Here is a 71,929-nt window from a genome sequence, read left to right as displayed (position 1 = left end):
TTCACCCTGGTTTTTGACACTCAAGGTGTAAAGGACCCCCCGTTATTTTTATGATTCTAAGTTGTTTTAAATTGTTTTGATGTTGTGTTTTAATATTGTAGCTTACCCAGAGACCTGTGGGTGAAGGTTGGGTTAATGATGATGATTCTGATGATATTTAAATCATAGACCACTGTCCTAGGATCTCTAGGCAGGTCACAATAAAATAAATGGAACAAGTGTGTCTCAGTTCAAAATGGATACTCCAGAGAAAATAGAACAAAAAAATGTATCCAGAATATCAAATAACAGCACTGCTAAATAAACTACCAGATTTTTACTGGTCATCTGAATGCCAGCTGTGTGGTTGCTGACTGATTTTCCAGAGTGGGTGAGGGCATTCCTAAACCAGAGTACCACCAAGGAAAAATACCCACATCCATGTGGGGAAACTCCTAGGCATGGCATGACAGCTTTTCTTTCCTCTCCAGAAATAGACAAATTGCAAGAATGGCAGACAATGTGGGCAACCTGTGGCCCTCAAATCTACATTTTACATGGCCCTTGGTCTAACTTCTTTGGGGTGGCATGAACGGGGGTGGGGAAGTGATGGCAGAAAGAGAGAGAAAGGGGAAGGCCCTCCGACCTTTTACTCTGGCTCCACCCACTACTGATATACAGCCAATGACAGATTAGCCCTGAGGGAATGCAGTCCTTGGCAGGAAAAAAGTTGTCCGCTCCTGCCGCCTGGCAAATTTCAAAATCTGGGCTGGCAAATCTCATTGGCAGGTATCCTCAGAAGTATACTTGCTTAGCCAATTTTGACATCCAGGCTGTTGATGTCACTGAAGTTCATAATTACCTCATTTGGAACGTGAATTTGTCCAGCTTGTAATGCTCAGCTGTAATGCAAATTGAGTTCAGGATGTAAAAAGGAGATTCTACACATGTGCGGTCAGACTAGAAGCCAAATGCTTTACAGGCAGATGGTAGTGTTAAATGGTTGTTGTTTTTGGTATTGTTACATAGCATATGATTCTGCAGGAAACTGCGATCTTTTCTTTGTAGGATAACTAATTCTGTTTCAGCTTCACCATCTGAAAACAGTGGTGGCTGTAGGGATAAAGAGAACGTTCCTCTGCTGGATGTTAATTGCCTGGTAGTTGTAAGAGCTGAGAGAGCAGCTCATAGGATTCTGTATCACTAGCAACACAGGGGCTGAGCTCACCCAGGGGTAACAAAGCAATAAATCCTACATAGGCACGCACCTGCTGCGTGAGTAATTTGTGCCCTTTGCATTCAATAGATGCCTATTTTTCACCCATTTTTGCACTATATCAGTTGGTCAGTAGTTTCCAGTGCTGCCTTTTCCAATATTTTTTCTTCTTATTTTTCATTGTTCTTATTTTTTTAAGTTACCAAAGGTTGTGTCTTGGCAAGAAGGTGGGTGCTCTGAATGTACTTTCAGTGTTTGGTTTTTTTGGTGTGTGTGTGTGTGTAGTAATAGTAGTAGTAGCTAATAATAATAATAATAATAATAATAATAATAATAATAATAATAATTTATATGCTGCCCATCTGACTGCGTTGCCCCAGTCACCCTGGGCAGCTTCCAACAAATTAAAACATCAAACACATCAAAACATCAAACATTCAAAACTAAATACAGGGCTACTTTCAGATGTCTTCTAAAAGTTGTACAGTTCCTTCTCTCCTTGGTATCTGATGGGAGGGCGTTCCACAGGGTGGGCGCCACTACCGAGAAGGCCCTCTGCCTGGTTCCCTGTCACCTTACTTCTCTCAATGAAGGAACCACCAGAAGGCCCTCGGAGCTGAACCTCAGTGTCCAGGCTGAACGATGGGGGTAGAGACACTCCTTCAGGTGTACACTACATGTGTTGTTTATTTTTGTTTTTCTTGGGGGAAATTTTATTTTTTTCGTATTATATTTCTTCAGGGGGATTTTATTGTTTTATATTGTGTTGTTGTGTTGCAGTTTAGTATTGTCATTTTCCAGTTTCATTTTTTACACATTAGTATTTAATATTTTTGTAAACCATTTGGAGACTTTTCGTATTAAGTGGTCTACAAGCATGTAAAATAAGCCTGCTGAGAACGAGTGTCATAAATGAAAACTGTAATTACAGCTCTGTTCCTGCAGAGTGCAGCATTAAACCATACAAACAGAAACCTGCCAATAATGTATTAATGTGTGCTTGGTAACCCTTTTCTTTTAGCAAGTTGCTGGCCTGCAAGCGACTGCATATTAAGAATTTGCAAGTCCTTTACTAATCTTTGGTTTTAATCCTGTTCACACTTACCTGGGAGAAAGCCACACAGAGCTCAGCAGGACTTACGACATGTCTATATTAATAATGCTAAGAATAGTAATAATCATTCTGTTCTGCCTTTCCTCGTAGAGGAGCCCAGGCATAACACAACATTGTTGTAGTTGTTTAGTTGTTTAGTCATGTCCAACTCTTCGTGACCCCATGGACCAGAGCACGCCAGGCACTTCTGTCTTCCACTGCCTCCAGCAGTTTGGTCAAACTCATGCTGGTAGCTTCAAGAACACTTTCCAACCATCTCATCCTCTGTTGTCCCCTTCTCCTTGTGCCCTCCATCTTTCCCAACATCAGAGTCTTTTCTAGGGAGTCTTCTCTTCTCATGAGGTGGCCAAAGTATTGGAGCCTCAGCTTCAGGATCTGTCCTTCCAGTGAGCACTCAGGGCTGATTTCCTTCAGAATGGATAGGTTTGATCTTCTTGCAGTCCATGGGACTCTCAAGAGTCTCCTCCAGCACCACAATTCAAAAGCATCAATTCTTCGATGATCAGCCTTTTTTATGGTCCACCTGGAGCAGGAACCGGCAAGCCACTCCAGTATCCCTGCCAAGAAAACTCCATGGACAAAGACAACAGGCATAACACAATATGCAATCCTATAACTTTGTGTTATGGGTAACCTTTCATTTTACTTAGATGGTTGTGCACATAAGTAGCGTCTTGCTGGATCAGGTCAATGGCTCATCTAGTCCAGCATCCTGTTCTTACAGTGGCCAACCAGGAGCCTGAGAAGAGTTGAAGCTTTCCTCCTGCTTCCCCTTAGGTCAGGAATATGGAACCCCCAGCCTGCAGGCCAAATCTGGGACCTGACCCTCTCTCATGTCCTGCCTTTTCCCCACCACTTAACTCATTGCCCCTCTAATATGTTTTGCCATAATGAGTGAACCTATGGAGGGAGGAGTCTGATCTCTTCCTCCAAGGCCAGGCATAATGGGCTGATGACGTAGTGTCCTGCTTCACCCGCCAGATCAACATCCACGTTCCGTTGACTCTGGAGATAGTGGAAACACTTTCTCTGGCACCAGTGTGGATGGCAAAGCAGAGCACTCTGTGCCTGTTTCGTTAGCCTGATCAGCTTCTTATGGGCAGGGATTTATTCAGCCTCTCACTCTCTGGAAGCAAAGCAGGAATAGTGCACTCTCTGTCTTTCAGCCTAAAATAACAGAGGAAGAGATTTCCCTCTCCCTTGCAATCAGGGAGGGAGCTGAGTAGGACTGGGGGTGGTGAGTCAATGTGCAGCGTGGCAGTGTGTGTGTGTGTGTGTGTGTGTGTGTGTGTGTGTGTAAAAGAAAGTGTCTGGGCAAGGTGCCATGGATGTAGCCAGAATTTTTGTTAGGGGGGAGGCCTTTTGTTGGAGGGACAGAACATCAGTTTGCTATGTATTTTTGTTGATTTGGGGGTGGCAGCTGCCCCCCTTGGCTACGCCCACCACCCATATGCGTCCCTCTGAGAACTTTTCCCCAAGGGAATACAACCCTTTGGGGAGAAAGGTTCCCCCATTCCTATATTTGATGCAGATACAGTTCTGCCGTCTCCTTAGTTCATTAAAGGTTCACTCCAGACATATTCTGGCTTTAGTATAATCCCACAGTACCCAGTCTTTATATTGGGTGCTTTGGTTTCTCAGCCTACACAAGTCAAATCTTACTTTTCTTTTTTGCTGCGCAGTTTGTTGCACAGTTGTAGTGTATTGTATGCTTTGCATATGCCAGAAAATATAAAAGGCATGGCGGCTCGAAAGTTGCCATTTTAAGTCCTGAATCGTCCACAAACCATTTCTGAGAAAATCTGTTTTTCCCCCTGATTGCTACTTACTGTATTTCTTGAATGTTGCCTGCTTTTGAGGGTTCTTTTTTAAAAATCGGTCTTGGACTAACTCTCTTTTTTATATAAAATTTTTATTAACAATTTCAACATAACAAATTATCAAAACAAATCATCTTCATTATTTCCCCCCCTTTTCCCTCTCCCTAAAGAACCTTCCCCCCCCCAAGACTTCCCTCAGCTCCTCTCTCTGATTTCTCAATTCATGTTATTCTCTGCATACTGTAAAATGGCATATATCCTTTTATTATCTATCTACTATATTAACCCTCAATAAATTTGTGTATGTTTATTCAAAACATGGCAAGGAGTCCAGTTCATTTTGTTGTCTTTTAAAATAATTTGTAAAAAGTTCCCATTCTTCTTTAAAGTCACAGTTGTCCTTATCTCGTAATTTGTATATCAGTTTCGCCAGCTCTCGGTCTTTGACTAATTCTTGATCTGGTATCCCAGTGACCTTTAATCAAGCAATTTATGGCATTTGTTTATCAGGAGATGTTGCACTGGTGGAGGAGTTGATGAAACAAATCCAGGAGGAACAGTAGGAGCAGATTGCTTCTGTAGATCAAATACCTTTCGCTATCACTGAGAGAAAGGGTTGGGATGCGTGGGCCTATTAGACTTCTGTGGAGGTGGTAATTAATTCTGTTTCCCTTCTCTGAAGCTCCTTTAATCCTTTAAAACCTGCCTCCAAGACACGCATCTGAATGTGAACATAAAACCCAACTGTTGTGCTTCTGTACACAAAAAAATCAGATGGCCCATATAATAAGAAATTGGAAGTTCTTTATTGTAAAGTGCTTTGTTTGCAAAAGCTGATGTGCTGTAGCTGCAAAATTCATGCGCAACCTGTGAATTCCCAACATGATGATATACACTCCTCTTCATCCTCTTAGGCAAAGATCATAAGACAACCTGGCTGGTAGCCAGATTTTGCGCCCAGATTTGTAGGCACGGATCATCCTCTAGAATAAAATAGCTTACTAGGGAAATGCTGAAGTTGCCCTTTGGGGCACCTCAGGGTCAATTTTCTATGGTAGCCCAAATCTCACTTGTACAGGTGTATGGATCTATCTCAATTTTAACTCATGAACTATTGCTGCAACCTGCTGCAGTTGCATATTTTATCTTTATGAATGCTGTTTTTATTGTGTTATGTTATATGAGCTGGTCTTTGACCGTAATAAAGTATCTATCTCTTTCATTCCTTTGCAGGGAATCCTCTAGTTAGGAAATTAAGAGAAGTCTAGGTTTAGCTCTCTCCCTTAAAAGCCACTTCACACAATATTTGTGATTCTTCTTATTATTTTGGGGGAGGGATGCAAAAGCACAAGAGGGCTAATGTATAGCATTGCATTACAGGATACAATGAATACACAAACAAAATATTAACAACAAAAAAGTATGAAGGGAATTATATGAATGACTAGAACTTAATGTAAGCATAACTAGTAATTTAAAGATGTTGGAAGTATTAGAAATATTAAAGTAATGTAATGATACAAATCTTAATTTTCATGTATACACATTATGGGATCTGTACTGGCAGTGATTGGTCAGGAAGAAGACCTTGTGGCTGTCATGGATAGCTCAATGAAGAAGTCAACTGTGGCAGTTGTCAAAAATGCAAATTCCGTGTTAGGGATCATTGACAAATCAATGGAGTAGACCGGTTGCCTCACCTCACTTCAATCAGGTAGTTGTAGAGCTGGAAAAGGGCAACTGTCATTATCAAAGGGATGTAGCAACTTGCCAAAGAGGAAATATTGCAGCATTTGGGACTTTTCAGTTTAGAGAAAAGGTAAGAAAGATGTGCCAAGAGCCCCCCCCCCAATAATTCATAATTTATGAATAAAGCTGAATTGATAGAAGATTTGGGACAGATAAAAGAAAGAACTTCATTCACACAGTGCAGAGCTAAACTATGACCCTTACTTCCACAGGAGGGAGTGATGGCCACCAACCAGCCTTCAAAAGAGGACTGAATAGGAGGGCTATCAGCAGTGATAGCTGTGCTGTGCCTCCATGGTTAGAGGAAGCAATGCATCTGAATACTAGCTGCTGGAAGCTGGAGGAGATGAGCATGCTCTTGCGCTCTGGTCCTACTTGAACACTTTCAGCAGGCATCTGTGTAGCCACTGTAAGAACTGGATGCTGGAGTCGATAGGCCCTTGGTCTGGTCCAGCAGGCTCTTCTTACCTTCCTAAGTAACAGCTTAGTCTAAGTTAATTATACTTAATTATACACAGAAGAGCTATCGCCACCCTTACATCATAACAGAACCAACGAACAAACGTGATTAATAGTGAGGTTATACCTGCCCGTCATAATATGTATGAAGGATGCAATTTTATTTTAATAGCTGTCTGTTACAGACTCACACTGTATACCGACTAAAATTACAGCATTCCACACAATAATGATACCACCAAAGAGATACACTATAGCTTAGGGAAGAGCCACATTTTTTCCCCCTCCTGGTAGCAATATTTTCAAGATTGACCACAAGGAAGGTATGGTGACAAGTGGTGCATTTTAAGGGAAGGCATTTGGATTCTGCATTTTAAAAAATAGGGGGATAACTGTATGCATGCTCAGCGCACACAAAACGCACAGCAAACTCGAGCGCTTAAAAAATGAGTAATAGTTTTTTGTGTGTTATGCAAAGGGGGGGAAAACTCACCAAAAATGAATTGAAAAATCACCCCATGTTTTCCTACTAAAATGCAACTCTTTCTTTAGGGTTGCTATCTAGTTTCTTAGGAAGAGCAACGTCATGGGAGGGGTATTTCCTGGGAGTCTTGCAAGAAGCTGCTCTAGGAGAGAAACTGCGAGCAACATCATGGGAGGGTATCTCTAGAACTATGGTAAAACTGTGAAACTCCCTTGCTATTTTAAATATATTTGATGCTGCATGTTGTTTAAGGAACCTTGTTATATTTATAGTAATGAAATGCAGGCTTTTGTATGTTGTTATATTTGCTATTGTTTTGCTACGTTGAAATTGTCACTGTGTTATTGGTTTGCAACGTTATTATGAAATTGTTTTTGTAGTGGGGTTTTTTTGTGGGTAAGCGGCATATGAATGAATGATTTTTGTGCCTTTACCTCAGGCAGGCAGAAATCCCACAGGCGCAGTCTCACCTCGAAGCTCAAAGTATACTGGTTGCAACTACCGTGTACATGCAGAGTCCTTTCCTTCTCACAGTGTAGCTACTACCGCCAGCCTTTGCATTTAAGAACAAGTTTTCCAAGTCAGAGTTTGTAACTTTGGGCAGAGGCAATTTCAGGAATCCAAAATGCCTTTCATTTTAGCAAGTAATCACTGGGTGTGTGAGGCATAGCTACGAAAGCACCATTTCCTCCCTCTTCCTATTGCCACATACAGCTTGAAGGCAACCCTGGCATAATCCCCGGTGTTCTGTGGTTGCTGCTATTCTCTTCTCTTCCGTACACAGCCCCCCCCCCCCGCCACCAGCAACCTCTTTGGCAAATCTGTGTTTAAAATATCAGCAGCAGCTCTTTTGAATTCCTGTACAGTGAGCTATTTAACTGTGGCATGAATGCTCCCAAGCCCCCTCTGAAGACAGGACATTCTGGTTTCGTGGGCAGATGCTAATGTTATAATTGAGACAACATGTAAAAAGTTAGGGAGGCCAAATAATGAATTACAGAGAGTCCCATAGCACCTTGTGAGAATACCAAATTAATTATAGTATAATGTTTTGTAGACTCGAGCCTGCTTGACAAATACACGAAATGCTCTGGCTAATTTTGTGTTGTTGTCGATGTTTGTGCGGGTGAAACTTCTTTTTGTTGCTCATTTCTGTACTTCCATATGTTTACAATTGGCATGCTATGCAAGTCACTCCCCAATCAACTTTGTTTTTAAGATGCCGTTCTTCTCCATTGTGTTTTATAATCTCTTGGCTTTGAATGCAGAATAATGATGCATGAGGAGACCATTCTGGGGTGGGGTATTGCCGATAAAGTCCAACAATAACTGATTTCTCCAGAGAATAGAATTAGTTGCAACAGTTCCCCTTGCAACAGATTTCACACCTCTGTGATGCAATTCACAGCTGCTCCCCTCTCTCTAGTGAGGATAAATAGTGGTCACATCATTTGAAACATTGCAATTTATATAGAGAATCCCCAAGTCTTGAGGTCCAGATCCCCATTCTTTCTACCCCTGACCAAGTAGGTGTTGTATTTTATTTTATTTTACTTTGTTTCAGTACAAGGTACCTACCATCTACTACATGTGTTTAGGGTTACAGTAGCGAAAACTGAAACACAGTAGGAAGAAATCTCCAATGGACAGCATGGGATGAACTTCTGAGGTTTCTGTGGCACATCCTATTCAAGTAATGAGCACTTTAGCAGAGTACATCAACTTCAAAGATAAGTTCAATGGCATTCCTTATCAATTTAAGCTTACTTCTCTGTCCCCAGACCCAACCCTTCTGATTGCATTGGGGGGGGGCATTAAAAGAGTGGTGAAGAATTGTAGAGGCAACAAAAAGGACAAGCTGTGATATCAAGGAAAGGAAGAGCAGCAGCAATATGGTCTGTGATCCTTTTGATCCTAAGCTATATAAGGATTGTGACATGAAGATCCTAGGTTTGAGAACAATGGTTGCCCCTTAAAAAGTAACCTTGTGTTAGATAAATTTTGGAGACTGTCTGCATGATAAGCTTGCATTCAACTTTGAGAAAGGAGATGGGACCAAAGCTATTATCATTAAAATTAGTACTATCCCTAAACCACTGGAAGAACATGCACCATACCACCTTAACTAAAGGATAGATTTTTCAGGCTTCTCTGAAATCCATTTTCTCCATATTGTTCTAGGAAACAACTGTGATTACTTCGTCAATTCTTTGTAACTGGAAAATTTGAAGGAGTGGTGACACAAACTTTGGCTGTATTTATTCACTTGAAATAATATATTTCCTGCTCTTATTCCTAAGAAGAGAGGTGTGGAATAATGTAAACAGAGCTTTAAATGTCCTCCCCAATAAAAAAGCAAGCAATAGAATACAAAAGCAAGTACAGTGGTACCTCGGGTTAAGTACTTAATTCATTCCGGAGGTCCGTTCTTAACCTGAAACTGTTCTTAACCTGAAGCACCCCTTTAGCTAATGGGGCCTCCTGCTGCCGCTGCACCGCTGGAGCACGATTTCTGTTCTCATCCTGAAGCAAAGTTCTTAACCCGAGGTACTTGTGACGTTAACATATATGAGAGAGTGCTGGAGGGGAAATAGTTAAATAGGTTGCACAGACAGGACCCAGGGGGTTGGAGTCAGTGGGTCTATAAAACTAGTTCTGGGAGGAGTTCTGGGAGGAGTTCATTGGGAGTTGTTGGTGGGCAGTTGGTTGGTTTTAGTGGGTTGGCTGGTTGGGAAAGGCAGTTGGAGAAGCAGTTGGGAATACAGAGACAGCTAGGGCAGTGGGTTCTTGAGTGTGGGGAGCTAGAAGAGATAGAGAGAGGAAAATAAGACTAAGAAAGTAAAGAGCAACAACGTTTGGAATGCTGTAAAAGTTTTGTTTGTGTCTGAAATAAAATACACTCTTCTTTATTAATTGAAAAGCTGACTGAGACTGAAGTGATTTTACCAGGGAGGACCTGGTTGGTGGCAGTGGATTAGTGGTGTATGGGTCAATAGTCCATGAGACAACCCGGGGCTCCGTACGAACGCCACAGTACTATTTCTGGGTTAGCGGAGTCTGTAACCTGAAGTGCATGTAACCCGAGGTACCACTGTACTGTATCACAGAAGCCCAAGCAGTTGAGAAGGTTCAGAAGTCTGACTAAAAAGAAAAAGTTTTACTGTCCTCCTATACTTGTTGTTTAGTCGTGTCCGACTCTTCGTGACCCCATGGACCAGAGCACGCCAGGCACTCCTGTCTTCCACTGCCTCCTGCAGTTTGGTCAAACTCATGCTGGTAGCTTCGAGAACACTATCCAACCATCTCGTTCTCAGTCCCCTTCTCCTTGTGCCCTCCATCTTTCCCAACATCAGGGTCTTTTCCAGGGAGTCTTCTCTTCTCATGAGGTGGCCAAAGTGTTGGAGCCTCAGCTTCACGATCTGTCTTTCCAGTGAGCACTCAGGGCTGATTTCCTTAAAAATCAGGGCTGATTCCTCCTATACTTAACCTATACTAAATATTTCACTTAATTTTCTATTTGCTGACTGATGGTCTATGACTGTAATAAACTGATTGATTGATATTCTATCCATTGTGTACATAGATAGAATAGTGCAGTTTGAGGTGTCATTGGCAGGTCCCCTACAATGGCCCCTAGTGGCCATTTAGATCCATAGGCTTGCTTGGCCGCATATAACCATTTAGTTTACTTAAAAGTTTACTTTTAAACACCCGGGATGCAGGTGGCGCTGTGGGTTAAAGCCTCAGCACCTAGGACTTGCCGATCGCATGGTCGGCGGTTCGAATCCCCGCGGCGGAGTGCGCTCCCGTCGTTCGGTCCCAGCGCCTGCCAACCTAGCAGTTCGAAAGCACCCCCGGATGCAAGTAGATAAATAGGGACCGCTTACCAGTGGGAAGGTAAATGGCGTTCCGTGTGCTGCGCTGGCTCGCCAGATGCAGCTTGTCACGCTGGCCACGTGACCCGGAAGTGTCTGCGGACAGCGCTGGCCCCCGGCCTATAGAGTGAGATGAGTGCACAACCCTAGAGTCTGGCAAGACTGGCCCGTAAGGGCAGGGGTACCTTTACCTTTTTAAACAAGTGGAAAATCACGTGTCAGCACTTTACTTTCACCAGTGTTACATGGAAGGACAATGAACATGAAACAGTAATACTATGTTTCATATGTGTGTCCTTTCTGGTTTGTGGCAGTGGGAAGGAAATCTGCCATGAATGCACAAGCCCTTTGTCAGTCAAGTAAGCCACACTTGATCCAAGGCTCTCTGGCAATGGGCTGTGGGAGCAGTGAGCTACTGAGTGCCCCTCGCTGCCTGGAAGCAGTTGGCTCCCCTTCACTCTCTATGATATCTGGCACTGCAAAATTTGCCATGCAGCGTCAATGTGAATTGGCCATTGGCTGGCCTGAAGCAAGGAAGGACTGTCCTTCCTTGGAGGTTTCTAAGCAGAGGTTGGATGGCCACCTGTCATGGATGCTTTAGCTGAGATTCCTGCATTGCAGGGGGTTGGACTAGATGACCCTTGGGTCCCTTCTAATTCTATGATTCTAAGTTAGTGTCTCTGTTTAAGCTACCTCACAGAGTTATGCGAAGGAAGGGTCCCCCATTGCAAGTGACTGCGCAGGGGAGCCTGTTGCCTTTTAGACTGCAGCTCCGAGTTATAAATCGGAAAATTAAAGGTAGCTCCATTGCCCCACAAGAAACAAAACAAAACCCAAATTTATTTTAGGGGAACTAAGCCCAACGGAATGTGCCCAAAGTGGAAGGTGCACACTCAGTTTTGTAACATTTTGGTTGATGTGGAAATATGAACAGGTTAGTCAGTTGGCAGCTGGGTTCAGATCAAGGACTGGAGACATCATGTCAAGCGAAACATTACCATATGTAATTATGTATTGTGTAATGTTGCATTTAGTAGTAGTAGTAGCAGTCCTGGTTTAAGGAGTGTTTATTTCTGCGGGAAAAAGTGGATGGTGCCCGGAGTTCACGTACATAAATGACAAAATGAGGAAGCCTCCCCAGATCTGCCCAGAAAAGTGCCCAAGGATGCCAAGACTCCTCTCAGGAAAAGTTGACTAAGCCGGGAAGGCGAAGGCGGGAAGGGAGTCTCCAAAGGAGCCAGCCAGACCTTCCCAGGCAGGCAGCACCCGCGAAACTCGCGGCGGGGGGTTAGTCATGATTGGAGGGGGCGTCGGACGGCGGCGCGCGGGAGGCGGCCGTCCAGCTCCTCCCCGCCCCGCCGGGCTGCGCCTCAAGCGCCTCTGTCGGCAGCTGCGCTCCCCAGTGCCAGTCAGGGCGCCGAGGGGCAAGGAGCGCGCGCTGCCTTCCCTCATGGAGAGCCTCAGGCGGCGGCGGCGCGCGGGGCAGAGTTGCGCGCGGAGCCTGGGCGCGCTGCTGCTGGGCGCGCTTTGCGCCTGCTCGGCCGGCGCCTTCGAGCTCACCATCCTGCACACCAACGACGTCCACGCCCGCGTGGAGCAGACCAGCCGCGACTCGGGCAAATGCGTCGGGCAGGACTGCTACGGAGGCGTCGCGCGACGCGCCACCGAGATCCGCCGGGTGCGCGCCGCGCAGCGCAACGTGCTGCTCCTCGACGCCGGCGACCAGTACCAGGGCACCGTGTGGTTCAGCTTCTTCAAAGGGCAGGAGGTGGTGCGCTTCATGAACCTCCTCGGCTATGACGCAATGGTAAGCGGGGGGGGGGCAGCGAGAGAGGGGGGCAAACCCGTCAGGTGGGGCGCGAGGGTCTGGCACGCTCCCCCCCCCTCCCAAAAAAACTTTTTGTGGTGCCATTGGGTCCTCCCAACTGGATGTGCTCCAGTATGGAGGGAGGCCATAAGAAAGATCTGAGCAGGCATGAGAAGAGGCGGGTTTTCTTTCTTCCCCTTCATAGCCGAAGGGACTCGGGCTCCCCTCAGGTGGTTTATTGGCAGGCCACAGGTTCAGGGCTGAGGCAATGACGCTCTTCTATTTAGGGTAGCAAAAAGCAAGAGTCTGGACCATTTTTTCAAGGTTCCAGGGGTTGGATACTAACCAACAACAACAGTGATCTCCCTTCAGCTTTTCCACTTTCCGCCTTGATTCTATTTGGTCAGCTTTACTTTGAGGCAACTTTTCCAAACACTGAGTGCTTCAAATCCTGTAAACACTACCTGCACCATGAAAATGATAATAAAATTAAGCTGTGGACCATAAGAGATCAGCTGGACCCCTTGAAGGGAGGAATCCTTTCTTCTTAAGTAGTGGAGAAGGCCAGCAGCCAGCCACAACCAGAAGATGTGAGACTCAGCACTGAGAAGCTCCTCTAGAAGAGGTTGGGATTTTGGAGGAGATGCTCCAGAGAAGCACAACCTGGTGCCTATTCTCTTACCTCCATGTAAGAAAAAAATGGAGCACTCCCATCATTTAGCCTAATCTCTGGGTGCAGAGGAGCTGCAGGCCTGCTGTTGGAAAGAAAGTGCTGGAGTAGTTGCACCTTTGATCAGATCCAGCTACTGCTGTCGGTTACATGGAACTGCCTCTGAAGACTTGGATGTGTTAATAACAAGCCCAGAATACATATGTGAAGCTGTTAATTTGTATATCCAAAAATGAACCTATCTCGGCACTACTTAGCAAACTCCACTGGCTTCCAGACTGCTGCTGAGCAGAAATAAAAGTGATAGTGCCATCAGATCAGGACTTTGGGGCAGACATCAAGGGTCCCCCACTCAGAAGAATGAGCAGGAGGGTCTTCAAATGCAGCAGGGCTGGCTTACCACACACTGAAGTAAGTTAAGTAATACACATTCCCATCTAAACAGCAGGAGCCCCTGAAATGCCGTTTTAGACTTTGGACATTAAGTTCAGAGTCTAAAATACTTAGCTCCACTGCTGATTCCAAGTGCTGCAGATTTTTAACCTTTAAAACTGTAAGTCTGGAACCATGGCATTTGGAATACCATCTACTGTACTGCTATATGCGCTCCTCTAATATTAAAACCATTATTTGAGGCCTGACCTGTGAACTTAAGTTGGTAGCAGCCAGATACAGGATTATTTTGATCATGGTGCTCCAGGAGTGAAGTGTCCCTTCTCTTTATGAATTCACCTGATTACAAATTTAATAACTTTTAGCCACAAAATTAAAATGCTTTTATATTTCCAGGGTTGTGTTGTTGTTTTTTAAATGGTTTTTAGACTGCTGCTTAGTTGCCTTAGATTAGAAGATACCAATGTGATTTAGATATGCTGTTTTAATTCTTTCTTGAAGCAGCCTTGGTAATAATTTAATTTTATGTCGAAGCGCTCTTGATGATATTTTATTGAGAGAAGATATAAATACATTTTGATTGATTAATTGTTATGGAGCCTCAAGGCATTTAGAGGTAGAGTATTTGGAGGGATAGAATAACACATATTGGAAATTCCTTGGGGATACCTCAGGAATACGTCCGCCATTTTCCGTGGCAAATGTGCCTTATTCTATGCTGTACATACACACTAGGGATGTCCTGGCAAGAGCCCATCTTTAGCAGGCTAAAGGCCATCTGGCATCCTCTACTCACCAACTTACCTATGGGAAGCCTCTTAAGTAGGACCTGAGGGCAGCAATTCTCTTCTCAGCAACTGGTATTCAGAGGCATACTGCCTCCAGATGTGGTTGTAGAACATAGCTATCATGGTTAGCAGCCACAGATAGCCTTGTCCTCCATGAATTTGTCTAATCCTCTTTCACAGCTATCCAAGCTGAAGGCCATCACTACATCTCGTGAGAGTAAAATCTGATAGTCCCACAGAAGGCACTATGCATTGACAGAAGAAGAGCTTTGTTTTGACTGCCCTGATTCTTCCAGCAATTCAGTTTCAATGGCTATAAGCTCTAGCAGTATAAGAGAGAGAGAGAGAGAGAGAACCCCTCTCCCAATTCACTTTCCCCATACCTTGCATAATTTCATATACCTCTGTCAAGGTATATAAGGTCTAGTTCCAGATCAGTTACCACCAGTACAGGTCCCATGAGCATATATGTGAAATTAGAAATCTTTTGCCCCAGTGTGCATCACATTACTCACATTGAATTATTCCTAGCAGCAGCTATTAATAAGACAAAACAGTGCAAGACCAAAGATGGACATAGAAAACACAATCCCACATGGGAAGACTGTTGGGATGATGAAGAAATAGATAGTGAACCAACACCTAATACTATCCCAAAATCCAGTGCTGTTAACAATAACTGTACTGCCTGCTTCTTCCATAACTTGCAAGCTTTGTCCAGTGTAATTGTCATGGTATCCTATCTTAAAGTGATTATATTAAATTATTGTTGCCCCTTGTATCCTCAGGGTATATACTTCCAGGAAACACTTCTGCCGGCTGCGCATAGGAAATGCATTTGCCGTTTTCCTGGCCTCTAGAAAAAAACACACTCTTAAATGTGTCACTGAATCTAGAAAGGTGGCTATTTTGCTTTGTGACAACAGCCCGCTCACATCTGTTCCACTTACCAAACCTCTGCAGGCAGTGTGGCAACAAGGAGTTAAGCACTTGGCACTAAACTTAAGTGAATGGGAATATAAGATTGCTTGAAAGAAAATGTGAGAGAGAAGGCTGGGATGGAAACTGGACTCATCTCTTCTTCTCATTCTGTGGTGTGAATTGCAGCACATCCTTTCATTCCGATCAATATGAAAATCTCTTGGAAGAGAAGGTCTTTTAATCTGTTTTTGTGAGATGAGAGGACAACAGGAGACGTAGATATATAACTTGCAGTGTCTGGGCAAGGGAACATCTTGTCCTCCTTTTATCCAAGCGTTGGCTGGCACAGCAGAGCCATCGGATTTGAGATTATTATGCCATACCTCGTTCCCATTCCTAAGCAGCACAGGGTTAGGGTGGAGATTTTGGGGGCCAAGCTAAAGCCAGTCCCATCTTTGCTTAGCACTACTGTTTTTGGTTTCTGGCTAAATGATGAAAAACTATTGCATAAAGATACATGGGATGTGGTTTTGGATCCCCAAATTGCTTTTCTTTGGTGAAATCTGTTTCAGCATAGTGGGAACTATTTTGAAATAATCTGTAAAAAGAAAAGAAATGTACAAGATTGAAAGAGTCCCGCTCTCAATTATATGTGCAAAGTAAAAGCAGATGTTTGTTTCCATCTCAAAGTATACAGAAAATTCTGGAATGTGCACAAGCCAGATTCTAAATACTTCATTGCTGAAATTTTCACTATTTGTTTAGATGCTACTTTTATAATATACAGATTTTATCTGCTTTTATTGGGAACACATAACATTTGGGTGATCAGCTCTGGACAAATATGTCAAATCAGGCTTGTAATCAGTGCTGAGTTGTTTTGCTCAAGCTTTCATTCTATTTTAAGCATGTGAAGTATCATATATTTTAAATCCATTCTAGGTCTTCTTCTTGGCATTTTACGTAGCTTCAAGTTGTTTGTTTCCACATCCAAATCACAGTGTGGGCAGCTCTGTTTGGTCTGCACTGCACTTGTTGTGGAGAAAAGAGGGTAAACATGACTTCAGCACACTGCAACATAGTACAATGCGTTATCTGGTGCCTTCCATGCAGACCACAATAGATGAATGTACTTACTGTAAACAGACACAAACCTCTCTCAAAGTATTATTGAGCCGTATTGCGGTTAGGTGTGTAAATATGTTTATCAGCCTACCATGTCAGTCCAACTTAATAACACTACATGTAGAATACAGTATCATGTTTATAACATTGTATTCTGCCCTAAGCACACAAGGGACAGGGATGCAAGACCAGGCATTGCCTGAATGGCATGTTTCATATTTCAAGAATCCTTGTCAATGTCTAAAAGGGTGGAAATCAGAGAAACGATTTGCCCTGGGAAGTGTAGAAGGAAGCTGCTTGGAAATATTGGCTCTTCAGAGTAGCCTGTTACACTTACACCACAAAGCACTCATAACCCACCTACTTTCAGCAGCCAGAAACACCATAACCAGACACTGGAGAGACCTGTCAGGAGTAAGCATGGACCAATGGTACCAAATTGTATGGGAAATAGCCCTACTAGAAAAAGTAACCAATAAACTGAAACTGACACGGGGACAAACAGAAGAAGACGCCTTTACCCCGGTATGGCTCCCCTTTATCACATACACAACCCAAGAAGACAATGACAATAATCTACCAACAGCATACAAATCAATATGGCTAACCTGATCCAAAACACCCACCCACCCCTCTCACATACGAAAACAAAGATCACCACAGCCAATCACAAACGAACAACCACACCCTAGGCCAACCCCAACCTCTCTCATCATCAAAGGAACACAAGTGAACAGCAGAGAACCTACACGAGCAACGCTGACACCAAACCCTACATACATTAAGCAAAATAGAAACATCGCCACCCGACCCCCCATCTCTCCCCCCCCCCCAATCTCTCAACAAATGAAACTGATTTGTAAAAATGTTACACGGAAAAAATACAAGAGACATTACACATACTTCTGTAAAACAAGAAAATCTTTAATAATAATAAAAGTAGCTTGTTACACCATGGCTTAAAAAAGGGAACAATAAATTACAGGGATATATTTGCAGTGTAATACATACATTTCCAAATCTTTTCTGCTGAAGGCATGGTGAGTAAGCACATATTTTGTCATGCCGTGCAGTGTTGATTGGTCAGATTGATCTTTGGCTCAGGGAAAAAAAGGGTGCAAGATCATTCAGTTGCTTACTGGTCTTCAAAATTAAACCAGGAAGAGGGTAGAAGGATAAAGACAGCAGGATAAAAGTCCCTTTCTTTTCCTTCAGCAAGCACTGTCATCTTGAAGTGCTTTCTACAGTTATACAGGGTGAGTCATTTAAAAGAGGCCCCGTGGATACAGAGTACACATGTTCCATGGGGCCTCTTTTAAAAGACTCACCCTATAGTTGAAACGGAAGTCAGGCAACTTCTACACCCAAATATGTTCCTTTGGTGAGCAGTCTGGTTAAAGGTGGTTATGGGAGAGCCTTGATTTGAACCTTTCAAAAAGATAAAGAAATTTAAGCATTCCAAGGAAATTATGGAGGGCCACTGAAATTCCAAATATTTTAAATTCTTAAATACAATTACTCCTCGGCTCAAAATTCCAAATCTAATCCATCGTGACAATTGGAGAGGATGCTGAAACTGTTCTTGTTTGAAAATGGGGCTGAGGGACTTATTCGCCTCCAGATATTGCTGGACTCCAACTTCCATCAGGCTTGACCGTTGGCCACACCGGCTGGGGGTTTTGGGAGTGGAAGTACAGCAATATTTAGAGGGCCACGGGTTTTTAAATCTTAGCGTTTCAGAGGCTGAAGAACTGTGTTGATGCACCTCCAAATACTAGCAGCTGAACTGAAATAGATGTAAGAGAGCTTGAAAAGATACTATTTGGATACAGCATACTGTTCATGTGTTAGAACTGGATGGATCACAGTGTAGATTTTAAAATATGTCATTATGCTGTACTTTGCTTTTCATGATTGCGGGAACTTTTGTCAATAGGAGATTCTATTTTTCTTTTCTTTTATGTTGTGCAGACAATCGGGAACCATGAATTTGACAACGGTGTGAGTGGATTATTGGATCCACTGCTGAAAAATGTTAAGTTTCCTGTTGTAAGTGCAAACATTAAAGCAAACAAGAAACTAGCAAGCAACATCACAGGATATTTCCTTCCTTACAAAATTCTGGAAGTTGGCTCGGAAAAAGTGGGAATTGTTGGCTATACCTCGAAGGAGACACCTGTCCTTTCAAATCCAGGTATTCTTTCTTTGAATGCTTATGTAAAAAATATGCAAATAAATATATTTATTTTGAATCATGTGACTCCCACCCTATTTTATTTCTTCTTCCTGTAGCAATTATATTAAATGGTGCTCAAAGTAAGATAAAAAGTGAGCACCAGATATGTGTGACTATAGTGGAATCAGATGACAGAACCTTCCCCCCCAATATATACACACATACACGGTTTTCATCTGTTTAGATCTTTGTCTAATTATCAGCTTAATGTGTCATCCAGTCACAGGCATCTGGACAGGTCTCAAAGATTATGAGAGGAATTCAACATTGTGCTAAGGCAGTCATCAAGACAAGTACCGTATGTTCTGGCGTACAAGATGACTTTTTATCCCTGGAAAATCACCCCAAAAGTTGGGGGTCATCTTATACACCGGGTATATGCGTTGGAAAGGAAGAGGGGGAGCCGGTGAGCAGAGGCCCCCCTTCTGCCATCGCTCCCCCTCCCTCCCCACAGAAGGCGATGCGGAAAATCCTTCCGAGCGCGGCACTCACCCGTCCACTCACCAAACGCCTTACCTCGGGCTCCTGCTGCTGTGACGGCAGAGGCAGTGGAGGGGTGCATGCTCTGCCCCTGGCAGCACTCAAGCTCTATAACTCTAAAACTGAACAGCAAACGTTGGGGGTCGTCTTATACGCCCAGTCGCCTAATACGCCGGAACCTATGGGATTTTGGCTTGCCAGATGTATGCTGTTCTAGGGGTTCTCTTGACACACCCCAGCCAGTTATAGTGGGTGGGTGGGAGGAGAGGGGAGGGGAGGGGAAGGAAGACCCATTGGAAAAGAGAGCAGGACTCATTATTTGAAACCCACCCAATGGTTATTTAATGGTTAATTAGTTAGACCAAAATTTCTACCAGGAGTCATTAGCTTGGATTCATATCTTTAGGTTTCCTGTACTGTTCATGTGTATTTCTAAAAAACACATCTGTCCTCTGGTGAAAGATCTGGGGCTTTTTGTAACCTCTCCCTTTCCTCCTTGGGGAAGAATTGTGAAATCACCTTGTCCAAGCAACTTAAGACATTTGCATGGATTTCAAAAGGATATAGATATATGGGCTGTACAAATGCAAAATCATCAGGCCAAGAAAGCTGCATTTGCTCTGAGCTAAAAGGAAATGCTACTCTTTACTCCAGAGCCCAGAACAAAAGGCTGTTGGCTTTACGAGCTACCAGATGGTGTTCCATGCAGCTCGGCCTTTTGCTTTTCTAGGAATCCTTTCATGTATCATTTCCATTATTATTGTGAGAACATGGAACAAAGCCTAAGCTATTGCTCAGTGTCATACAAACCCGGGGCCAAAATGAGAGCAGCCATTTTTGTTTAGACACATGTTCTTCATCACTGGCGTAGCGTGGGTTGTCAGCACCCGGGGCAAGGCAAGTAATTTGCGCCCCCCCCCCCCCGCTGCACTGTCCCTCCCCCAGATAGTCCCTCGCTCTCTCTCCGCACCGCACCCACCGCACGCCTGGCACCCTTCCCTCCACAGTGGGCGGTGACCCGGCGGCTCGGATCGGATTCGCACAGCCAGCACTGCAGTGAGAGAGACTGAGTGAGCCAGGTAGGGACAGAGAGCTGCGAGTGCGAGCGCCCCCCCCCCAGATGTTGCACCCGGTGCGCCCGGCCCCCCCTGCACCCCCCACGCTACGCCACTGTTCTTCATTCATGTCCAATAGCCGATATCCACTGCTATTTCATATCCAGGAGTAAGGAATTTCTGATTGACTGCATGTTAGCAAACTGCTACATAAATGCTTTGGTGAATGAATACGTTCTATAGCTGTTCTAGTACTGACTAATAATGGGAACATAAAGAGCCTGCTAATAGTTCCAAAATTAATAATGGGAACATAAAGAGCCAGCTAATATTTCCAAAATTAATAATGGGAACATGGTTTCCTGATTCCACTCTGGTGTTGGCACATTATTTACGGTCTTCTTGTTTCTGAAGGTGTCTGGAACACTGGAGACTAGGGCAGATTGGATCTTCTTATTAGCATTATTTTTGTGGGGATAGCTTGCTGCATAATGTTTTAATTGATATTACCCCTACCCTTCAGAGCTGGTTTGGGGAGAGTGTACAGTGTGTGCTGGGGGCAAGGAGATGCCCCCCCCCTTTTAAAAAAGTTCAAAATTATAAGTTTTGTTTATATATATCACAATTATCCAATCATAATTTTAACATTTTAAACTCCGGCTCCCTTCCCCCTCTTTCTGTGGTTCTTTACCTTTCTTTTCATCTTCCTGCATACTCCAAATTATTTCAACATATTCTTTTATGTATCTATTACCGTATATCTCTCTCTCTCTCTCTCTCACACACACACACACACACACACACACACACACAGAGAGAGAGAGAGAGAGAGAGAGAGAGCAGGTATTTACAGTAATCCTGCCAATGTCTTAATCTGTTTACAGTTTGTTTGTAAATACTCAAAAAAACCATTTCCATTCCTGTCTAAAAAGAATTGTTTCCTTGATTTCTTATTCTCCTGGTAAGTTTCACCATTTCTGTGTAGTTCATCAACTTCTGTTTCCAATCTTCTCTTGTCAGGATCTTGGGGAGATGTCTCCTTGCACAAGTGGAAGTTGTTCTGCTTGCACAATGATTTTATTTGAATACCATCCCCTTTCTGCTAAAGCAACCAAATGATTTCCTGTCATATGAGGGGTCCACAGAAATATGGAGCTAGCAAATTAGCAATGTATCAGTGTAACCTCCATTACAGTGGTACCTCAGGTTAAGTACTTAATTCGTTCCGGAGGTCCATTCTTAACTTGAAGCACTACTTTAGCTAATGGGGCCTCCTGCTGCTGCCGCGCCACCGGAGCACAATTTCTGTTCTTATCCTGCAGCAAAGTTCTTAACCTGAAGCACTATTTCTGGGTTAGCTGAGTGTGTAACCTGAAGCGTACGTAACCTGAGGTACCACTGTACTTGAAAGGAACTTGTTAAACCAAGAGAGAATGTTATGTATAGTATATACGTTATATATGTATAATATATTTGTTCATGTGCTTTGGCAAATCATTTTGTGAGAATAAAATAAAATACAAAACATTAATGCATTTTTTTCTGGATTTTTAGGGCCGGATTTAACATTTGAAGATGAAGTTACAGCATTACAGCCACAAGTGGACAAACTTATAACTTTAGGAGTCAACAAAATCATTGCACTCGGTCACTCTGGTTTTACTGTGGACAAAAACATTGCTCAGAAAGTGAGAGGTGTGGATGTTGTAGTTGGGGGACATACGAACACCTTTCTTTATACAGGTATGTCATTTCCTTGGCAAAAAGAGGGGATTCTGATTGGTTAGTACTTTAATTATTGTAGCTATGTCTCAGCAGTTCTAACAGGGTGCTGAATATTTAACAAAAAACAGGAAAAACAATACAATATTTAAAATGAAGAATGATTTTAATCAACATAAACTTATAAGTATTTCAATAGGGGGGGATATGAGAGGGGGGGGAGGGCGACCAAGTAAGAGGGAGGAAAGGAAAGAGGCACGGCCCAGGCTCTGGGCAGAGGCAGTGGCAGCAGCATCCAGCTGCTCCTTCCTCAGTGCCCTCCAGCAAGAGACCCGGCACCCTGGACCCGGCTGCAGCGCTGACAATGGCCGCTGTGCCTTCGCGCCATGCCCGCATTTCCACAGGCCTTCCTCGGCACCGGCTCCTCCGGCCTCGGCTCCAGGCCTGGCTGGTCCATGGGCCAGTCCCGCCCCCTTCGGACCTGCTTCACCTGGCAACTGAAGAGGAGGAGGAGGTGGTGTGTGTGTGTGTGTGGAGAAGGAGAATCCAGGCGGGGGGGGGGATTGGGGTCACTGCCCCAAAGGCTGCCACTAAACTGGTGGTCTTTTACCAGCAGTTTGAGAGAGCTGCCACTAGCACCAGCAGTCTCTCTCTCACACACATACACCCCTCCCTGGTGTGCCCATGCGTACACACACCTGGGATTGTGATGGGACTGATGGGCAGCTGAGTGGGCTGGGGCTGGAGAGTGTGGTCTGAGGAGAAGCCAGAAAGGATTGGACCCAGCTGCTTGCAGTAGTAGTGGTTCGGAGGGAAGGAAGCTTGCGTTGGCTGTAGCCATCTGGGCAATAGGAAGGAGGAGCGCTGCGGGTTCTGCAATTGCCAGGCAGGCCGGGTTCAGGACCCTGGCGGGCTGGATGTGGCCCGCAGACTGTAGTTTGAGGACCCCTGCTATAGAACTCTTAACTCTCTATAGCCTCAGCTCAGCTAGCGTGTCCAATGGCCACGAATGAAGGGACTTGTAGTCTATCAGCATCTAGAAGGCATCATGTACACAACTGGGGTAAGACGCCCAATGAACTGACTAGGTCTTCTAAGCAGACATGAATAGAATTGTGCTGTTATTTGAGAAGCATAAAAGGTCAATGAAATATCAGCAACGCTTCTTGTAGTTTCAGTGACACTTCTTGTTCAGTTTTTACGTGTTTCTTTTTTTAACATCTTGAATTTACCTTGGTCATAGCTTTCAGTCTTTTATTCATTCATCAGAGTTTCATTTTCTCCTCAGGAAGTGGTTGGCTTTTGGTTTGCTGTTAAACACTAAGGATGCTGGGCCTTTTTCCAGTGGCTTGCATAGCTGTACACAAATGAATCATGTCTCTGTCCTCTCCTGTTTCTGCTTGTGTCTATGTGTCTTTCCTGCCCTTGGTCCAGAATAAATATGAACTTTGTCTCACTCTCTCTCTCCCGTCTTACACCTTCCTCCAGGATTGTTTAGTGATTTCTCCAGCCTCCCTCATACTAGATCAGGGTAAACTTTCCCGTGTGTGAAATGTTCCTCTGAAACAGTGGTTTGTTTTTAAAACCTTTCAAAAATAGTGGTGGGATAACTCACCTCCATAATATTCAAAATTAGCTCAGAAATTGGAAACTTTTCCAGGATTTGTTCAGAAAAAAACAACATTCCGTTTCCCACTATTCGCTCTATTCTAATTATAACATTGGTCATGTACAGATGGCACAAACACTTTGCTTTTTTCAGATATACCTATAAAGCTTCTGGCTTTCAGAACCTGGTCTGCTGAATGCTTGCCAAGCATTCACTGATTATTGTTGTATATCTGATTAGGAGTGAAACTTTTAACCTATTGTTTTCCCCACAATAGCCACGCTATGGAATTTATTCGCTAATGAGAGTCTTCAGCTTTTTAATAATACTTTCCCCCCCCCCTTGAACTTCCACAATTTTATAGGGAGGATTTGACTATAAAAGGCAAAGTTGATGGAGCTGAGTTGATGGAGCTTTGGGTTTTCTTTTGAACATAGTTCGCTCTGATTCCTATTTAGAATTTCTTCCCAATCTTTTGATTTATTTTTATTTTGCTGAAATGGGCAAGAATCTCATCCCAGTGGCTTCCCTTTTGCCTAAATGTGAGCATAGAAATCTATTTCCTTCCTTGGTCCTCTTTCTATCCCTAGCAGGGATAGACTTTGATTCCCTGGATGTTCTGTTTGCCTTTAGCTGGGCCAAATTGAGAACATTTTGATTTCCTAGTTGTCCTTAGCATGGGCAATGCTAATGCCTTTGTCCTGCTGCTTTAATGTTTTAGTGTACATGTGTATTCAATAACTATGGGTGCATACATTCCCACTCCTTCACATTCTTCACTATATAAAATGGTGTGTGCAGAGCCCAACCTCAAAAACTAGTAAAACCGCATTTAGTGAAAACAGTTCAGAAAACAAAATAGCTTGCAGGTACAGTCTCTCTGTCTCTCTCGCCCCACCCCTGCACTGCAAGAGGTGTAGTTACAGAGATGGGTATTCTTAGTGCTAGGTTGGCAGTCTAGGAGTTCAGAGTGCTGAAGAGGAAGCATTGAGGTCAGGCAGGGTGTTGTGATAAGATGAGTCATGCTGCTCCAGGTGGATGTAGATAGACTTCACACACATATAGCTGGCAAAAGTTATGTCTTTCACCCAGGATCTCATATACTTTTTCCCAGCTATGAGGGTTTCTCAGCTCTATGTTCCTCAAGCCACTCTGTATCATACACTTTTGTTACTCTGACCACAGACTGACATTAGTCTAGTAACACCAGTGCTGATTTGGGGGTCTTTTTCCGGGCAGAAGTCACACTTTAGTTATAAGGGTGTAGCCGGGTGCTGTGCTGCTGTTTATCAATAGGAAATGAGATACCTCAAACTCTGAAGGGTGTCTTTTTTTAAGTTTTACATACCAGACTTTCTGATGAAATTAACATTGCGTGTTGCCTCCTTCCTGGTCTGAGCACTCTTTACTAAGCTAAACATTCATTCTCTCACACACCATTTACAGATCGTTCATAATCCATTGTAGGGATTGAAAACTTCTGTAGAATTATAAAGGCACTTTATAAAGAAAAGGTAGAGAGCTTATTCTTAGAAGCTTGGGCAGAAGCATTGAAGCCTTTTTTTAAAGGAAGAAGATGAGTTCACTAATACATTACTTGACATAGAAAGAACATACCTGAGTAGACACATCCAAAAAGCATACCTGACATTTTGATAAGTGCACCAAGCCTAGCCTTCACATTAATTTCCCAATTTGGAACATGCAGCATTGTGCTTGTGACTGCTACTGTTATACTTTGCTGACAAACCTCTGAATATTAGAATCATAGAGTTGGAAGGGACCACAAGGGTCATCTAGTCCAACCCCTTGCAATGCAGGAATCTTTAGCCCAACGTGGGGCTCAAACCCACATCCCTGACTGAACCCACAGCTCTGCTGACTGAGCTATCCCTCAGGATATATACCTTGAATATTGAACAGCATATGAAACCTGAGATAAAAGGAAGCCTGAACATTATTAAGTTTTATCTCTTGTCACAATTGGAGGTGGAGCTATATAGACTCTACAGGCTCTTTAGCCTATTGAAATGTTCCAAATTGTGTTGTTGCTGTTGAAATGGATTTTGTTGTTGCTGTTGAAAGTTGAGAAACCAGCAGCAGCTAGATGTTGAGTTTTCTGGCACTATTAATGAGTGAATTTGGGAGCTGTCCAGGAGTCTAGTTCTGAGACAAGGAGAGAGATCAGTGCCTGCATTCAGAAAGAATCATTCATGGCAACGAGATGCTGGGTGTAGAATATAAAATCTAGTGGCAGTGTTTTCAGTGCACCCATCCATGTCCTAGTAACACTTTCAGTCAGAAATATATTTATTGCCTTAATCACTGATAATGTTCTGCAGTGAAACATACTGCCTTTAGCAAAAGGAATGTGGGAGCAAAATAAAATGAAACTTCTTTTAAAAAAAACCCCCCACTTCTGCTGAAGTGTGTGTTTAGTGACATAGCATCTCAGTCAAACAGTGCACATGAGGTAATTGAAAAGAAAAAAACTCACCTTCCCATTTGGGGACTTATATCTCACCATTTATTATTTTTCTGTTAGGAAAGAATAACATGTTTTTCTCCGAGCTCTCATATTCCAAAGCCAAGAGTCAAAGGGACGAATCATGTGGATGTCCAGTGCATGTGTGCATCAAGGCTTTTCCTGACCCTCATTTCTCTTTGCCCCTGAAGATGTGAAGTGTGACATGGTGCAGGAAGATTTATGTATTCCCTTCCCTACCTTTTCAGGGTGACTAACATTAGCTAAGAATAAAACAACTGCAAAACAGCTAAAGCTGCAATTTTGAAAATGCACAACCTGATTGCTAATTGTGTTATTAAGGTTAGGTGTATTTGGATCCTAAATCACTAATGCTGGGGATTACACCCAAATAGAAGTGTATTGTATATAGAAGTGATATATATATATATATAATTCTCAAAACACCATTAGTGCTGGAGAACAGAGTGGAAGCCTCTGATTCCCTGATCAGCTGCTGAATTGAGTAGGAGCTGAGGAAAGGGGAACTGCCTGATGACCCACTCTTGTCCTTCCCAGGAGGAGACAGACATTGTTGAATGTCTCAGAGTGAAGCTCCAAATGAACTGTTGAAATGGGAAAGAAGGGAGAAGGGAATGATCTGACAACTTGCCTAGATGCTGTATAACATGTTATTTTTCTTGCTTTCACACACAAGCAGTTTCTTTCTGCACCCTAAATACCACTATGAGTTGATGTGCTTGCCTCATCAGTATTCAGGACTTCCTTTGAAAGCTAGGAAGGGAGAAAAGGTCATTCATTCTCTGGCCACTTTTACAGGCACCCCACCTTCAAATGATATACCAGCTGGTAAATATCCATTTATGGTGAAGTCCGATGATGGGCGTGACGTTCCTGTTGTTCAGGCTTATGCTTTTGGAAAATATCTTGGCTATTTGAACGTTGTGTTTGACGACAAAGGAAATGTAATTAGAGCGTCTGGAAACCCTATCTTACTAAACAGCAGTATTCCTGAAGGTATGTATGGGAAGGAGATCTGAAATTTTATTTCCTGTAGGTCACCTATTTATAACATTGATGATTACCTGATTTAAGTACTAGATAATGCATGATGTCATGTGTCGTGTTATTGCTCCTCCTCCTTTTACCTTGGGTTGGATCCAGAGTTGTCTTTCCACAAACGGAACAGCTCCTTCCCTTTTGTAGAAAGGGCTGAAATATGGTGGAGTCTCCTGTTGTAGGAGGAATGATTTTTGCAGATTCACCCTTCCTCCTGTATTCCCACCCCTGGTGCCATGTTGAATACTGTTCCAGAGGGTCTCTCGGCACTCCAGAGCAGCTTTTTCAGGGCATGCGAGCAAAATGAGTGAAAAATCATCTCCCTCCTGCAGAGAGTATGTGGAAACCATTGCTCCAGTTATGAGAACTCAGGATCTAGCCTTCTTTCCTTTTCTAAAATAAATTATGCGGGATGGCTATGAACTCACATTATGCCCACTATAAATTAAATATATATTTATATATAAAGTATCTTGTTTTAAAATATATAATTTCACACACACTGTTTTTTAAAAAAACAAAAAACCAGAAGCATATTCCCCCAAACTTAAGACTGGTTCTAAAGAGTTACTCTAGGCACATCCAAAGGTTTGGACACAACTAGTGGGAATTTGACTTTTGACTTTTTTTTTTACCTGGTTCTGATATATCACATCTGCTTCTGAAAGAAGTTAGCCATACTGTGTGGCACAGAATAGGGAGAGCTGCTTTTAAGAAACCCAAGTTAGTGGCTGTGTGACTCCTTTGGATCCAAACTATTGCAAGCTGGAACTTTGTTGGGAGTATTCTGGAGTGCAAGTCTGAAAAAAACCCTGAACTAATGTTGTGCTGTAGATAAACAAATATGCCACCCTCATCAGTCGCCTGGCCAGTAATAACCTTCAACATGCCCTACTTCTTTTTTAGCTGAGGATGTGAAAGCAGAAGTTGACAAGATGCATCTTCAACTACAAAATTATTCTTCCCGGGAAATAGGAAAAACAATTGTTTATCTAAATGGTACAAGTCAAGCATGCCGCTTTCAAGAGTGCAACATGGGGAATTTAATTTGTGATGCTGTGGTAAGATGATAATCCAGGTTACTTTAAGTGGTTCATTATTTGATATTTAAAGTCTAAAGTGTTTCACATGAAGTCTGAGCCTCTTGGGCTTACTGATCGGAAGGTTGGTGGTTCGAATCCCCATGACGGGGTGAGCTCCCATTGCTCTGTCCCAGCTCCTGCCAACCTAGCAGTTCAAAAGCATGCCAGTGTAAGAAGATAAATAGGATGTGATGGGAAGGTAAATGGTGTTTCCATGCACTTTGATTTCCATCACGGTGTTCCGTTGCACCATAAGCAGTTTAGTCATGCTGGCCACATGACCCAGAAAGCTGTCTGTGGACAAACACTGGCTCCCTCGGCCTGAAGTGTCACCCCATAGTCGCCTTTGACTGGACTTAACCATCCAGGGGCCCTTTACCTTTACCTTTTATATGAAAGATGTGGTTTTGTGGCCAGGGTTGGCTATGAAATTGTTATGCTTTTGGTCTTGTTAGTCCTTCCTGTAGACATTGAATCTAGCGAACAGAAACTGCTGATGGCACAACTGTAGAATTAGCTAATAGTTCACTAGTGACAAAAGCCTGAAACAGCTTGAAAGATGTAAGTCCCAAGCTTTTAAAGAGGTGTTGGACTTTCACTTCTGCATGTCTTTCTTTTTCCTTTAAGAACTTGCCTCTGGGAAATTTTTCTTAGGATCCATACAGGTCTTTTTTGGTGAAACTGCTCACCATTATAAAGTATTGGCAGTTCCTTTTGCTGCCTGGGGCTGACACCCATGGCACATTCATCAATATGTGAGCACTGGCATCACATCACATTTTTTTATAGCTCTAAATCACAACAGGTGGAGACTGTCACCATGTAAAGAGGTATTCGTGTGCAGCAGCTCTTGGATTGAGCTATTTACTCCAGAATATACCAAATTACAAAGAATGAGAGAGATTGTGGTGGCAAGGGAGAACTGTCAGTTGTTGCTGTGAGTCACTCACACATGAACAGCTAAATCTTGGAGTACTAGGTGGACTGGCCTTCAGGATATCCTTTTAAGTGTGCAAACTTCCTCACTGTATTGGTTGAGTAACCTCTAAAGCAGCCAGTGAAAGGGGATTCATTCTGGGCTTCCATGGTTGCCTTGTAAAAAACTGAATATAAGGTTTGCACAATTAATTAGGTTGACCAGGCCTGTCACGGAAGTGTCTAAAGGGCTCTTCAGAGAAAACTACTTGACTTGTTTGTCCAGCTACTTTGCTTAGATTCATGAACAATCATTGACTAGGAGAGGTGTCATATTTAATTGATTGCACTAATTTGTTTGGACGAGAATGATATCCCTTCTACAGCTAATTATTAGTAGACTTAGTTAAACATTGACCGCAGATTAGTTTAGGGCGTCTTTCAGTTGATATGCAGTGCATTAATGACTTAATGTTCCTGTGTCAGATTGCAATTTAGTTTCTGCCAATGCTGTTCTTGGAAAAAAGATACCCAGTTGTATTCTTACACAGGCTAGTTGGAAAACTAAAAGTGATACTGTGAGGTTTACAGAGTGATCCTTAGAAGTAAATCGCATTTTCTTTAATGCTGTACGTAAGTTATGTTTAGGACTTCAGCCTCAGAATTATTATTTTTAAAACCACCACTCTTGATTTGTTAAAAACCCTTATATACTGCTTTGTATTGAAGAAATATTCAAAAAGGTATACAAAATCAGTAAACTGTAAAAACACATAATAAAAAATAAGCGCTATATAAAACTGAAGTGTAAAAAGTCAATACAATAAACTGTGGAGAGCCAGGAATAAGAAACCTGCAGTCTCCATGTGCCATTGGACTACAGCTCCCATCATCTCTGACCACTGGTCATGCTCAAATGTGAGTTTGTTATGATTTAGTTATTAAATTTCTGCCTTTCCTCCAGGGAGCTCAAGACAGTATATGTGGCCTTTCCCCACAACATATTTCATCTTGGAACCCCCTTGAAATCTCACACTTCTGTGGAGATTGGAGGTGGTGTGTAACAATACATTTGCCTGTGTGCACCTTATAAGAACTACGACGTCAGGTTTAGTATTCAGTTTGTAAGCAGGGAGAAATCCCCAAAGATTACTTGCTGTTATAGACGCACATGCCCACCAAATTATCCCCAATTGTGAAACAGAAATACAGCAGCAGAAAAAGAGACCTGTAGACTTTCCAACAGGGGGGGGGGGATGCCATGCTTGCATTTCCCAGAATAACAGCACATGTTTAAAAAAAACCTGAAATTTTTCATATTGGATCTCCACAAGTCTGTGTTGGGCTGGGACCGGGAAGCTCCCGGTTCAGATCCCCACTCATAATGAAGTTCACTTGGTGTTTTGAGCTAGCTCCTATCTCTCAGCCTTGCCTACTTTACAGGGTTGTTGGGCAGGTGAAAGAGGGAGAGGGAAGAACCTATACATTGCCTGAATGCCTTAGATAAGGAATAAGGGATGATTGGAAGTAAATAATGGATTCTATTCTATACTGATTCCATACCAAGTCCATTGATATAAATGATTTTTAGTATACTACTATGAATGTTCTTTAGTCTTTCATTACAGTTGTTTTATTTGTGTAAGTAAACAATTTGTTGCTAGATAATATCCCAGTTTCCCCCTTCCCCCATCACTTTATAAGATCTTTCCCTTTGCTGGCTTCCTGAAGTTCTTGAAGCTGAGATAAAGCGCAGACTGAAACTGATAGAATTTTTTTTGTGTGTAAATGTTTTAGGTTTACAATAACCTGAGACATCCAGATGATAAGCAATGGAATCATGTTTCGATGTGCATCATAAATGGTGGTGGAATACGGGGACCCATTGATGAACAAAGCAAGAATGGTATATCTAGCTTTAGGGCTTTTTCTTCCCCAAGGGAATGCTGCTAAAATTTCCTCTTCATGCCCCACATTTCTCTCAATAAGATAATTAGTTTTAGGGATTCTTATTTTAGAGCTTATCTACTATATTTCACAATGCCTTTCAAGATTTGACTTTCTCCTCCCCAATGAACATACATACATACCTTTCTAGCGTATGCTTTTAAAACGAATCTTACACCTATTCAGATATATACCTAATATACATTTCTGGATGCTGAAACGCTGGGGACCAATTTAATGATTATTGTTTTCATACGAAGGCTTGTGAAACACTTGGCAGTGTCTCCGTGTGAGAAGAATACCATGATCCGTACCAAATGGGTCCTTCCCACTTGGAAAATCCCCATGCCATAAGCTTCTACAAGGGATTCTGCTGCTTATATGATTGTTCCTATTTGTTTTATACTATAAGCTGCCCGGAGACTCTGATAAATGTGGGGGTAGAACTATCAGAAACATATTTATTATAATATTCTTACTCTTTATCCTGTGAATTTAGGGTGGCATAAGCAAGGTTCTCACGTTACAGTCCCTGCAACAAGCTTGTTGGAAGGCAGTCAGTGAGCTCCACTGCTGATCAGGGGTTTGAACTCAGCCCTTCTCTTGTCTACCGCTTATATCTACAATAGCATAGTCTCCTAAAGTGAGAAATAGAACACAAAACCGATTGTTTTATGAAACGTCCTGTCCCATTCAGGAACTATTACTTTGGAAGAGTTGCTGTCCGTATTGCCTTTTGGAGGAACTTTCGATTTGCTGCAGATCAAAGGCTCTACTCTGAAGGAAGCATTTGAACATAGCGTTTACAGACATGGGGAAGGGACAGGGGAACTCCTGCAGGTCTCAGGTAAGTTACTTTGCCCGCGTTGCCTGTTCAAGGGCCTAAACCCACACATACTCACAAAGGAGTATTGTAAGAGGATTACCTGCTTCTGCTTTTAAAACAATGACGTATCTGGAACGTTGCCCCATTCTCAAGGTTAGGTGTGGTGGAACCAGGCAGGAGATCATCCCAGGGTTAGGTTTATCTTACAAGGGTGGTGCAATTCATCAAGCAAGCAGTACACAAATGTTTCTAGCATGGATGCCCTCTCACCAGCAGCAAAAACAAGCACGAGCCACAGTTACTATACTGCTCATATTAAGACAAAAACAAAACCCCATTGTACTTATGACACTATTCAAATAAACTAAGCAGGACTTCTTGCCTTGATAATGGACTGGATGAGAACCAATAAGATGAAGCTCAATCCAGCCTGGGGAACTGTTAGTGGGCGGTCCCCTAGAGCAGATGGACGGGAGGTGGCTTCCTCTTGGTAGGGTTACACTCCCTCTGAAGGAGCAGGTATGTAGCTTGGCAGTAGTTATGGATCCATTGCTCTTGCTTGAGGCTCAGGTGGGCTCGGGGGCACAGAGTGCCTTCCATCAGCTTTGGCTGGTGGCCCAGCTGTGTCCCTATTAGGCCAGGGATAGCTTATGCTCTGGCAACCTCAAGGTTAGATTATTACAACCCGTAATACATGTGGCTGCCTCTTAAGATGGTTTTGAAACTTCAGCAGGTATAGAATTCAGAGGCCAGGTTGCTCACCGGGGCAAAACGAGTTGAGCACATAAGGCTAATTCTGTCCCAACTACACCGGCTGCCAATTAGTTTCTGCCTCCATGGTTTTTTTCTGGGGGAAAAGGTGGGAGATCTCACCAGAAAGGCCCACAATAAAGAAATATAAATATTAATACTGGCTAATTAAATTACCTGTGGCATTTTAAACTGTTTGTGGCGTATTTATATTTTTGTGTTTTTAGATGGTCAACTGTCCTGCAATCTTCGGATGAAGGGCAATGAAGAAATTTAATAAATGAAATAAATGAAAATAAAATTCTTATAACTAAAATCTACTTCATGTGTGGGGATTTTAGGTCACAGACCACATCGACAAATTCACTGGAATTATTGTGACTTTATGGATTGTATCCAATGTTAGTCTTACTTGAAGGAGATGCATTGAAATGAATATGACTAACCTAAGTCCATGAATTTTAATGGGCCTACTCTGAGTATGACTAACATTGGACACAACCCTATACACACACACACACACCATTTAGAACAAGAATATTTTTATACGTGTTTGGCTGCCTTTGTGTGAGCCACCAGCTTTACTTTATGAGTCTTTGGAAAAACCTATATAGAAGAATAAAGTCCATTGGACGTGAACAAAAAACGATGCTTTGTGGTTATGTATGTCAATGCCGTTTTCTGGATCTGTTGATTAGTTTTCAATTTTATACACCATAGACACTCATTTGTGGAGAAACTAAATGAATTTAAAGCAAAATATCCTCCGGTACTACCTTGCTATAGAGTGTGCTTGACATGGGATCACTGGAGGAATCGTTGGAGGAAAGACAGCTACCTAACTCATTCAGCTTTGGAATCCAGTGTGTCATGGGAAGCAGAGTAACACCCAGACAAACCATTGCTTCACCCAACACAGTATTATCTGCACTGAGTAATTGCCAATGGCTCCCAAGGTTTTAGATTAAGGAATAGCAGGAGGTTTCACAATGGCTGAACCCAGGATCTTTTGCATGCAGTACATGTGCTCTACTCTTGCTCTGCCACTGCAGTGTGGTCCTGTCCTGTGGTTAAATGTTGTGCTCGCATCAGTTTATTCTGGTTCTGAACTTCCAAAGAGCCAGCGTCATTATTTTTTCAAGCAAGTTTTTATAGACCCAAAGAATGCAAGATGTCTAAAAATGCTGTTCAAACTTGTGCTTCATTGATAGGTATACAGGTGGTGTATGATCTTTCTGAAAGTCCGGGAAGCAGAGTGGTCAGCTTAAAGGTTCTTTGCACAGAGTGTAGAGTACCGGTCTATGAACCACTGCAGCTGGAAAAAACATACAAAGTGCTTCTACCTTCTTTCCTTGCTGGAGGAGGAGATGGATACCACATGCTAAAGGGAAGCTCAAATAACCACAGTAGCGGTATGTATAAGATATTCCTGGCGATCTGTAATATGGCACATAGAATGTATATTGGAATTAACGTCCCTGTAGGAGACCACTCTCCCATGAGTGTGGAAAATGCTGCTATTAGGCAAACCTTTATTTATTCTAGCTGCAACAGGAAATATTTAACTCAGGTTGGTTTTGGAGTTCATCCAAAAGTAGAGAATGGGAAAAGCAAGAGAATATTTTTTTTTTTAAAGTCTGAAACAAAAATGAGGAAATTTTCACAGGTGTAATAGTACAATCACAATCATTTCCAAAACAATTGCACCCAATAATTAAAAGCAAAAGTTCAGTGTGTTACTGCTTGCCTTCAAGCTGATCTTGAATTTATGTGTTGGACATACAAAAGAATTTTCTAAAGTCAGATCTTTTCCTAGCAGGCTTTTCCTAACATGGTTACTGCTGTCACCACAGTTGCTCCTATGCCAGTCTTTTTACATGCCAATCACACATGCAGACCTCCCTAGAGCTCTAGTGTTGCTTGTGTGGTTTGTTCAAGTCAGCAGGGAGAAGGAAGACAATAGATAGAAGCCTTCACACGTCATCTGGCCTGGTGTAGGAGCAACTGCATGGACATTAGTGACAATGCAAGGAAAAGCATTTAAAGAGGGTCGGGCCTTCCAGATGGAGCCTTTAAAACAGAATACCAAATCTGAAGAGTTTCATTCAAAAGAGCAGCCAATTAATATCCTGTGCAGAAACCCTAAGCATGTTACAATTTGGATTCGGGCATCTACTGTAGCATGTCACTGCTTTAATCGTATATAGAGAGCACTGCATATTTTACAAAAGGGAATGCATACTAGGGAACAAGAGGCTGTGAGGGCTCTTCCAGGAGGAGGTCATCCTAGGAGGTGGCAAAAAGATGCAAAATCTATTTTCTGGTACAGTGGCTTGGCCTAGAAAACACAGCTCCGCAAACTATTTACTCACCGTAGTTACAGAATGTTGACCAACTGGGTGTGATTAAGATGCTACAATGATTTGACTGACATGAACTTTGGTGTTTCTTTTTCCTTTTCTTAAATAGGTGATCTTGATGTCGCCGTTGTTTCCAACTACATAACTAGAATGGGAAGGGTATTTCCAGCGCTTGAAGGTCGCGTGAGGTTTTCTGCTGGAATTGTTTTCCAAGGACATCTTTCTTTGATTTCCGGATTATTTGTTTTACTTCTGTGCTTCGTTTTTTAGTTTTTCACTTGCTGCAGGGGAACTTGACTTTTTCTGCATTCTATAAATTTCTTAATACTTAAAAGACAATCTCAGCTGCTTCCACTCTTCCCAGAGGGCAGAATGTAAATTATTGCGGCCATGGGCATTAAAGGACATAAAATTCAACAATAAGGTTTAATGTATTTTGTATGTATACTGCGTTTGAACTGAGTTATGTATATAACTGATATGTATATTTGTTCTTCATACCGTCACTTTTTAGAAAATTAAAAACAAAAAGAAGCAAGTTGTTTTTCTTTACCCTGAGTGCTGGGCATATTGCAAAATGTTACCCAAACCAAAGAGCTCGCAAGAGTCTTTGTACAATGCTGCTTAACTTCTAGCTATGTTATCATGGTTGGCATAAATGTAGATTTGGCCTATTGAGTGTAAAGCTGTTTCCACCCAGGGTGGTTTTGTTTTGTTTTGTTTTTTTAAGATTTCTGTGTAAGTCAGTGTGAACCTTCTCTCAGTTTGGTCCTTCATAGGATCTTCAATAAATGGCAAACGCTAGTATCCTCATACAGGTGACTCTCCATTCACACGAGTCCAATAGGTGCGCAACCGCACATATGCACATTGTGCCAAACCCAGAAGTGACCTGAAAACGTCACAAAAATGGGTGGGGTGGAAGTGGGTGTTTTCAGTTACCTGTGCAGTGCCTTGGAACATTTACCATGCATAAAAAAATATTTTTGGGGGGTGGGGTGGGGTTGCCAGTACTATTAGGAAGAAAGACAGGGAGGTATTACTGAAATTCAGCCAGTAATAAACTTTAATCTTTCTTCAGCGAATATATTTTTTTTTGAAGTCAAAGTTCATTCTATTTACAAGGAAATGTACAAGACTAAACACATGACCTATTCAATAAATTAGCACATAGCAACTATCTATAAAATGGAGTTAATCCAGTATTTTGTTGTTTTCATCCACTATGATCCGGAGGAAGCATACTTTTAAACCTGTCAACAGCAGTATTGGGGAAGAGAAAAAGAGAAAATACCTGTGATTTAAATTTATCCAGCTATGGAATGGCAATACAATTACAGTAGAAGCTCAAAGCAATGCATTAAGAAGTTGTGTAATGTGTAAGTGATCGAGTATTACAGGGGAATACTGAGATAAGCACAGTTCGTCACAAAAACCATTCAGGATGGTGAAATCTAAAGTCCCCTGTGCAAAGTTCTGAAACGATAGCTTCAAACTGGCTGATGTAGCAACAAACATAATCTTCAGTTACGCACTGATGAGTAAAGGGGCACAATGTACCAGCGTATTCTGTGAAAATGGCACTGCAGTGAGTGGAAGTAGCTCCAAGCCCCTTGCACAATTTTTTTTAGAAAAGGAATGGCATACATATCACTATTAAAATTCATATGGTGCAGACTGCATAGCAGAGCTGAGAACCATAAAGAGCAACTAAAATTATGAGCACAATGCCTTCATGAAGGGCAACTAAAACAGATAAATATGACTTTGTGTCACAACGTACCTCATTCAATTCTGGAAATAGTTCCTGAATCCCAATATCCAGTAGAACATACGTTAACTAAAATAAAACAGAGAGATATATTACATCCTGGAATTAGCAATACAGACTACAGTGACTGTAGGTGATTAGTAAGCCCCCGCTTAGAAGAATCGCGAACAAATAACCTACAAATCCCGAACAATAACCTAAAAGGACTCCCACGGTACACTTGACAGAAAAGTACAACCCCACCCAGATGCAAATGAACCTTTAAGGGCTTATATACTAGGAGATGAAACCATTTTAAACTACGGTAGTTTAAAAGGTTCTATTTTTGTTGACACACGCCACTTTGAATACCTGGCCATGACAAGATAAGCTGGCAGTAATCTAGTGCCATCATTCTGCCAAATCTCAAGTGGCAAATTTTATTAACCTTGCACCGAAATGTCACAGCGAAGAATTTTGTCATGCCACAGCTGGAGTGGCACTGGCATCACAAATCCCAAGTGATCTTGCCACCCTTCCTGCCTATGCTCCTATGAGCTACCTACTGACATCCCATGAGCTACCTTACTGCTATCTATTTGAATTTATTTTGGCACCAATATCACAGATTTGGCATTTCTCTCCTAAATAAATAAATAAATATTTTTATTTATACCCCACCCTTCCCGGTTTAAAAACCGGGCTCAGGTCAGCTAACAGCAAGTATAAAACATTGATTAAAATGCGACTTTAAAACAGCATAGAATACAGCATAAAATGCAGCATCAATAAAATTCAGGGGTCATTTTTGGAAGGAAAAAACCCCAGTCAGTAGACACTGAATGATCACCAGGGCTAACTGGCCAAGTTGGTCCTACTAGGGCCAGCAAGGAGACCAGAGAAGAATTTAACCAGAAAGGGTTTCTTCATAGAAGAGGAAAGGGAAAAGGGAATAGAGGATCAGGTTAATTCAAATTGAAGACCAGGTGGAATAGTTGTCTTACAGGCCCAGCGGAAGGAGATCAAGTCCTGCAGGGCCCTAGTCTCGTGGGACAGAGCATTCCACCAGGTCGGAGCAGTCACTGAAAAAGGCCTGGACCTGGTGGATAGTCTGATAGTCTGGCTTCCTTAGGGCCCAGGACCTTTAAGCTATTATTATTCATGGACCTTGGGGTCCTCTGCAGGACATACCAGGAGAGGCGGCCCCGTAAGTATGAGGATCCTAGGCCGTATAGGGCTTTAAAGGTCAAAACCAGCACCTTAAACCTGACCCTATACTCCACCGGGAGCCACTGCAGCTGGTATAGCACCGGGTGAATATGCTCCTGTGGCAAGGACCCTGTGAGGAGCCTCGCTGCAGCATTCTGCACCCACTGGAGTTTCTGGGACAGTTTCAAGCGCAGCCCCGCGTAGAGAGCGTTACAGTAGTCAAGCCTGGAGATGACCGTCGCATGGATCACTGTGGCCAGGTCGGGGCAGGAAAGGTAAGGGACCAACTGCTTGATGCGGCGAAGGTGGAAAAATGTCGCCTTGGCTGTTGCTGTAACTTGTGCCTCCATGGAAAGGGAGGCGTCAAGGATTACAACCAAACTCTTAATGGAAGGCAATGGCACTAATTGGGCCCCCGCAAGAGAAGGGAGTTGGTCCCTCATCCCCATGCCATCCTGACCTAGACATAGGACCTCTGTCTTTGAAGGATTTAGTTTCAATCGGCTCCCACAAAACCATCCAGCTACAGCTTCCAAGCATCTGGTCAGTGTGTTCGGGGCTGAGTCGGTGTGGCCATCCATCAGCAGATAGAGCTGAGTGTCATCAGCATATTGGTGACAGCCCAGCCCAAAGCTCCGGATAATCTGGGCAAGGGGGCACATAAAGATGTTAAAAAGCATCGGGGAAAGGATTGCGCCCTGTGGCACTCCACACACCAAGGAGTGGCGCGATGATATCTCCCTCCCTGGCGACACCCTCTGTCCCCGGCCAGATATAAAGGAGCACAGCCATTGTCAGGCTGTGCCCTGAATCCCCACGGTGGCAATGCGGTGGTCCAGAAGATCGTGATCAACCACGTCGAAATCTGCTGACAAATCTAAAAGAATCAGCAGTCCTGACCAGCCTCGATCCAGTTGTCTACAGAGATCATCTGTTAGGGCGACCAGAGCTGTCTTGGTCCCGAAACCAGGACAGAAACCGGACTGAAATGGATCCAAAGCTGTGCAGCAGCAGGGGAATTTAGAAAAAAAGGTAAGGGGGGTGGGAACATGATAGAGGTGTTTAAACTGTGCATGGTGTGAATACAGAAAAGCCTTTTTCACTCCACTGTAATTCTAGGACATGGAGGAATCCAATGAAGTTGAATGTCGGACGATTCAGGACAGACAAAAGAAAGGGCTTCTTCATGCAGCACCAGGTTAAAACATTGGAGGTTGCTCTCACAGCAGGTAATAGTGGCCCCCAACTTGGATTAGAGAAATTAATGGATAAGGCTATCACTAGCCATGATGGCTATGTTCCACTGCCACTGCCCAAGGCAGCATACCTCTGATTATCAATTGCTGGGGAACACAAATGGGGAGAATGCTTCTGCGCTCATGTTTGGCTTGCAAGCTTTCCATAGTTGACCACTGTAAGAAGAAGAACTGGACTCTACCGGCCCTTGGCCCTGGTTTCTCTCCAGCAGAAGAGAAAAGGAGGTCATTTCAAAACATTATAAATAATGGCTGTGAGTAAGAGCACCTACTTGTTTGTTGAGCACTGGCTGCTGCAGTCCATCAAACAGAAGTCTTATGCCTTCGTATTTGGCCTCCTCTCCAATGCACTTGCCTATCAAATCTGGACAAAATGCCAAAACGAAACCAGTTATGGCAACTCAAACAAGGAGGAGTAGAAAGTCAATGCCCAGATCATCCCCGGAGCTTTAAGTTATCAACAATGATTATTCTGCAAAAGAGATCAGCTGGTGACACCCAGTTTCCCTGAAACATTTGGGCAAGATCAGCACCCCGACATATTGTTTGTGTCGGGGCAAGCAGCACATTTCCTACAGCATCTATTGTTTGACAAGGGAGTGACTTCATGCCTCAAAGTTCATGAACCAACAAGTGTCCCATTTGGGGGCACAGAGGCATTATCATGTTCTGCTCCAATGTAATGATTAACCGGCTGTGCCTATCCAGTCTTAAGTTATGTTAACTGCAATGATAATCCTCTACTGGACGCACAATGCAGTATGACTTAGGTCAAGTCAGAGAAGTCTCACTAAATTTAGGTGGAGCGTTCCATAAAACAGAAGAGTTAAGTCCTTTACAAGTCAGCTTGTTGTAGTCACCACAATTTGTTCAAATACAAGTTCTTTATATCATGCACAGTTAAGAGAGAAAATCCCTTGCACTCAGAGGCATATCTAGGGTCCCTTGCACCCTTGGCAAGGGGCAGCATTAGATTCAAACTACAAGGCGGGGGCAAACAGTAGATAAAAAGGCAAACAGCTAGCAGCAAATATGTTTCTGTGTGCCCGTGACACTGTGGAGTTGTGGGCACCCATGCTACTGGGAAAGTGTCCCAGGAATGTGACACACACCTTCTCAGCATAGTATGAAGAATGGATGTTCTCTTAGAATTCTACATAAGTGGGAAGATGGTTGCACCACACCTTGAGCACAAGAAAGGCCCAGACAGAGGAGCCTCAAGCAAGAAAGGAGCACTTGGGGGCTGGGGAAAGCACCTTAGGAAACTGTCAGGGAACTGCCATCAGTGCCGGAGGGAGAGAGCAAAATCCAGGGGGATTCCGGAGAGCGTCCCGGGAGTGGGAGAGGCAGCCCATCTTCTGGGGAAGAGAATCAGCGTAGCACCAGTGGAGAAGGGGGGCGGATGGGGGAAGCGGCGAGGCGGTCCCATGACTCCTTGCCGGGGACCAGCGGGGAGAGTAGAGGTCCTCCGCTGCCTACGCCCTCCTTGCGCAGAAGGCTTTTGTGCAGAGAGAGTAGGAGGAGACTAGGCGTCAAAGAGCTTCTTTGCTGGAAGAAGTTCAAGAAACGCCCACTGACGGATTCTGCCAGCGATTGAGACAGCCACGGGTGAGTGGCTGTCCGGACAGAAAAGGTTCATTCAGGCAATCCAGCCAGGTGTTTGCACCGGCTTACGCACGAGCAACCCCTAGAACCATTACAGAAACGATACACTTAGCAGCAGATATGAAGGAATCCTCCTGATTGTCTAATGAGACTGCATAGGGACATCTTTTACTGGAAAGCAGCAAGCACACCTTCAGCAAATATGCCCTTTGCATTCTGGGAATCCCATCCTCCTACAGTGCTCTTTTCGAAGCATTAAACTATGAATTATCAAAGACATGACACTGTATCTGAAATGCAGGACCAGAGGATGCTCCAGCCGATAAATTGCAAGAATCCAGCAATGCTTATGCCACTGCCAATATTAACACACACACACAACCCACACCAAATTTGTCACATGAGAATTTCTACGGTCCACATAGGTTTTAGAAATGTAATGCATCTCAAACCATCTCCCAAGTCTTTCAAGATGCCTTAAAAAATGTGCACCCCTGGATATCTGTATTAACATGTGCCATTCAGCCTGGTCATTTAGCATGCCTCTCTTGACAGATCATGCTGCAAAAATACTGAACCTGGAATGTATTTCATCATTTCTTCAAAGGTCTGTTTTGCCCTCTTGTGCTTATCCTGAGGAGATCGAGGTTCAGAATTCTCACAAAATACAGCATCTGAAACAAAAGAAACCCATTTTTTGCTGTGGTGCTATCAGCACAGGTTGACTGTTGCTTTAATTATCTTACTTGGTGAACTTCAGTTAGTTAAATGCAAAAGATACTAACCTTAAAAAAAGCCCTTTAGTTAACAGCTCTTGCTGAAGTATGCGCTAGTTTTTACTTTACGCAAAGACACACAACAACAAAAAAGGCAACTGTGCAAGTACCAAAATAAGTTGCAAGTACAAAACAGAGCAAGTCTTTTTATAAAGGGATAACTTTCCACTAACCTCTCAGAAGTGTTATAAGCGACACCAGGCGATGCTCCTGAAAGAGTTGCTCTAGCTTGTGCTGCAGGTAGTAGTCTGTGTACTCCTCTAAGGTGCGCTTGAAGAGAATTCGCCCTCCCATCAAGATATGGTGAAGCCAATCAGGAATATGGAAAACAACCCTACCTGCAAAGTCATTATCATTACATATATTTAGTGTATGGGCATGCTTTTGTATTTTTGGAACACATTTACCTTTCAAAGCAGCTACAGAGGCTCCGATTAAGCCTCCATGTTCTAAACAATGGTTGGGGGGAAATGGTTATGTATATACTGTAAACAAACTACATTTAAAAAGCTCATCTTGCAGATATTTGTAAAATGCCAACAAGACACACGTATTGCTGTTAGCCATGGTAGCTAAGCATTAACTTCCACACTACAAGTCAGAACACTCTGAGATCCAGAAGTGGAGACTAACAGGGGGGCAAGGCTACTGCCTTCACCTACTGCAGGCATGCTGCGGACCAGAGTGCCCATGAAAGCCTTTTTGGAGCTCCCAGGATGAACCACAACCCTGAGATTCCAAGCTTTTATTTTTTTCAGTCAGGTTTCTAAAAATTTTAGAACCTGTAATACGAGGCAAAACCTTCTTATCATTTATCAGGAGAAATGTTCATAGCAATAGCGTGTGTGTGTGAGAGAGAGAGAGATATCAATACTGTGTGATCTTCACAACCCAGATAACCATGGTAAACCTCAGGTTGTCCAGTGGAGCAGCGACAACTCTGCTGTAATTTGTGTTATGCCATGCCCCGCCCCACCCTGGCAGCCATATTGTGTTATGCCACACCTTCTGTGATGACGGGTGTGCACAGAACTTTTTCAAAATACTTGATTTAATAAGGAAAGTAAAGGGAGAGTGCAGAAGACAACATGGGAATACCAAAATCTGCAGTTGCTGGAGCTTTCCTGGCTGCTGACAAATACTCTTTTTGTGGAAAGGGGGATTCTGGTGGTTTGCCTGGTCTCTGAGTTCCATCTTTAGTGAGTGGTTCCTATTTGTGATGAACCATCTACACATGGTAAGTTAAATCCCATTCTTCTTCCAGCCACCGCCTCCTACTCAGCAGGGCTGAAAAAACTGCCCACCGTTACTGAATATGCTCATCAATCTTATTTCTCCCCAAACTTCAGAGATCCCGGGGCCTTATATACATTGTGGTGATTTTTGGAAACAAAAATTCTGTGTGTGGCAAAAAGTGTTCTCTCTTTGTTTCTGCTGTAATTTCATCAGCATAGTTGTGATCAAAGTCCCACATTGCAGAAGGAGAGAGAGAAAAAACATCGAGTCAGCATGGGAATTGTGCCAATAACAAAACTTTCCACACCCATATCTTTGAAATGAGATTTATCTGATCCTGGCACAAACTCCCCACACACATAATATGTTGTAGATAAGCCTCCTGTATTAACAGGCCCTCTGCTGAAAAAGAAAAACCAAGACGTGATTTCTCACCAATGTACATTAAGTAGTCATAGACTCCTTCAACGGTCATCATTTCCATAAAGTAGTTCTGAATTTGTCTTCTCTCGAAGTTCTCTGAGCGGTTTGCGTTATTCTTATACAGGTCATTAAAAAGCTGAAACAGGAGAGTATCAAGTTTTCAAACAGCAACATCACACAAAAAACACCCCGTTCTTCAGTAATTTGCAGGTTTAATGGAAGCCGCATCACTTTTCTCTGGCAACAACAGAATAGCTGAAGCGGTCAGAAGTTTTGAAATGCTATCCAATATTACCATAAAAAGGATGTTCTATTATTTTGAATGAAATTATCTGAAAGTTTGAAACATCAGCGTTACTCAGTTTTTAGCCATGTCAACCATTAACCCTAGTCTTGCAATTCAGCTATGCCAAAATGAAGTCTTCATGGTTTACAGACTTCTCCCTCTCAAACAGCAGCAACTGCCCTGCTATGTACGAGGGCATGTCTTTTGAAAAGGAGGGAAAGTTTCAAAGGCAGTTTGTGAGATGGGATGAGGGGGACCTGCTGTTTAAGAGGGGAATCAAACTCTTACTAGATTTGGAGTGTGCCTAAGTATAGCTCTTTGGCTCCCAGTCTACAGACTTTACAGCTTATTCAATCAGACGAAAGTTATGGTATAAATAGGTATTGATAAAAGGTTGTGTTTACAATATCTGATTTTGTTTCTCACCTCAGCAGACATACCACATACCTTTTTGTTGTTTTCAGAAGTAGGACTGAGAATAGTAAGCTCGGGTTTACTTGGCTTAGGCTTGGGAGATTCACAGGAGTTAATAAAATTTATAATGAATGGCTCCAAGTGCTGGCCTTTCTGAAATTAACCAAACAATAGCTGTAATGGAACATTTTCAAAAGAAAAGCTCTCTGGGACAAATCTACTACTAGTTTTTGGGTGGGAGGGGACATAGTAATTACAAACACAATTAATTAACTTATACCCACCTCTTTCATTAGCTTCCCTGGGACAGATTTTATAATTTTACCTGCAAATGAAAAACAGTAGGGAAAAATAAGCAATGATTCGCATTAGCAATAACATAGCATTAACTATGTTCCTCCAATTATTTTATAGAATTGGGTTATATCCAGCTACGTCATACGTAAAGTAGAATCCCTGCAATTAATGAGTATATTAATTTCAATGTCTACTCAAAGTAGAATTCAGCTGGCTGGATGCAATCTGCAAAGTTTGTCACCTGCTCTTTTTAAAAGCTCAATTCTCTTTTTAATCTTGACTGCACCTCCTATCATTCAAAGCCATCGTTGCTGTTGTGTATACTTAAGTATTTCATGCATGCAATGAAACAGATAAAATATATACTTAGTTTGAAGGAGCGTCTCCACCCCCATCGTTCTGCCCGGACACTGAGGTCCAGCGCTGAGTGCCTTCTGGTGGTTTCCTCACTGTGAGAAGCCAAGTTACAGGGAACCAGGCAGAGGGCCTTCTCAGTAGTGGTGCCTGCCCTGTGGAACGCCCTCCCACCAGATGTCAGAGAGAACAACAACTACCAGGCTTTTAGAAGACATCTGAAAGCAGCCCTGTTTAGGGAAGCTTTTAATGTTTGATGCATTACTGTACAGTGGTACCTCGGGTTACATATGCTTCAGGTTACATACACTTCAGGTTACAGACTCTGCTAACCCAGAAATATTACCTCGGGTTAAGAACGTTGCTTCAGGATGAGAACAGAAATCGTGCTCTTGTGGTGCGGCAGCAGCAGGAGGCCCCATTAGCTAAAGTGGTGCTTCAGGTTAAGAACAGTTTCAGGTTAAGAACGGACCTCCAGAACAAATTAAGTTCTTAACCCGAGGTACCAATGTATTTTAATATTTTGTTGGAAGCTGCCCAGAGTGGCTGGGGAAGCCCAGCCAGAAGGTGGGGGTATAAATAATAATATATTATTATTATTATTATTATTATTATTTACTTAAGTCTCACTGCGTTAATATTTCATACTAAGTAATGTCATATTTTGCTCAGAATTACCAAAGAATCTTAGAGTTGGAAGGGACACAAGGGTCATCTGGTCCAACCCCCTGCAATGCAGGAATCTTAGCTAAAGCATCTGTGACAGATGGCCTAATTATCTAATTGCCTACTTGTCTGTAACACCCATCCCGTAAGTCATGCCTTGGAAGGTGAGATAAGAGAACACGCATGTTATTATCTACATGATGACGAATGTTTGGATCCAAACTTGCTTTTCCAAGAATGAAGGGCTCCCTCAGTCTGTGGAAGGGACTCTGACAGAGCAGAGGCTCACGCTGTTAAAATCGGCAATTCATTCCAATGCCTCCTACCTCTTTCAGCCTCCATATCGCCTCCCATGCTGCTCTGGATCTTGCTTTTCCGGGAGAACTGGCTAAAAAAACCACCTCTTTCCTTCTGCCAATGGGACCACCCCTGGATCATTAGGATAACGTAACTGAGTTTTAAACCACAGCCGTACCTTGGAAGTTGAACAGAATCTGTTCCGGAAGTCTATTTGACTTCCAAAATATTCAGAATCCAAAGCACGGCTTCTGATTGGAGATTCCTGCAGCCAACCAGAAGCCCCGTTGGACGTTCGGGTTCCAAAGAATGTTCGCAAACTGGAACACTCACGTTCGGGTTTGCGGCATTCAGGAGACAAAACATCCGATTACCAAGGCGTTCAGGATCCAAGGTACAACTATATACTATTTAGTATTAGCTACCCAAGAGAAAGATTTCTATATGCACATGGGAACTTCTAATTTTCTACTCTCCAATCATATGAATCATAGCTGGTTTAGATGGGTGGCAGAAAGCAGTTGTGGGTGTGTGGCAGGAGGTGAAGGAATGTTTTAATTGGTTAGAATCCAACATTTGCAATTTTGCCCTCAGCTATAGGGTTGTTGTTGTTGTTGTTTACATACCTAGATTGACATCAGGCAACATTTTATCAAGAAACTGAGTCTCTCCACCATTAGGGGATAAGAAGTCAGCCAAAAGCTGGCTGTTGCTTAGTTCTGGATGTTGTGAAAGTTTCTTTGAGGGAGAGAAAAAGAAAAACAAGCAATTACACTCAAATTAGCTTCTCTCTAGGAATGGAAATTAACTGTTAAATGTTGCGAGGTAAAAATCATGAGATACAATTTGAATTAAAATGCCATTTGAGATCATGGTCATTCAAAATGTGTTGGGTGAGTATCAGATGGAAAATGTACACAGTGAGAGAATGGGAAGTTGATGAGGAGCAACCCAAGCTATCCACAGAAATAAGTACATGTCAAGTGAAGCTTCTTCATACCTGCAGATATTCCTGAAACTCCTCTCTCTTTGACATCAAGAATTCATAGTTCTTTGGTCCAATGATCCTCTTTGAAGGAAGCTGTGCATCAGGGAATGTACCTGATCATAGCATAATATGTAAAATACAGTTAAAGAGATTTATTTTCACTTGCACTAAAATTATAGTGTAAATTTTATCAAAGTAAAATGCTATTTTAACCTCCACAGGAGGGTAGGAAATGAACATACCATGGAATTCTGTTAGCTTTGACTCAAGAACATAAAATTCAAGGTATTTTCTGTAGACCGACCAGTGTTCAGGTTTGTGACCAACTGAAAATACACAGAGATTATTTTTTTTACTTTTCCCTCTTGTTCATCCAAGAAGGGTTAAAAAAAAGTTCTACAGGCAAATGTACAAGTGTAAGACAATATGGAAAAAGTCCTCAGAAGGTGTGGTGGTATTATTATTATTATTATTATTATCAGCAACAGCAGCAATAATATCCTGCTGCAGTCAAACTATAAATACAAAAGGAAATACCCCAGTCATCCTAACAGGTGCAATGTCGAAAACAACTAAGATAAAATGAGTGTGCACCAGAGCTGGCAAATCAAGAGTATTAAGGCAGGTAGGGTAAATAGGCATACACTTGTAAAGGTACCAGTACCTGCCATTCTGTCATTCCTTTCCACATCAATGCAAAATACAGGAATCCTCTCTTTCCTTTGAAGAGGGGGGTCTTCAAAGAAGTCCACATATGGGATGGTAATTTTCCAAGCTGCAAGATTGCGAGGGGTATTAGGCGTGCTAAGTGCCTCCACGGGAGAATCATCTTCCATTACCACGATGCCTTCTTCAATCTACAGTGGAAGATTCATGCATCAAGAGACCATTTTGAGCCTATTTTATTCAAGGTAACTTAAAATGTGTTTCCATATGTGAACAAATGTATCTTGCCTTTTGACTATAATCGCAGAGCTCAGGAAAGCTTACAATTCAAAACTGACAAAACAAAGTATTAAATTGTACTGTATGAAACAAACAACAAAAACCCAGTGCTTTTTTTCTATAAAAAATGTTTAGGGGCACTCTCATTTTGACTCAATAAAATCACCCTTTTATAGTTCAAATCGGGGGAAATAAATACAGTAAATGGACAAAAGTACAAAAAATCAGGAAATGTTTAGGGGTATGCATACCCCTGCGTACTCCCAGAAAAAAAGCACTGATAAAAACCAAGACTGTATCTAAAGTTTCAAGAAGGCTCCGACCAGTGTGACAAAAAATGAGGGACGATGGGTGTTGAGGCACTGCCACAACAATTCCTTATTTAGCTATGTCTGAAAGAATCTGCCTTGAATGGAATATATACAAAGTGGCACAAGCTCTCAAGAGAGCCAATCAACTTCTTCAAGAATGAAACTCATGTGATCATGTTCACGCACTTGTGTTGCTAATCGGTAACCATAAAATGAAGCAAGACAGAATGGACTGAAGTCGGGACGGGGAGCAACCATAAAACGGATTGGTGGCAGCATGTGGTGAACAGGACAGAGGACAAGTGTGCAGTCAAAGCTGCTAGGACAAAGAAGAGCCAACTCACAAAGTCATCCTCTCCTTCAGCCAGGCCATAGTTGGGCAGAACTGCGCCTTCCATTGTGGTACTCTTGAACACGCCTTTAATTTTGCTACTAATACTTCTGATTCCGGACGATTCTCCTTTTCTCTGCATGCTCCTACATGAAATAAAAAGGGAAATGCATACTGCGTAGCTATTCCAAGGAGAGAAAACTGAAATACCACAAAGGGAACATTGAAGCGACTCTACTGCATGAACAATTCATGGGGACACTTCTTTGCCCCAATCCAGCAAGGGAGACCAAAGGGAAAAGGAACCAGGCTTCTGCTAGTAATAGACCCATACAAACAGATGTTCCATGTTGCCAGTTCTGATATTTCTGGTCACTTGGTAGAGTAAAGAGAGAGAGACAGTCCTGCCACACGCATACCCTGTCCTCTATTCAAAGCCCTCTGGATTGGGGCCTATGATCTATTTCACTTTAGCATTTACAACAGGGGTGGGGAACCTTTGGCCCTCAAAATAACTACACCAGAGGCGGTTTTAGGGCAGCACAACTGGTTCCCCCGCAATGGGCACCAAGCTGAAAGGGAGCCCAGTAAGCACTTGTTCAGTTATGGGAAGCAAGTGTGAGGGCTCTGACAGGGCCCTCTTTCCTCCTTTCTAAAGCCTAGTTAGCACTTGCCCTGGTTTGGGGTGGGATAGGGGGCTCTAGGACCCTGCAGGAATCCTCACACCTCTTTCCAAAAGCCCAGCATAGCATGAGGGCTGGGGAGGAGGCGCAAAATTCTGGCCTAGTTCAGGGCACCATAATACCAAAGCCTGCCCCCCGACTACCTCTCCTATCATCCCTGACCACTGGTCCATGCTGGCTGGACTGATGGGAGGTGGAGTCCAGCAACATCTGGAGGGCCACAGGTTCCTCATCCCTTATTTACAGTGTAAATTTCACACAATGACTATATTTAGAAATTGCAATAAACGATGGTTTATCGTGATGGGAACAAGCATACCCCTCCCTTCTGGGATCGCATGCTCACCCCCCCCCCTTTCTCCAGAGCGGCCATGAGGATTACAGGGAACTTTCGCTGCCAATTTCAGCTAACCACAGTTTAGCATGCTGTCCAAATCCTAAACTATGGTTAATCTTAACTGTGGTTTGGTGAAAGAAGTCAGACTGATAACCCATGATTTGAAGTTAAGCTTAATCACGCTTCATTGGGTTTGACTGATCTGAGAAACTGCAAATAATCAGAAATGGAGCTGAGAGCTCCCTAAGAGGGGCTGGGGAAACCCAGCCAGATGGGCAGGTTATAAATAATAAAATGGTGATGATGATGTTACACTGGAGGAAGAGTGGGAGGATGTGAATCTGGAGGTAGGCTAGGCTTGTCCCTGTCACATCAACCATGGTTTCTCTTGACATCTGAACGCAACAGCGGCAAAACATCATCAGCTGTGAAACGCTGGATACATGGAAGGAATGCTTTTTATATTGCAAGGGCCTCGACAGGGTGTGGGCATGTGAATTCAGACACAGTAACATTGTTAAAGTGTAAACGTACTGCACCCTCCTCTAGCCCCATAAAATACTTCTCTAGGGCTCAGGCTATCCAGGGTTAGGTGGAGCAGGCCAGCTTTGCTTCCTGCCCAAGTTCGGCAACCAGTCCCTTACACTGGAGAAAGCTAACAGGAGCATTTGGGGACAGCACTAGGAAGGGCTGCTAAACCTGCTCCTTGGCCTTGATGATGCCACCTCTTGATAACCCAACTTGTTCCTGTCTGCACAGTTCCCTCTTCATCACCTGATACTGTCTGGAGAAGGGTTCTATTTCTGGCCAGAGAAGTGTGACGGAATGTTAAAGAAACAGCTCAAAATACACAGATTACAAAAACCCATAGCTTTCTGAAATGCATCCCTCCAAGTCAGGCATGGCCAAACATGGCCCTCCAGCTGTTTTGGGACTACAATTCCCATCATCCCTGACTACTGGTCCTGTTAGGTAGGAATGATGGGAGTTGTAGTCCCAAAACAGCTGGAGGGCCAAGTTTGGGCATGCCTGCTCCAAGTGCTGAGTGTGGGGGGAAATGAACTAATTGTTTTCTTGCTATAGCACCCTTTCTGGCAAATACAAAACAGAAGCCGATGTAGTAACAATAATCAAGGAAACTGGCTATTCATATTGCAAAAATCACAGTGAGTGGGATGGGGGGAATGCTGAATAACGTAAGCTTAAGCTATTGTTAAACTTGCACATAAATAATCAAGCATTTGCACAGGCATGTGTGACATGAGACGGCCCTAACTTACTTTAAAGCAGCAGGGAGAGATGGAAAAAAGCCAGATGGGAGGGTTAGGACTGACTGAAAATGAGGGAAAACAGACGCAGACGAAGCCTCCAGGCTGGCGAAAGCAGCTTGCCCTAAAGAAGGTGGCTTGATGCATGGCTTATAATCTTGCTCAGAGCTAGAGCAACTTATAACAGAGCATCCAGAAGGCAGCAAATTCAAATGAAAAGACAGACATTAGCCAACAAATCTGCATTCCTCACAAAAAAAAGCCATGCTTCACATATACAGCCGCTTCATGCATGCACACTGGACTGGCGCTCTTACACCAAACAAAGCCAACTTCATTTCCTACTCTAGAAACACACCAAGCTTCCTAGTGGGGGTGGGGAAAAACCCCATGCAAAATGTGGGTCTTATTCAAAAAGAGGTAGTAATGGTAAATCAAAAAAGGGGGGGCAGGGAGGGGAGAGCACTATTTGGTAATAGCTATGGAATAACTGGACTGTGTTTTCTGCTAACAAAAGCACTGCTAAACAGAACAGGGTTTTCACATATCTGCTTGTTAACCCTTAACTATTCTGATTGCAGTGTGCATCTGTGTTCATATATAAAACCTCAATGGGGAATAAGTGCATTTAAAGAAAAAGGAATATGCACAACTATTTGACCCAGTTATTAAAATAGCGTCATTAAACTAGGATGGCTAGTGATTTAGGAATGCTTAGTGGCAGATTTCTAGAGGTCAGAAAATATCCAAGAAAAGCTATGCCTTAAAGCCAAGCTGAATGCCATTTTTGCTGATGTTTCTAAACAAGACAGAAATGTGCAGTTACTTGCACTATCACTTGAGCCTGGAAATAGTTTCCATGTATTTATTTATTTTTTAAAAATACGTACAAGTGAAATACGATATAGTCACAAACAGATACAGTGTAAACAAGCAACAATGGCATGTCAGCTCAATTTACTATAAACAATCCAAACAGAGACTACCTCTCCAGCTAGGCAACTAATAGTACTGTATTCCACAAGCCAAGAAAAAGGTGAATCCCATTACACTTCTATTCTACTCGAACAGTGCAGTTAAAAATGTTAGTAGCTACTATAGTGGCTGTCATTTCCAAATGCACTTGGACGTATCTGCTTTTCTTCACAACAGCTTGGTCTTGCATTCGCCTACATATACAGTATGATAAAAAGTTCTGGCGCTGTTTCATAAAGTGTGTGACACCACAGTTACGCTTGCTTGGAGCTGAATTTAAATTTAATGCATTTGGCGAAGCTGCGCACCGAAGATGTAAAGTGGTCTGCTGAACTGGTGAGATCACAGTAGAAATCTGATTGCTCCTTCTTTGAGCCCTGAAACAATGCTGCAGTAGGATGGCCCATTCACACACATACACACCCCGGGGGGGGGGCAGGACCTTTGTGCCTTTTACAGCTACCCAGAAAGGACAACAGAACCAGGTGACACTTCCATGATAATTGCATCTGCATACCAGGAAATGCATCACTTGCATAGATTTGGGGTGGGCAGTTAAGAGGAAAGAATATCCTTCCCAGAATGCAAATGTCAGCAATGATTTAAAAGTAGCAAGAATAACTGAGGGCTGCAAGGAAGACATTCCTGAATTATTTTCATACTAATGAAAGCCATACTAGTTCTCTTTTTTCCTTTTTCTTTTCTTTAGCCCCTTATTTTAGCTGCATTTCATTGCATTCCAATCCAACTGACACTAATCCAATGGCAGCATGTAAGCACCAAACAGATGTCTTCAGTTTTTTACTGTGTTTTATAACCAGATAAAATTTGTGGTTGCCAATGAACTGGTTATTCCCCAGACATGACACTGGGCTTTGGAAGCGCTTGGAAGAAGGTGTGGTCTTACCACTCCCCTTGGCTTGACTTGAGAGCTGTCACAACTGCAAGCCCTCTTTCCACACTTAAAATCCTAACATGCCTAGAAGGATAGAAAGCAAGCTCTCTCCACCTTCTTGTAAGCTCTTAACCTTGAGTATAATATATAATTTACACACACTCAAGATTAGTTGGCCAACTGTGTTTTCTTTTTAAAAAAGAAAATTGGGCTTAATATTGATTCAACAAAATAACACATTACGTACTTTAAAAACTAGCTACTTGCACTATTTTAAACTCAGAAACCAAGCCCAATAATTACATGAGATCATAAAGAGTTTTATGAGAGATATTAGAATATTGAGAATTACACAAACAGACACAACATGCACATACTCCAGAAAGGCAATTGTTTTTCACACGCCATTCTTCTTTAGATAGGAAATATCTACAAACAAAATGCGGAGCTACGTAGCTAATTAGGAGACTGAATAGCAAAAGTTACTTACCACTAAGCATAAGAGGACTGTATTATTGCTAAATAGGCAAGGGTCATTTCACATGCAATCCAGTCCCATGTATGCAGATAGGGATTCCCTACCCTCAGCACAAAACAACAACTGGAAAACCTGCGCGTTCACAGTCATATAGCTCTGCCTGCCAATAATGCACACCTGTGACTCTGGATCCCAGCCATGTGTATCAATAAATATGGGTTGACAGTATCTGTGCACATGCAGAAATAGAGATCCCCTCCAAGAATAAAGTGGCTCGAGCATTTTAACCATACCAATGCAAACTGCAAGTAGGAGGGTCTGCAATGATGTGCTGCTTGCCACCATCAAGTTGCACTTATCTATTCATTAATTATTATCTTTCCCGAAGCAAGCAGACACCTGCAATGCTCAGGACAGAAATCCTCTCCTTGCCCAAAGATGACAGGATACTAGCATGTACCTAAACCCAGGAAGATGGAGTTTACTTAAATTGTTGACTTGCATTTATTTATTTTTACTTGCCATTTACAGTGTGCCCATAGGCACTGTGTGGCATTCGTTTTAAAAGCTTGATTATTATTATTTTTTTGCCATTCGTGACCATATTCAAACAGTGGGCAATCAATAGTGTCCACGGATCATCTTTCCTTTCCCCAACCCATAAAGTGGTCTGGTGCCAAGAGTGTCCGGTTGCACAGAAACATAGGAAATGTGAGTCTGACAACTGGGTCCAACTAGCTGGGTACTGTCTACAGCAGGCATCCCCAAACTCGGCCCTTTAGCTGTTTTGGGACTACATTTCCCATCATCCCTGACCACTGGTCCAGTTAGCTAGGGATGATGGGAGTTGTAGTCCCAAAACAGCTGGAGGGCCAAGTTTGGCCATGCCTGGCAGCAGCTCTCCAGGGTTCAGAAAGGGATCTCTCCCAGCCCTACCAGGAGTGCCAGGAATCGAACTAGGGAACCCTTTGCATGCAAACCCATGATTTCTACCATTGAGCTGTAGTGCTTAACTGGAGCTTGTCAAAGACAGGGAAGGTATTGTGGTCAATGTACGACAACCCATTTCAATGATTATTTAACTTAACATGCTCTGTTCTCTCGAGTCTGTATTGAAACAAAGTTTAATAAAAGCCAAATACATCTGACAAACTTATTGTTTAAAAAAAAAAAAAAGCTTTCAAAACATGCAAGCATAATACACCTACTTGTTTGATTTAGAATTGCGTGTTGGAGATTCATCTACTTTTAAGAGATGTCTGAAAAACTAAGCCAGGAAAAGAAAGTTAAAAAGGACTAAGCACATCTTTTTCATTTCATAAATATTATTTCCATAATAAAGCAGATGATTCATTTGTCAGAAATACTTCAAAATAAAAAGACACATTTTGATACTATTAAATTTGAAATTAACTGTACTACTAGGATCTAAAATGGTTCCCAATTAGCTAAGTACTGCGGACCCCCCGTTTTTCATAAACCAAGCCATGGACCCCTTGAGTTTGAAAATGTTGATATCTCTATGTTAGTTTGTCATTATGTGAATGGTGCCATGGACTCCCTCCATGAGTTACGCACACCCCTGAGGTCCACGGACCACCAACTGGGAACTACTGATCTAAAGGATTTCTGTAACCTGCTCTTAATCAGCAGAAGTGTCATTTCAAGGCAGATTCCTTATTTTGTCTCAAGGTGATAATATAATCTGGGGGGGGGGGGGGATCATGAATGGGGAACAATATCCATGGCGTTCTATTGAGCGTTTCCCCAGTTAATCACATTGACAAGAACAGTTTCTCTCCCCTTAACAAGAAAAGTCCTGTCTCAGCAGGCAAGGCTTAACAACTCGGCGCTGCCCTCTGCAGGAAGTGCATTGATGCTAGTCTTTTTCCAACAAAGTTTTGCAAGTCAGGAGAATGGGTTTGTACAGGCTGTACCCTCACTCTCTCCCCACGCAATTTTCTGCAAGGGTAAAGGGCTTGGGTCAAGTCTTTCTCTTCCTTTGCTCTTCCTCCTCACCCACCTACACAGTTGAGGCAACTGGAAGGTCTATATTCAGAGGTCTATTTTTTAAAATAGAGCATTATCGCTCCACGTTAGAATTCTGCCCATGGAGAATAACTAGCACCTTTGAGCTATTTCAGAGACCAAAACTCTGTAATAATGGAAACCATCTTAACTAAAAAGAAATGGGCAAGTATTAAAGCCACCGTATTGCCTTTCTGCTTTTAAAATACATCTGACCAAATAAATATGAGCTTTCTCTCATCTTTGGGCTTACCTCACCACTGTGACAGAACCTAGGTGTAAATACGCTCTCTAAGAGGGAGAAAACATGTTCATAGGCTTCAAAAAGGCATCGCATCCTTTGCAGCTTCACAACTTCATCATAGGGACCTTCAGCAACTACAGGTGAAAATGCGGAGAATGTTGGTGTGCAAAATATCAGCTGCATAAAAATGCACAGCAATAGGAGGATTAGATATTCTCAGGAGGGACTAAATCATCAAATTCTGCCCTCTTGAAATTGGGAGGTTGACAAGAGAAGCTATTTTGGTAGTCAAAAAGAGACATGTGGGGATGGGAATGTCAAGGCCACTAAGTTTGATCAAGGCATGTGCTTTGACTACACTGGTATTGTACAATCTGGCCCAACATTTCTATTATCCTGTGGAAACTGGCAAGGTAAGAAAGTAATTGCAGGTGCAGAGCCAGCTACCAAAGGGACCACTTCTTCCACCCAGTCTCACTTACTACTTTGTATCTCTTCCACAATGAAAGGATCGAATCTAATTTTGTCAATGCTTTCATCCAAACAGTAGGTTTTGTAGATTTTCTGTACTTCTTCGTGAAGGGACATCTTTTCAGAATCTGACAATTCTGGCTGCAAAATTTTGTCATTAAGTTCCTCTGTTGGTGGAAGAAAATGAAAAAAAGGCATTATTTCTGAATATTGCAAATACTCCCTTCAAAGAAAACCCTGAAGCGACCTGCGGCTGTCAGGGAGCGGGTATGCATCACAGTCAATCTGAGCCAGTGAGCAGAGGGTGCAATCCTGCTAGCTGCAGGGGTCTGCTTTGCTGGCATGTTATCTGAAGGGAACACACCGAAGAGGACTGAAAAGGGGATGGCCAAGACCACAAAGGTCCCAAGGCAGGAGACTGAGGCATAGGGGGAGGGGGGAGAAAAAAACTAGCTACTGTCCCCATTCTGGCCGTTCTCTCACCATCGCTCATCATCATCACGGTGGTGCTGATGCAAGAGTTGGTTTGGGGATCAGCGGCAAGTGAGACGAGTCCAGCTCAGTCAGCCACTTCCCATAATGCAATTGCGGTGATGGCAGCCACAGAGTGGGAGAAGGTGGCAGTGAGAAATGGGGTCGTCTGAACTGCAGTGAGCTGGGGCACGTTGAGGTGGCAATTACATGGGGGTGGGGCGGCAGTGAGGGGAGGGAAAGCAGGTCTGGCAGGACGTGATGCAGCAGTGCAGGAGCCACCTGCCAAGGGTGCAATCTTGCTGACTGCACGGGTTTGCTTTGCTTTGCTTTGCCATTGTGAAACAGCACCCAGAAGAACAGAAGCTCCCTGCTCTCTGCAGGAGATGCCCCTCCCAACTGCAGATGTAGTTGAAATGTCCCAATTAAACGACAACCCCACCCTGAATTGATTCGGGGCAAGATTCTGGTCGGATATTATTGGGATCAGCCTAGGGATGGGGTGGCTGTACAGAGCCCCAGAAATGAGTGAATTACATTAGACATTTATAAATCTCAGTATTTTGTGTGTGTGTGTATTAGAATTATTGAGCATCGCCGGGAACTTTCAGCTAGTTAAGTCATACCACTCACAATAATGGCTATTTAATACAGGTGCAGTAGGAACGTATTGCGGTACCGTACCTACATCCAAGCAGAACTGCAATACATGCACCGCTCCTTCTTTTTTCAAAAAGTTCATAAAGAGAAAGAAAAGATCCTGCTGGTTTTTAATTTCTTTCAGCTCTAATTGTAAGACCTGAATAAAAAGTAAAAATAAATAAATTAAAAATTCCTTGTTAGATTTCAATAACGAAAACAAGAACAACAACAATGTAAACATGCACAGTATTTAAACTTTTAGTTTCATGCTTACAGAGGGCTTCTTGCTTCTGGGCTCTGCAAACTTTTGCAGGAAGGGAACCAAAGCAGAAGCAGGTTCTGTTGCTTTCTCGGGCTGCGGAAGAAGAGCAAGTCAACTGAGCAAGACCATGGGATTTCAGAAGCAGAAAAATTGTATTCGCATTTTGTCAGTACTCACTGGGCTGTCATCAATGAAGATAAGTAGCAAGTGGTTCACAGTATCCTAAAGAGAAGATTAAGAGAAAATATTTTACACACAACAGTTGGAGCCCAAAGGGCCACACCCGCATGAAAACTTTGCAGCACTGCACCCCTCCTAATGTGGAACCAAAATGGCTATATTGCCTGCCATTCCCGAAAAACCGCCCCGTCTTTCGTCGCACTCTACAAGGCACCAAAGCAGCGCCAGTGGGAAGAGGTATCAGACACATGCTTGTAAGCTACTAGCCACAGCACATCTGCTCATCCTTCTGGACACAGAAACTTGAATTCAGATCAAAACATTAAGAACACTAGAGAGATCTGAAGCTGAAACGAGATGAGATACAGCCTGACGAAACTTGGCGTCTGTGGAATCCTGCGGGAGGGATTTAAAGCACAGAATGGACAGGAAGGAGGCGAACCGCTCCCTGAAACTGCTGTTTCAAACACGTTTTTTTTCCACTGGTGGAGGCTACTACTACTCACTGGAAGAAAAACAGTTCTAAGAAAAACATCAGGCTCCTGCAGCACCACCCTCTTTGTAGAGATTTGGCAGTGGCCCAGTCCTAGATTGAGATCCTGTAAAAGTTTTCTTAAGCTCACCTTCAATAACCCCAATTACCTTGCCACCCCTTATCTCTCCGTTCTCTTTTCCTGACGCACCCCTTCCTGTGACATTTGCTCATCCAGCTCTACTACCGCCATCTATCCAAATGTCTTCTGTTCCCTGAAAAGACTCTGCCCATCTTCCCTTGTTGCCCCTTAAGCCCTAAACTGCCACTATCTGACCACCTTAAGCCAGTATTCAAAACTCCTCTTTTCCAGGAAGCCTTACTGCACACAATCCAAAACATGTGTGACTGAAATAACCACATCTTCTCTCCCTTCCTACCATGTTCTCATTACACACACAAACACACAAAAGCCAGTCATGGCGATCTGCACAAACCTGTCTGTCCATCCACAATTTTCCTTAGACCAAAGACTGGAATGGCATGTTTCAGGAATGTGCACACCTGCCACAATACACTAGTTTTTTCTCTTTAGTCAAGTCTGTTGATGGGAGCCCTAGAGATCTTTCCAATTCATACTTCCTACTCTTTTCAAAGCACCAATCTCTAAAGGTGTCCTGCCTCCTGCTGCCGTATGAACCCTTCTGCATTGGTTGGGCTCCCCTACCAAACCCTTGCCCACCCAAGATATAGGCGAGGGCTTGTTTTTACTAGATTTGGTCCTCATCAGAACACTTGCAGATCCATGTTTATTCCAGGTATTTCAGTTAAACCTAATAGCTTGCTCAAGCGAGCTAGCTAGATGTTACGTTTTGATTTGTCTTGCACTCTGCTCTCCTTCCTCCCCCTTCCTTTTTCATTATTTATTTTAAATAAAGACATAATCGTTTTGTAATACTGGAGGTTGGCTGGTTGCTTGAGATCATTACAGCTTATGAGCTAAGCTGATCCAAACACGCTCCAAGGTTTGGACAGGCAGGGAATCAGAAGAGTATAGGCTGACAGCCTTCCAGCGATGACTGGAGATGACTGGAGATATGCAGATAGTTTCCCAATTCCTGGATTAAAAGGCTTCTCGGAAGGGTGGTGGCAATACTACCGAAAAGTTGGAGCTGTGTGGGTCATGCTTTCCCCCCTCGGAGGGTGTTTGTGTGCGTTCATGTGAAGAAAGCTCCGTGACACTGCCTTTCTATGTAGTTTCTCTGCATCTGTTTTAGGGCAGGGAACTTCCATACCTGTTCTTCAGAAAGCACCAAGCACATAGATGGCGCTGAATAAACAACAACAACAACCCCTTTGATCCCAAGATGACTAACACATATTATATTTCTTTCCCTTTGACTAAGGGTTTGCTTCTATGCTATGGTTTTAATGATTGACCACATAAGGCAGCCACCTCAGAGTGAGACTGCCAGCTCATACGTTCCACTGCCTCCGCAGAACTATGAGGTGGAAATGAGGGCTAAGTGGCATCTGCATGTTAATGGCGCTGCAGCCCAAACCTCCACTTCCTCCAGCAGTTTCCCAGGCCAAAGGCCAAGAGTGGAATTGTTGTTGTTGTTGTTTAGTCGTTCAGTCGTGTCCGACTCTTCGTGACCCCATGGACCAGAGCCCGCCAGGCACTCCTGTCTTCCACTGCCACCCGCAGTTTGGTCAGGTTCATGTTTGTAGCTTCGAAGAGCGGAATAGAAGTTCCCTAACACCAGCCATTGGGCATGCCCTACCAGAAAGACCAGAGCCACTGTATAATAATAATGGTTTTACAGCAGCACGAAACGGTGGCCGTTCAACCCCCCACCCAGGTGAACTGGGTAAGGATGAGACAGTCTTAGAACCAAAACTAGAACTTCATTTGTTTATACTCCATAAAGTTATTGCTTAGAGATATTTAAGATCTTCCTTAACTTCACACTATAAACCTGCCACGGGACAGATAAATTCTTTCTAGGGTGGCTATTGTCTTACGCTACCTGTAAAAGACTCTGAGCCCCTTCTAGAATTCTAACATCCCACAGAGAGAGAGAGAGAGAGAGAACCTTGCCTGTCCACAGACGATCCCTATCTTTAACTGAGAGCCAATTCACTATCTGCCCCCACTGACAGATAAACTCTGAGTCCTCTCAGATAAGTCAGACACCCCTTCTGCCCACCCTGAAAGTCCCTCTCTCTAATCCCAGCCTCCTGTCTAACCCACAGAAAATCTCTCAGACAGTCCCTATCTGACCGTCAGCTGTCAGCACTTCACTTAAATTCCACTCTCTTACACACATACAAGTGGAAGAGGAAGCGTTTTCTCCTGCTCTGGAGGCTAGGACACGACCCAACAAATTCAAGTTACAAGAAAGGAGATTCCGACTAAACATCAGGAAGAGCTTTCAGGTAGTAAGCTGCTTGACGGTGGAAGGCGGTGGACTCAACTTTCACTGGAAGGTTTTATGCAGGGGTTTGATGGCCACCTGCCATGGATGCATCAGCTGAGATCCCTGCACCACAGAGGGTTGGACTAGATGACCCACGGGGTCCTTTCCAACTCTACACTTCTATGAGTCAGTCCTTCTGTGACTAGCTGATTGGCTCACCAGCTCCCACTAGTTGTTGGGTCACTTGCACTATAGTCAATGGCCTCAAAGGTCACTGAGAGGCCCAGGAGAACCGACAAGGCTACAATCCCCAATCCATTCCCCAGAGTAAGTCATCCACCAAGGTGGCCAAGGCTGCTTCCATCACATAACTAGGCTGAAAGCCAGACTTGAATGGCTCCGTAATCAATATCATCCAAGGCACCACCCACTCCAAACCTTGCTTAAAAATGGAACACTGGGCACCAGGTGATAGTTATCAAGGACCACTGGATCTAGATCTGATATTTTAAAACAAAGGACATGGGCAGGGCAGCAGTCATGATCCCTTCCCTCAGAGAAGGATGACTCACTACATGTTTCAGATAGTACGTTTGGTCCTAGCAGCCTGTAGTAGCCAGAAAAGACAAGGCTTTCATGCACAGGTGGTGGCACCCGGAGTTCCAAGCAGCCTCAGCCAAATCCTTGGATTGCACAAGCTGAAACACATCCAAAGCAACGTGACTGGTGGCTTCAATCTTCACCTCTGTCAACAGCCTATCAGCCTATCAGACTCTGCCAACAAAACCACAGTTTGCTAGAATTTCCAGGCCCTGGGAACTTATTATTATGCACTGAGAAGTCTGTATCGGTTAAAGGATTTAAGACCTAACCAAGGGCTGGAGAGCAGTCCTCCAGTTTGTGCAGCCTGCTTTCCCCCTTCACTGCCGCTGGAAGGTATGTGTCCAGAAAAGGGAAAGGAGCAGAGACGGCTCAGAATGAGCCAAGATGATGTACAAGCCAAGCCGCAACTGTAAAAGGATTTTGGCTCAGATGGTAATGAGCTAGTTGTTTATGAATGCATAAGCACGTTCGCAGACTGAAACCTGCCATCAAAAAAATAAAATAAAAAAATGCATTTAGTGGGAATACAATCAAATGATTGCTGGAACAATGAAAAATCTTATATATTCAACAACTGTAGCTATTACAAATGAAACCCTGTGAATGCCTAGTTCAAGTGATAATTTTGCAGAGGATTTCCCTAGAACATTTCTTTATTTTAATAATTTATATCCTGATTTTCTTTAATTTTAATAAAAAACCCTAAAGCCAATTAGAACATGAAATGAATAAAACCTTGCAAACAAGGATCAGAGTGTCAGGCTAGGACCTGAGAGACAAGGTTTCAAAATCCCAACTCAGCCATGAAGCTCACTGGGCGACCTTGGGGAAGTCCCAGTCCCCCGGCCAGACCTACCTCACAGGGTTGTTATGAGGCATAAAATGAGGAACAGGAGGACCATGTACAGCAGCACCTTAAGCTTGAGAAAAGGTCTGAGGCAAATGCAATAATAAAAAGCAAACAAATACAACAATTCATTCTTATAGCAGCCTAACTGTAGCATTTCGTTGAAAAATGCAAACAGGGCTAAGTGAACTTCTCAAAACTCACCGGATCAGCTAAGAAGTCCATGGTGGGAAGGAAAACAGAACCTGAAAGGATTTCTCTTATAAGTATGGTGAATGATCTGAAAGGAATAAAAGAGCCTATTTTTATACATTTCTGCTTTTTCTCTCATCGCAATGGAGCTTTCATAAAGTACTCATTCTAAACTGTTGGAAAAATCACTTGCTGTTGCATATTTTGTAAAATATGCAAGAATTCCTCACACTGCTGCTCACAGTGCAGTGCACTGATTTGGCCTTTCTGTCTTGCAGACCAGAGCCAATTTGAAGCACTTGGAATGTGTACTGATCACTACTACTAAGGGTGCAAAATAACTGAAGAATATGGTGCTTTGGTGATGTTGCCATTAAGCTTTGCGGGCAGACGGAAGAGGAGCAGTTCTGTACAACCGAGATCTGTGTGGAAGGAAAACCTACTAATTGGAGATTGCGACTGAAGCCTTTGAGAAGAATCACAACCAAGCACAGGTTATACTGAACCTACTCCCACACAACTGGTTTTTCATGAACACTGCCAAGTGTTGACCCTAGCCAGGTGTGTAGTTGCACAAGAGTCCTGGAAGCAAAGTAAGATTTTCTGAGATTACAAGATTTGTTTTTGAACTCTACTGTGCGTAACCACACAACGAAAAAGTACGGAATGCAAATAAATCAGAATCCTAAATTCATAGCATACCCGCAGTCTGTTGCCTTTGGAGGTAGAAGAAAGGAGAAAAGAAGTTCTGTAAGTTTCCTTAAATAATGAAGTTCATCTCTTCTACTTCTCAAAGCCACATGGAGCTCTGGTCCATATTCTTCTAAAGCAGCTTGCTGTAAATATTCAACATTTTTCACTGCAGGGAAAAAGGAAATTCAGCAAGAGTTATATAAAATTTATATAGAATAGCTTTACGTAACAATTCTTTATATTTTACTTTACAACACAGTTCAGCTGTGAAGAGCAGCTGAAGTTCTAGAGATATTGATATAGCTGCTCAGTGAGACTATTGCAATGTGTTCTGTGTACAGCTGCCTTTAAAAAACAGTCTGGAAACAGAATGTGGTCATTAACAGGGCTTCAAGCTACGGTGGCTCCCAGGCCCTTTCCAGGCCCAATTGAATGTGCTAGTTTTAACCTTTAAAGCCTGAAACAGCATATGACCAAGCTGCCTTTCCATAAGGGAAAGGGCCTTTTCAGGAGTGGCATCTTGGATCACATGGAGCAAAGAATAACAGAACTGTAGAGTTGGAAGGGGCCTTGAGGATCATCATGTGACTAGTCCAAGCCCCTGCAATGCAGGAATATGCAGCTGTCCCATACAGGGATCCAACCTGCAACCTTGGTGTTATCAGCACCACCCTCTAACCAACTGAGCCATGTATGTGAACTTTTCAGCACCAAGTGAAGCACCTTGTGTTAATCCATCTCTTTTAAAAAACTTGGGCTTGTTTTCATATCTGACTGGGGAGAGTCAGAGAGTTCTGTTTCATTTTGTTTTTACCTAGTTTACTTATTCTAAGTGATTCAGAGAACTTTATGTTATGTGATGTCATACAAATTCCATAAATACAAAGAACTTTGCAGTCTCAAGACAAAAGACACAGTTGGACAACAATCCACATTAAAGGTGGAGATATTTCTGCAAGAAACACCCATGATTTCTCATCAAAAGAATTTGCTCCAATTTCCATATGCCTGTATCCCGCTGCGATGGGGTGGGGATTATTCAGAAATAGCATGGGAAACTGCCAAAGTTTCCCCAAGCATTTTACCAGCAACTCAGTTTATTCCTGACCGTAGCAGTTTTTCATTTGTTTTGTTTTTTTGTTTTTTGTGTTGTTTTTTTTGAGACAGTTGCTGGATAATCTATATACCAAAAAGGGAAGGGCTAGTATCTACTCAAAACAAATATTAATCTCATGTAAAAAGTTGTGTTATCTGGCTCTGGAAGTTTCAGTACTATGATGCACACTTTCTTCTGATGCCACAAATACAGATTTGGGCATGGAACATTTAACTTATGCCAAGATACACTGCAGTAAAGCTTTTTAGTTTGTTGATGAAAGAAGAATTCAATCAATTTGGGTAAAATTCACACCAGGTGCATATGTCATTACAGAATTTACAGACACAAGACACTTTATTGTCTCCCAATATTTCAGTCACTTACCATTTCCAGAAAGGTAGCCATGATAATTCTCTGGCAGCACATAAAAACCAAAGAGTTTTGTGGCACCTTAAAGACTAACGTATTTATTACGGGATAAGCTTTCATGGACTACTGACCACTTTATCAAAAGCATGAAGTAATATTCTGATTTACAGATATACATGTTGGAGGGGGTAGTGGCAGAAATGATTTTAAACAGTGAGGTCAGAAGGGAATGAAGTGTAGAAAATGACAGATTGCAATAATTACATTACTAACAGGCACCATTAACAAAAAACAGCCAATGATAACACAGACACAACAGTTGTAAGCCAATTGAACAAAAATAGCATAACAATCCATTCAGGTTTTGTTCTATAAATGAACAGCACTTGAGACAAAAGATATTCAGTACACCTGGTGTTTTTTTGCCACAAGGGTACTTTTTTGTCCCAGTCAATGTAAAGATGGGGTATTAAAAAAGTGTCATGGGTTTTTATGCAGGAAAGCACTCTGAAGAGATAACAATGGGGTTTTGCCAGGCTAACAACCATTAAAATGCATGGTACTGTTAATGCTACCTTTATGACTGGCTTTGGCTATTACTTCTATATGCTTCATAGCTGCCTTCAGCATTTTCCTTGTAATAACCGTTGGAATATCCACCTGGATGAGAAGTAGAAGAGGAAATCATTTTCCCTATTATTAATAAAAAGATGACAACAAAGTGCATTTGCTTATATAGAAACATTCAAGTTGCATAATTTAAATAGTGGCAGAAAACATGACAAGTATTGAAGGTTCTTGTTTTAATTGTAAATTAGATGCAAGAGCTTAATTCAGTCAAAGTGTCCCAACATAAAGGACTGTAAGTACACAAACTTATTTAAAAGTTTAAAACTCGCAAGAACTGTACATCTGAGAGGGGGCTGGGAACATAAATTCCCAATCAACCTAAGATACAATTCCCAAGATTATTTGAAAAATACTGCAAGCATTGGACTGGCATAAAACAGATATGAGGCAGCGGGGGGGGGGGGTCACCCAGTGTTTCCCAAGTAATCCTTTACTACCATCTTCTAAAAAGCCCAACCGAAAATGATTTACTTTCGATTCAACACCATAGCGCTGTTACCTTGTATATTCGGCGAATTACTGCAGATGCAAAAAATCTCAGTGTTACTCTTAATTCATCCACAGATGATTCATCATCAGTTATTTCCCTACAAAATTTCAAAAGAAAGCACTGTGCATCATTATTGATAAGCAAATACATTCATCTCTGTTCCTGTTTAGTCATTTCATAGGATGCTTATAAAGTTGAGGTAATTTTAATCTCTTTTAGTATTTTAACCTTTGTATGTTTTAAAATTATGCCTGCTATCTTTTCTAGATTATTTTTTTTTGTAAACCACTTGGAGTGGTGGTGTTGTTGTTTAACAATCAAGCAGTGAAATAAATAATTAGGCTAATATGGCTCCGGACGCTATCTACGGGAAACGATACACTGAACAACATTTCACAGATTCCTAAACTATACTCCCAAATTTTCATGCTCACCAGACAATCAAAGTGAGCTTTTAATTTCTAAGTATTACGAAATCCATTTGTTGTTCTTTTTTATTCCCCCTCACCTTTCCTTCTTCTTTTTCTGTATCACTTTATTTCTTTTAATTGAAATCACTTCAATAAAATATAAATAAATAAAACTACATTTAGTGGCTTAAATAATTATATATAATTATACATAATGAGGCTAAAAGGCCAGCCCTTTGTGTTTCATATACTTTAAGCCTTATCAGTGAACAAATCCTCAAAGCGCTCTTATTTTAAGACAAGATGATATTTCAGCTCCCTCTGCTGTCTTAATGAGGCAAAGCTTCAAAATACAACATTGATCCAAGGAACCTCTACCATCCACAGGTTAAGAATTTGCAGCACAAGAACAGGATTTGCCAAATGAATTGTCTTATATGCCATCCTTTGTAACTTCTATGTGTAGATGGATATAGGGCTACTTAAAAAACCACTGAATAAAGATTCATTGAAGGAATCTTACCTGTACCAAGGATAAACAAAGTTTTCCAGCACAAGCTCAAACACCTGCAAATAAAATCACAGTGACAAATTAAATAATGCATTAAAATATTCCCGATAAAAGAGGCAACTTAGAGGGATGGCATGCCACTGGCAGAAGCATTTCAGCAACAAAGGCAGCTGCGTATACTGCATGAATCTTCAGCCCCAAAAGCATTTAAAAAGCAATGTGGGGTACAGGTCTGGGGATTCAATGTTCAGGTTCTTGTATGCCCAAAAATGTTGGTAGAGAGGTGGCAGAATGCAGCCATGCATTTCTTCAAGAATCAACTGGTCTGTTTACTACCAGCAATGTGAGCGGCAACAAGCCAAAAATATTCCCTTTCCCACTGGTGCAGTGACAGAAAGAAAATCACCCTCTTACACAGTGCTCCTTATTTATTTATTTTTACAATCAATTATAATTTGAAAAATGATAAAAGTGCTCTTTTTTCATAAATATTCATAGGACAGTGTGAACGGAATGGTTTACTTGCGTAGGCCTCTAGGTAAAAAGCTGGGAGCTACTCTCAAGTAATTGGAGTGATCTTATACAGTTGAAGCATCTATGCTGCTCCTAGGTTTCAAGGTCAGAGCTGGGGCCTGGTAATTAGGAACTGGTTTCAGCTATGAAAAGCACGTACACTAAAGTGCTAGGAGGTTCTAGGTGTTAAGTCTTCTGATTGGTTTGGGGGACTCAGCCTCAGTTGTTACAATTTTTACTGTTAGGCTAGCCATTGTTCCTTTTTCTCCATTTAATTTCCATTTAGTCTCCTTTTGCCTTCCTTGACTTTTTTATCTGGGAGATCGTATTTGCTATGCTATGGATTTTCGTTTCTGAATCATTATTTTGCGGTATGTATAGGATTCAGAATTACCTTTTTTATTTTAGCCTGATTTATATTTCCTAAATATAGCTATCAACTGTACTTTGGTCCCCCTTACATGCAGTTTTTTTTATTCCATTTTCTTCTTGTTTTTTTTTAATAGAGCTATCTTATTTCAGATTGGATACAAGCCTTGGTACTGAATCCAGTTCCTAACTACTTGCTACTGAATAATTGGCTAACCTGAGGCTCAGAGAGCATTTAGCTCTTTATTTCTTAAGCTTTTGCTTCTCTGGAATCTTAGGGGTGTCCAGTAAGGTATGGGAGTCTCCTTGCCCAGACTAGATAAGGCATGACAGCAGTGTACTTTGCAAGGGTGTTGGCAGCCCTGGATATTAGACACCAGCTGATCCACCAAGGATGGGCCCCACATTTTAGGGGCAAGATCTTTGCAGGTGGTATTGAATGAATCCATCCTGTCAGCAGAAGGATTTTCATTTATGCAAAACAGGACCTTTCCCCTCCTCTCCTCCTGGAACAGATTTTGCAAAAATCCTTGCACTGGCTGAACATTCACTTAGCGTTACGTTGGATCCACCCATAATTTACTAATTCTTACAAACAGGGCAAATGCAAAATTCTGGTATTCAAAGCAAGGATGATAGTGATTTTTTAAAATGAGATTTCTACACCTGGTGATGCTAAACAGTTACCTCTGAGAGAGATGCATCAACTTTAGAAGGAACTTTCAAGTTCAGCCATGGCTGATAATTTTGTAGCAGAAATGTAGGCCTATAGAATAAAGAAGATTGTTAAGCAGTGGTCCATTCCTCAAGGTACAAAAAAGAAAATTAAAATGCTATTTTTCACTTACCTGTGCCTATTACATTTGACGCTACTACATACTGTACAGGTGTAACCTTGAGGATATAGTTCTTGCAGTTCTAATTGCTAAGAAAACAAACAAGTGTTCCATTACTCATAATCCTAAGGAAATAATTCAGCATTGGCCATGTTTAATGATTATACAATGAAACTAATCACATAAGAAATGTTGACAGAACAATAAAACACAGAAATAAATACTGAAACAGTCTGCACCACCCATCCCACCCCCAAAAAACAAGGCTTGTAACATCAAGCAAATATTCACACCACAGCACATCTCAAATGTCTAGAAATTAGGCTACTATCCTAAACTCATTCTGCTTTCACCTTCCTGCTCCTTCCCACAATCTTATCTTGCTGCTATCCCACTTGTGGAACAATGCTTGATCCAGCTGAAGCATCTACCAAACAGAAGAGGTGGGGTTTTTTTTCAATTCTCCTTCCACCATAGCATTATACCTTCCACACTCCAACCCTCCAGAACTGATCTGAGAGGGACATAGGTGACTGCAGAGGGAAAGGGAGGGGGAAATGACAAAAATTGCCTCTCCTTCTGTTACATAAGCTGACATTTTCACTAAATAAAATGCCATTCTATAAGTGGACAGCAGCAATGGATTTCTTCCACTACCTCTTCTACCTATGAATCTGTCTAAAGCAAATGGGGGGAAAGGCAGCAATGCCAAACCTCAGCTGGGGTGAGAAAGGAGTGAGATGAAGGCTCTACAGGATCTTTTCCCTTCTCACCAACAGCTTCACACCAGGACATTCTTTTCATTTATGGCAGAAGCATCAGTGATGCCAAACCTTGGCTGGTGGTGAGGAGGAAAAGTGCCCCTAAGAATCCTCTCACACTTGGAACTTCATGCCACCCACTACAATATCCCAACCTTTTCTTCATTTGGTACTTTCTTCCCCCCCTCCCCCATAAAATCTATCCCCTCCCCCCCAGCTGGGTTTTGACACTGAAAAAGTAAGCACAGCTTTGGGGGGGTGCAGAAGGGCTTAGCATGTTCCAACTGTGTACACCCCCTTCCCCTTGAAACTGTACACAACATTATTTAGAAATATTTGTAAATGCACAGTCCCTCTGTCTCTTCAAAATAAGCATGTATGCCTTTTGCAAATACATTTTGATGAGGCATATGTTCCATACAATCTACAAATTTCTGTATTTTTCAGTAAAATAAATGGCTATCAAATAATTTCATTAAACATCAGCCTTTTAACTAATTTAATCTAAATTTGTATATTACCCAAGTCTCAACATAGGTACTTTTTGAGATATTGAAGGAAGTGTGCAAAATACAGTATTTAATAAACAAAGATGCTGTAAACTTGCAGCAGTATCAACTGAAAGTAGTTCTTGATCATTAACTAATGTTTCAGTTAAATTTGCATAAATCATTAACTAATGTTTCAGTTAAATTTGCATAAAAGAAAGCAGTATTCAGTTGTTTCTTCCATATGAGGTATCAAAGCATACTAATGAAGTTATACTTTACCTTGGTTTTATGTTTTATTGTAAATAGAATATTGGGTAAGAGGGAATCTGGTCCTAGGGAACAATAGAATGTGACAACTCCTGCCACAAATGACCAGAAGGTCATGAGAATGTGAAGATACCTCAAAAATAAAGAGAAAAATTACAATCTATAAAGCAGCACAAAAAGGTGTATCTGGTTATGTTTCTACTACGAATTCTGGAAAACCATATTCAAAACTACATAAACTATAACAGAAATTTATACAGCTATCAAGACAATCATATCAGATGCTGTTGGACTAAGATTTCCATCAGCCCCAACCAATTTGACCAATGGGCTACAACTCTCATCATTCCTGACCAACATCTGGAGACTACAAATTCTCCATACTTGTGCTAAATGGCGAAGAAACTGTTTGCTTATTTCAGTGCCTAACCTACAAGTGCTAAGACTTAGGCGCCTGAATGGCAACAAGCATAATGCAGTAAGTGACTGTGCAGTATCTAAAGTCATAAATGTTAAAAGAGATACGGGTACTCCTCCAAAATATCAGTGTCACTGCTGCAAAGAGACCATGATTGACAGTTGGGATAGCTTAGTCAGTAGAGAATGAGACTCGGGGTTTGTGGGTTTGAGCCCTATGTTGGGCAAAATATTTCTGCATCGAGGGGTCAGACTATATGACCCTCGCGATCCCTTCCAAGTCTTCTAAGTAATTATTCTAGACATTGTGAGACTCAGCTCCCGACTGGTGCAGAATATACACACAATGTCCTTTGCTCACAAACAGCATTTTGATGGTGTTGCAGGAAGGTGACAGATCCTCACACTGGGCCTCTCCTTGACAGGGAGAAAGGAGAGGCTGCAGCAAAGTACTCTTGTGAAAACAGGTGGGGGGTAGTGGTTCGTGGAAACGATCCCACGTGCAATTTCATTTCAGCGAGGAGGGCAAACGGAGGTCAACGTAACGTAAAGACAGCCCTCCTTTTTGTTTATTTAGTTTTGTGCCCTACCTTTGCTCTTAAAACGTAAGACCCGAGCAGTTTACTAAAAAGGATTTATCACGCCCCTTCCACAGCCGTCCTTCCGGCTACACCTACAAAGGGATGTGTTTTATTTGACTGGTGGCAAATACATTTCGACCTGAAGCGCCTTCCGCGAGCAAGAGAGCAGGCTCTGCCCCGCTCGTGCGCTTCCGTGACGGCGAGAACCCCCAGCGCCGAACCCGCTTCGGTCCGTCCCCCCCATCCCCGTTACCGGCTGAGCAGGAGCGTCGCCGCACTGAGCCCCAGGAGGAGGCAGCAGAAGAGCGGGTACTGGCGGCACGTCTCGCGCAGCGCCTCCGCGCCGCGCACGCGCCGGCACAGCTTCTCCCCGGCCGCGCGCACCCGCCTCATGGTGGAGGGGGCCGTTGGCGGAGCACGGGACCCGGGCTGCACCTGCGGACCCCGCGGTCAGGAAGAAAACACCCGGGACTCGGCGCTCCCGACTTCCGGTTTCTCTCACGTGACCTATTGCCCCACCCCGCTTTCTCTCACGTGACTTCCCACACACCCACCGCCGCGAAAGAGGCGGGCCAATGTTGCCACGTGTCCCAGGCAGGAAGTTGGCGCCGAGCGGCTCCCCGAAGCGCTTTTTCCATTTTGGTTCCCCTCGGTCTCTTGGGGAGAGCTCCCCTGAAAAGCGCAGCAACCCTCTGCGCGCCTCTTCCCTCCGCCCGCTTGGGCACCCTATTCCGTGGGCAACGGAAAAGGGCGGGGGGAAGAAGCGGAACCGCTGAAGCACTTCCGCCCATTCTTGCAGACTTCCAATTTGTAGAAGGAAGTAAAAGCGCTCAAAATGGCGGCCCGACGAAAGCCGGGACGGGGGAAGCAAGGAAACATTCGCCAACTCTTAATAGGATATACAGCCCACATTTCCATAGGTCTTGCATGCTACTAAATAGCCGGCGCAGCGTCCGAACAAGCAGTGGTCTTTACGACACGTACGTCCCTCAGGACCTGCTCACCCTTAGCCACAAAGGAAAAGCCAGTTGCTGCACCCTTTGAGCACAAATAATAAAAAAGCAACCAAGGATGCTGCGGTACCTTCAGGTACGGAGGTACCGACATCTATATAACGTAAAAGGTTGTTGTGACCTAGCCTGTTGTCAGATGCATGTTCCTGTCCTTTACAGCAAAGGCTGTTAGCCTCCCCGACTAACCTAAGTAGGATAAGGATTCACATGCACTCCAGCTCATTGTAGAAAATGGTGGAATAACAGGTTCTAATAATGGCACCAGCTAGAGCAACTTGCTCCAACCAGGAGCCGCCCTCACACTTCCCGGGTACAACTGCCATCACTATTAACCACGGCCACCCTTATTGCGACTGATGGGAACTGGAGTCTTACCATCTGGTGCAAAACAGGTTTGGGACAACTCCCCCTCCCCGGCAATTGGCATGATACGGCCGCCTTTCCCTGGCCCACCCCCTTTTTTTTGCCTTGTCCATGTTGCTTGAAATGACAATTGGACAGGGTCGACTGGCATAAGTTAAAACAGCCATCCAAATACTTTTACAAAAGCCCCCCCCCCCCGACTATGTTGTATGACCAAAAAAGGAACAGCACTACGAATGCTAGATGGCATAGAACTGATGGGGATTTTATGTAGTTTCTTCTTCATTGGCAATTTTCCCCAGCGGTGGGAGGGAAGGGGCAAGATTTTTCTAATTTCTAATGATCACACAAGTCCTGTTCTATAACTGACTACAAATTAGTTGATATCTATGAATGAATCAAAAGCAATCCCTTCTGAAATCAGAGGTATATATAAAATGCAACTGTATGCACTACTGCTTAGCAGCATATCCAAATTACCACTCTGCTTACACCATTTGAGCAGTAGGCCTAGCATAAATACTTGCTATTCAGTGAAGACCAACTCCAACAGCTGGAACACTTTTTGTCGTTCCTGC

At 42.8% G+C, this 71,929-nt stretch overlaps 2 protein-coding genes across 2 annotated transcripts; one reads left to right on the top strand and one right to left on the bottom strand.

Annotated features, from left to right (window-relative positions):
• The first annotated feature begins 12,039 nt into the window (after positions 1-12,039).
• Positions 12,040-35,460, top strand: NT5E (5'-nucleotidase ecto). Its single transcript, XM_083432384.1, has 9 exons — positions 12,040-12,503; positions 18,372-18,594; positions 21,726-21,914; positions 26,807-27,004; positions 27,953-28,107; positions 30,841-30,949; positions 31,688-31,837; positions 33,778-33,978; positions 35,036-35,460. The coding sequence occupies exons 1-9, from the start codon at positions 12,147-12,149 to the stop codon at positions 35,194-35,196; spliced, it is 1,743 nt and encodes a 580-aa protein (XP_083288510.1). The 5' UTR covers positions 12,040-12,146; the 3' UTR covers positions 35,197-35,460.
• A 514-nt stretch (positions 35,461-35,974) lies between these two features.
• Positions 35,975-70,521, bottom strand: SNX14 (sorting nexin 14). Its single transcript, XM_083432370.1, has 28 exons — positions 70,229-70,521; positions 68,990-69,110; positions 67,471-67,547; positions 67,310-67,388; positions 65,753-65,796; positions 64,829-64,916; positions 64,275-64,359; positions 62,241-62,397; positions 61,551-61,626; positions 57,002-57,046; positions 56,837-56,917; positions 56,605-56,719; positions 55,461-55,616; positions 54,988-55,112; positions 53,915-53,973; positions 48,084-48,216; positions 47,148-47,340; positions 46,726-46,809; positions 46,496-46,596; positions 46,122-46,233; positions 44,166-44,206; positions 43,915-44,034; positions 43,194-43,317; positions 41,696-41,860; positions 41,325-41,420; positions 39,414-39,505; positions 36,710-36,766; positions 35,975-36,179 (listed from the first exon to the last, which is right to left on the bottom strand). The coding sequence occupies exons 1-28, from the start codon at positions 70,366-70,368 to the stop codon at positions 36,174-36,176; spliced, it is 2,772 nt and encodes a 923-aa protein (XP_083288496.1). The 5' UTR covers positions 70,369-70,521; the 3' UTR covers positions 35,975-36,173.
• Positions 70,522-71,929: the final 1,408 nt, after the last annotated feature.

Source organism: Podarcis tiliguerta, assembly GCF_965153285.1.
Source record: "Podarcis tiliguerta genome assembly, chromosome: 3".
In the NCBI taxonomy this organism is placed as follows: Eukaryota; Metazoa; Chordata; class Lepidosauria; order Squamata; family Lacertidae; genus Podarcis; species Podarcis tiliguerta.
Note: the sequence above shows the minus strand (reverse complement) of the source record. Positions and strands in the feature narration are given on the sequence as shown.

What these genes read in the sequence shown, in the direction of transcription:
- NT5E (XM_083432384.1), top strand. Translation starts at nt 12,147, where the DNA reads ATGGAGAGCCTCAGGCGGCGGCGGCGCGCGGGGCAGAGTTGCGCGCGG. An exon ending in ATTTAATTTGTGATGCTGTG is followed by an intron (nt 28,108 to 30,840) that starts GTAAGATGATAA and finishes TAAATGTTTTAG; the next exon opens with GTTTACAATAACCTGAGACA. An exon ending in TGATGAACAAAGCAAGAATG is followed by an intron (nt 30,950 to 31,687) that starts GTATATCTAGCT and finishes TGTCCCATTCAG; the next exon opens with GAACTATTACTTTGGAAGAG.
- SNX14 (XM_083432370.1), bottom strand. Translation starts at nt 70,368, where the DNA reads ATGAGGCGGGTGCGCGCGGCCGGGGAGAAGCTGTGCCGGCGCGTGCGC. An exon ending in GGTTCTGTCACAGTGGTGAG is followed by an intron (nt 53,974 to 54,987) that starts GTAAGCCCAAAG and finishes TTCCTGGCTTAG; the next exon opens with TTTTTCAGACATCTCTTAAA. An exon ending in CTGAAGGAGAGGATGACTTT is followed by an intron (nt 47,341 to 48,083) that starts GTGAGTTGGCTC and finishes CTTCCACTGTAG; the next exon opens with ATTGAAGAAGGCATCGTGGT.